Genomic DNA, 72,089 nt, shown 5'->3' with positions numbered 1-72,089 from the left:
CAGTAATCTTGGTTCCTTATAACTTGCTGCCGTGGTTGTCCATGAAGGACCAATTCATCATGACATCCCTCATTATTCCAGGGCCAAAATCCCCAGGTAATGACATTGATGTTTACTTGCAACTGTTAGTCGATGAACTGCTTGAATTTTGGGAACATGGGGTACCTACGTATGATGCCTCCACAAAGGAAATGTTCGTGTTGCACGCTGCTTTAATGTGGACAATCAATGACTTTCCAGCGTATGAGAATCTTTTTGGTTGGTCAACAAAGGGAAAATTGGCATGTCCATCTTGTAATGAAGGCACCGATTCCAATTGGTTGACATATGGATGAAAATGTTGTTATATGGGACACCATCATTTCTTGCCATCAGATCACATGCGGAGACTGAGAAAAAATTTGTTTAATGGTAAAGAAGATCATCACCCACCACCAAGGGTTTTTAACTCAACTAGCTTAACTAGATGGTGCTAATATACTAGCTCAACTACAGATGCTTGGGGAAGTGCAATTTGGTAAATCTCGTCGAAAGAGGAAGCGCACTACTGAAGAGTTGAACTGGACAAAGTATAGCATTTTCTTCAAGTTACCGTATCGGGTAACCCTGCGGCTAGATGTCATGCATATTGAAAAGAATATATTCTATAACATATTCTGTACTTTAATGAACATCCCTGGTAAAACTAAGGATAATATCAATTCTCGACGTGACATGGAGATCTTGGGTTTCAGAAAAGAATTACATTTGAAGCATGAAGGTGAACGTGTTTCAATGCCACATACATTGTACACATTACACGGTGATGAGAAGAGGAAATTTTGTGAATGGTTGGCCGATGTGAAATTCCCAGATGGATTTGCTTCGAACATCTCGCATTGTGTTTCGGTACGTGATTGCAAAATCTCAGGGTTGAAAAGCCATGACTGTCATGTTTTCATGCAAAGACTATTTCCTATTGCCGTGGGGAGTTCTTACGAACTGATATTGCCTTGACTTTAACTGAACTGAGCACGTTGTTTAAGGAGTTGTGTGCTCGAACCTTGGATGTTAACCGACTATCCCAGCTCCAAACTGATATCATCACAATTCTATGCAAATTGGAGATGATATTTCCTCCATCTTTTTTCAATGTCATGGTCCACCTAGATCTCCACTTACCCCGTGAGGCCATACTTGGGGTCCAGTACAATACAGGTAGATGTATCCATTTGAGAGTTATCTTGGCAAGTTCAAGAGGTATGTTAAGAATAAAGCCTGCCCAGAAGGCTCAATAGCTGAAGCCTACATTCACATCGAATGCTTGACTTTTTGCTCAATGTATCTCCAAGATATTGAGACAAAGTTTACTCAAACAGACCGCAACATTGATGATGGAGATCCCGAGAATATAGATGGATTCAAAATTTTCAACCAGAAAGTTCGTCCCATGGGTATAGCTTCCAACTTTCAATTATCAGATAAACTCCTAACGGAAGCAACCTGGTACGTCCTCAACAACTACGCTGAGATTGGACCCTACCTAGAGTAAGCATCCATTATCTCTGAAGTTCAAACTTTCTTTTACGATTTTATGGGAGCAACCCATTTATGTTGTATGTCCCTATAAAGTATCTTACGTATATTGTTAGATTGCTGTAGGGAGCACTGTGAAAAATGTAAAGTGCATAGCCCAAATTGTATCTATCGAACACATCAAACTAAGTTTCCAACTTAGTTGAAGAAACGAGTAAGTTAGATTGCTACCTCCCTAGTTAGATGAACTCGAGCCTTTTTTACTTTGTTCAAGAAACTATAAGTAATGACTTTTCTACAATATTGTTGTAGGTTCAGGAGCAGCGTATAACCAACTCACTTGATGTGAATGCTGATTTGTATGCGTTAGCTTGCGAGCCTGAAATGTGGGTTGCATCCTATGTTGCGTGCATTATAAATGGCAAAAGGTTCCATACGAAGCAACATGAATTTCGGTGGCGGACACAAAATTCAGGAGTGTTGGTAATTGGGGATGAAAGTACTAATAATGTTGACTTCTATGGTGTTATTAATGATATCGTAGAGTTACACTACATGGGAAGGCGTCAGGTGTACTTGTTCATGTGTGATTGGTTTGACGTTGGTGATACAAGACGAGGGGTGCGAGTTGATAACCATATGACTAGTATCAATATGGACAGGACTTGGTATAAGGATGAACCATTTGTACTGGCATGCCAAGCTTCACAGTGTTTCTACATTAGAGATATAAGGGCGAAAGGCACATGGTTTGTGGTGCAGAAGTACATGAATAGGAATGTATATGACATTCCACCAGTGCCGAGGGTGGAGAACTTGATGGATCATCAAGTGATGATGATGTCTATCAAGAAAATGAGGCATCATATGATTATGCACCATTGCAGTGTGATGCATGTCCAATGTCTACTCCATTGAATAGGAATGATGTAGAACCTATGGTCATTGATGCACAAGAAGTGACCAGTCCGGCTAGGCAAAACATGCGTGTAGTAGACTTTATTGACGATGGCATGATTGCTTCTGGTTCAGGCTATGCATCTGATGATGGGAAATATTCAGATGAGGAGAACTGATCCACAGACGGCGAGTCTAGGTCATCTTAGACAAGTAGCCCATTTGTTGATGCCCTTCCACTCCATCGTTTATCTTTTTTGTAACGAGTATGTGGACAATATATATAACAAAGAAATACATGTATGTTCGTTTCAACAAAGTGCTACAGTTAGTTTTCATAGACCAAGTTGGATCAAGTAATGAAGCATTTCTTAATCATTAATTTTTTAAAAAATTTATAGATCCTAAATGGCCCCATTATGAATATAGTTGTAATGATAGCTAATTCCAGTTCCAAATTGGTTAGTCTATTTATCCGTATAGACTCACACATTGGTTGGAAACATTTGACAAGTTAGCCGAAAAAAGTGTTGTTAAAACTCATCAAATGCTTGTGGACAAAAGTGCAACATATTAGGAGTTACCATTAACAAGTTTTTGATATATGGTTTTGACGATTAATTAGATTAATATCACGTATTTGTGTTAGAATTTTCATGCATGCTACTCTTATTGCATCGATTGTGGCAAAACTATAAAAAACATTGGCTGCTGGGAATGCATCATTTTTCGATAATGTTAGAATAATAAAGAGATTGCTATATAGGTGTATTGCACACAAAAAAAACTATCAATTATCTGCAGTAGATAATCTTGGTTCTAATAATTGGGTATTAGAGTTGTGTTTTTGCATATATGTTTGTGGCATGATTTATTATAATTCATTGGAAATACTTGAAACTCAAATGGAATTTTGTATTAATGCAAGTGACGCGATGGGAGAAAGTGCTCCAGGAAGAGGGTATAGACGAAGTATTCGTGCCAGACGATTTGTACCTTACCATAGTAAAGTGCACGGACCACAAGGAACTCGCATCGCTTCATACCACAGTCACTCAGAACTAGATCAGTCAGGCTCAGATGACTCAACGCAGCCTCCCAGTCATCCATGGGAGCCTCCATGTCCCAATCCAATTCCCCCACTTGAGCCGATTAGAGAACCCCCACCAGAGACGATTAGAGAACCCTCACCCTTAAGAGAACCCCCACCTAATGGAGACAATATTGGTACAATCATTATTCTTGTTCTTTCCTCCTCAATATATTACTCATTTATGTGTAAATAACAAAAGTTGTTATTTGAAGACTGATAGTAAGTTTTTGTTTGCTGAAATACAGATTTGACTGCCCCCACGATGCCTACAGCAAACCAAGAACAGCCCAAACGAAGACATGGGCCAGCTAAGTGTATTGAGTTCAAGAAGTTGAGGAAGTATGGCCCCGTGATTTTGAAGATTAATGATGGTGAAACAGCACCGTGTTGTTCAAACGCAACGATGTTCAAGGTACGGGTAACGCAAATCATAAAATAGTATTGCGACATGAGCTATGCGAGATGGACTAATGTGCCGCAGGCACAAAAGGACGAGTTGATCGACCGTGTGAGAGTAAGACATATCGAGATTTATTTTGAGATAATGTTAGTGGGTGTACACAATTATTGGTTTGTGTTAACCTTGGATGTTCATCCATGCAGGGTGACTTCGCGTTAGATTGGGATCGAGAGAATCATAGACTGACCGTCAGGAAGCAGTTGCGTAAGCAGTTCAATGCATTCCACCATGAATTACACAAAAAGTATGAATCGTACAGTAGTCACGAGGAAGCATTGGCTGCTGGCAGTACCATGGTTGACTTGCAAGTCTGGGTTAAGCTGTGTGAGAGGTGGGGAAGTGAGGAATTCAAGGTATATATTAGTTAAATTAATAACAATCTGGTAGAATTTAATGAGTCTATCCTTACTATGTTTATTATGCAATTTTCAAACGCTGATTTTGGATGCCACTTAATTCAGAAAATTGCAAGACAAAATCGAGAGAATAGGAAAGCGCTAACCATTAACCACACGGCAGGCCGCAAATCGTTTGTTAGGCTAATGGAGGAGAAGGTATAGTCTTTCAATTGATTTCAGCCTAGTCATGTATTTGCATAATACATGTAGTTCTATAACATTGCGCACAACCCATTTGCTGCATGGCCACTAATTTATTATGATGTTTTCAAGGATGTGGAATATATGAAGAATCATGTTGGTGAAGGTCATCTCAAGTTTGATAACACATTAAATGGTTGTTTCCTGAAAAAATAAAAATAGTTGGTATCATTAATCCCTCTAACAATATATACATTTGTGTTAATTGAAATAATTAGAATGTTGTAAAATAGAGATAGGGGCAACTTAGCATACGAAATAATAATTGGTTAAAATGACATCTTATATAAAATGAGAGAAGATTCAGATGAGGAGGATGATGCATTACAATTACTATATAAATGAACACCTTTTAATGGTAGAGGTGGTAATGCTCTACTCAAATAGCATACGAATTACACCATTATTGTTAAGAAATGTACATGTCTACTCATTTGCATCGCAAGGTATGAAGGTCTTTAGAGGTTTTGGATCTCGTGTTTGTGTGGTTTGACCGTAGGGGTTTTTCTATAAAATTGGTCATTCCTTTTGAATAAATATGTTAATTATTCAATGTTTCTGATTGAATAATTACCTGTACAATTACACACATTTTTAGCAGGCTACTACTGCGAATTTGGTGGAGTTCTATAAGGAGACTCACTAGTCAAAGAAGAATGGTAAATTTGTCACGTCAGCAACTGAAAACACTTATGTGAGTACGATATTTCTTGAAGTTGTTTGTTGCATGCAAGGATGGTTTCCAAATTTTTTTTAAAAAAAAAAAAAGGATGGTTTCCAAATTTATATTTGAGTGTGTCCTATTCACCTTTCATACCACGACTTAACACCGCTCATTTTAAATATTACATGTGCAGAATGAGATGGTCAACAAGATGGATAGTCTAGAGCCTGAGCAATGCAACGATAAGGTAGCAGCAAGTGTATTTAGAGAGGTGCTTGGGCATAGACCAGGATACGCAAGGGGGCTAGGAGAGATGGTCATCCCGGAGTCGACAAGACAACGAAACACCCAAAAAGAAAGAGAGTGTCTTGCTTTAATTGAAAAACATAAGACAGATGTTGAGAATTACAAGAAAGATGCCGACCATTACAAGACGAAGCTTGATCAAGTGATGTGTGAAATGCAAGCTCTTCATGAGAGGCAAAATGCTACTGATCAGATGTTGCAAACATTTTTTCAGAACTTTCATGGCAACACCGAGTCTCTTCAGTCTCATGTAGAGACTTACTGAGCATGGCCAAGAAATCAACTTGATGGATTTTTTGAGTATTTTGGGGATATTTTTGGTAGTGGGAGATGGTGGGTGGCCAAACTATAAATGAAAACCAATATATATATATAAAGAATGTAAGGTTTTTCAGTGGGAGGCATTTGGGCAGTGGGGGGATTACTTGTGTAAGCTGTTTTCCGCAAAATGTGGGCTCAAAATGCTTTGAAGCACCATAAACAACCATTAAGAGAAGGTTCTTATTGTTCGTGCAGGAGATTTTACTAGATAGAAGTTATGTAATTGCAAGATCCCTTCTCATACTTTCATTTTACACATTATGTTGTGCCTTCTACAAAATTATACTTTTTGTTCTCTATATTAACATTAAATTTTCTAATATACTAATAAATCTTAAATGGCTGTTCATTTAATTCAGGAACAGCCATTTTGATGGAGCAGTTGGACCACCAAACTTGATGCACACCAGCTTAATGTGGGTGACCATTTTCTTTCATCTAGAATTTTCCAGTTTTGATGCTAATTAAAGGTTGGTGTTCTGTTATGTTGAATGATATGCTGAACAATGATGCATGCGTTACTTTAATTTATAGTTTGGACAGTTTATATTTCTTACTCATTTGTTAAGGCTCCTAGACACAGAATTTGTATATATATGTGAAGAAGTAAAGAAAGAAAAACAATACATCTGATCACCCATAGTGCATAATGGGGCAGCTCTCTGTGTCTTTTCTGTATTATATCTTATGAATGCAATTTCATTATAAAACCACTCCTACATGTAATTAGAAGGGAAATGGGATATTTTTTAAAATTCTGTGTATTTTTACTAGGGATGAGAGGTTTCTTTGGTAGTGATTGTAAGGATAATAATTTCACTTGATTTTATTTCCAATAGTACTTCTTATGTCGCATAGCATGTGTGTAAGAATGCTCTTCAATAGTAATTGGGCTTGGATCACATAGCATTTGTGTGTAAGCAGAGAGTTTCTGACCTTGAGTATTATTATGTCATTCCTTTCAAACCTTTTCACATACAAAAAGATTGAGCCATGTACATATGATTATGTACGAGATAGTTGGAGATTCAAATATGAAAACACATATCATGTGTGTTTATTTGACATGGTCAGAAGTGGATTTAGGCATAATTTCCTGATATGTTAGATGTTCTCTACATGGCTGTTACCCTCTCCATTAAGCCCATTTCCTCTTGACTTTCATGTGTTTTTATTTATAGTCTCATCATCGTTTAAGAATATGATTGTGATATTAATGGGCTATCCGTTCAATATAGATTGAACGGGCATGTAGGGATCATGTGAGGATTGATGCTGAGCATGGTTATTTTTTGAGGTACACACTTCCCACTTCATTCTCTCTCAAAAATTAGATATCTGTGTAAGTTGTTGCTGCTCTTCACAATGGTTGATATGATTTAGATGATTCATAATGGTTGTTTTGGTTCTGAATGTCACATGGGCGTGGTGCTCTAAATTGATGTAGAGCATATGCTTGAAAGTTCATTTGTTCAATAAGGGAATTTGCTAGTTTTCTTTGGAGGAAAAAAAGAGCCACAATAGATCCCTTTAAACCTATTTGTGACCTGGATTAAGCCTAATTTTCCAGTTTTTTTCAATATGCTAGCAATGATTTGGATGACTTTTAGGAGTTTGAGGAGATGGTTGAGGTTGATAAGGGCAATGGTGTGACAACATTGAATAATCTCATTACCTGAAATTTCTCCTGGATTCACCATTGCATGCAAAAGCAACATATTATTCTAAAGTTAGCTAGAGATAGTTCATCACTTTGTACCAAATTTTGGATGAATGTTTTTGGAAAAATAGAGGGGAGAGGGAACATCTAGTATGCATCCCTAATATTTAATCAAAATAATCAATCCTACAAAGAATGTAAAAAGTAAAGGATAAATACCATCGAATAATCGAATAGAACAATGATATCAACTATTCTTCCCTGTTTAAAGGAATAGAACAAGAATTGTTAAGTCACCAAAAAGACCCAAGGGGCTGAGTGCATGGTCAAAAAGATCACCCCTTTGTTATAGCTTAAAGCAAAGCTTCACCATTGGTCTTTAAAACATATGGCATTTGCCTAAGGCATAGTCTTAAAGATATGTATCTCCAACTTCCAGGCTAGAGTATTAAATGAAAAGTACATTTTTTCTCCAATTGGGGTTACATTAAGTTAATGAATACTATATCAGGAGCAGAATAATCATATGATGATCTAGTTAGATGGGTTAATTTTTAATGTTTTTGTTTAAATAATTATATGCACGCTGGGAGTTAACCAATTGGTTGTTGTTTTTAAGCTAGAATATGCCCTTGCATATACCCATAGTGTCATCTTTTTGGATCAAGTTTAGATAGTCAATTTTAGACCAAAAAGATTGCATTAGATTGTATTTTCTCCTCTTTTTCTCCATCCTTCTTGTGTGTCTAGATGAGACTTTGCTTAGAAACGAGGATTAGAACCAGACTTTTGGCATTGGGGGGGCTGTATGTGGGTGATGATTACAGGTTCAAGCATGTTGGAATATTCCTGTATGGGTCTACTTTTATGCATTTTGTTGTTAATAGTTGTCAATATATACTCTAACTGTAATTACAAGTCCATTCTCATTCTCAGTATGTAATGAGATTATTTGTCAAACTTTTCAAATTTACTTGCAACTCTACAGATGCACACTTTAGCAAAATATTTTAGGGGTAGTAATTTTTGGGTTCTTACTTAAACTGACATAAACAGAATTTCCAAGCCTAAAATGGTTTTTTTTTTTTTTTTCTGTTATAAACGCACACAGGAAAAAGACCAACCAATTTTGAAAAATTGAGAATTTAGTATGAATATTTTGTTGGAGAGCATTTATAATTAGATAAAATTCGCTGTTTCGGTTCATATTATATTAACCCAGCAATCTTATGAGCTTTTTAAAGTTTTGTGTTGGGTAAAAATATATGGTGGTTAAGTTTGTATACAAATATGCTGCGTTGGAGCACATACTTCTAGGTTGTGTACTACTGAAATGAATATGTTAGAGCTGTCTGTGGGTGATGATTACAGGTGTGCATGAAGGGAATGTTTGTATGGGTCTGTTTTTATGCATTTAGTTGTTAATAGTTGTCAATATATACTCTAACTGTAATTACAAGTCCATATTCACTCAATGTATGACTTGAGATTAAGTATTCAAACTTGAAAAATTTACTTTCAACTCTACAGACGCACACTTGAAAATTTAGTTGTCAATATATGCAATTTTTGGGTTGTATCAAACTGATAATTTCAGAATTTATAAGTTGTAAAATGGGTATAGTTTTTCAGACTTGTCATGCTTTAAATGTATATTTTCTGTTATAAACACACACAGGAAAAAGACCAACCAGCTTTGAAAAATGGAGAATTTAGTATGCATATTTTGTTGGAGACAATTTCTAATTAGATGAATCTCTACATGTTTCTTTTCATATTATATTAACCCACCAATATGGTGAGTTTTTTCAATATTTCTTGTGTTGGTAAAAATAAATGGTGGGTAACTTGTATGCAAATATGCTGCCTTGGAACACTTTTTCTGGCTTGTGTACTGCTGAAATGAGACTGTTATTGTTGTCTATGGGTGATGATTGTATACAGGTGTGCATGTTGGAATATGTTTGTATGGGTCTGTTTTTATGCAATTTGACCATTAATAGTTGCCAATATATACTCTAAGTGTAATTACAAGTCCATATTAATAACATGTATGACTTGAGATTATTTATCAGACTTGAAAAATTTACTTGCAACCCTACAGACACAAACTTCTAAATATATTGTAGAGGCATCAATTTTTGGGTTCTTAGCAAACTGATATACTCAGAATTTATAAGTTGTAAAATGGGTTTTTTGTTTTCATACTTTATATGGATTTAATTACAATTTTTCTGTTATAAACGCACATAGGAAAAAGACCAACCAGTTTTGAAAAATGGAGAATTTAGTATGCATATTTTGTTGAGACAATTTCTAATTAGATGAATATCTACATGTTTGTTTTCATATTATATTAACCCACCAATATGGTGAGTTTTTCCTGCCTCTTTTGTTGGGAAAAATAAATGGTGGGTAACTTGTATACAAATATGCTGCCTTGGAGCACTTTTCTGGGTTGTGTACTGCTCAAATGAATATGTTAGAGCTGTCTGTGGGTGATGATTACAAGTGTGCATGTTGGAATATGTTTGTAAGGCAGCTGTTTTTATGCACTTTGTTGTTAATAGTTGTCAATATATACTCTTAAGTGTAATTACAAGTCCATATTAGCAAGCTGTATGACTTGAGATTATTTATCAAACTTTTCTAAAAAATTTACTTGCAACTATACAGACATACTTCTAATCATGTTTTTAGAGGCAGCTGTCATTTTGGGTTCTTAGCAAACTGATATAATAGAATTTATAACTTGTAAAATTGGTTTTTTTTTCCCAGACTTAATATGGCTTTAAATGTATATTTTCTGTTATAAACGCACACAGGAAAAAGACCAACCAAGTTTGAAAAATGGAGAATTTAGTATGCATATTTTGATGGAAACAATTTCTAATTAGATGAATCTCTACATGTTTCTTTTCATATTATATTAGCCCACCAATATGGGGAGTTTTTTGTGCCTCTTGTGTTGGGTAAAAATATATAGTGGGTAACTTGTATACAAATATGCTGCATTGGAGCACTTTTTCTGGGTTGTGTACTGCTAAAATGAATACGTTAGAGCTGCCATACAGCCATGTTAGAACTTTTAGTTATACTTTCTGTGGATGACCTTAAAAGTAAATCAATTTCAATGGTGGTTGATCATTTGCATAATTGTGCAGGTAGACTAAATCTGGCAATACAAGTTCTGAAATGTGGCCATACATTGATAAGGTATTATCCTATCTCATAGACATGTTTTTTGGATATTTATGTTAGAGTCGGACACTTTTAAGATTTTCAATGTTTGAGGCAATTTTCAATAGATTAGAACCATAGCACAAGGAATATTTCCAGAGTACATGCGTAACTTATAATATAAGCTTTGATGTATTTACTCCAATGTTTTGGGTTCAGCGGTGATGTAATAAACTGATAAATCTAGAAATCTCTGCTGAAGATCATCAACATTGAACTTTATATTAAATATGTACAGCTATACACATTGTATGTGAGTACTATATGTAATTGCTTGTAAGATAATTAGTTTCAGATGCATATATATACATAGATATACTATTTGTATAAATTGAGTAAAACCTTATTGAGCGATTGTGTGTTTCTTTCAAACATCTTTACAGTCTAATTATTTACAAGCAGCAAATTTAAAAGTGCTAGTTTCGTGCTGAAGAGTGTTTTGCTTAAATGACTGTAAATCCATTTCAAGATTTTAGCTTGACTTTATGTTTGCCATTTTGGCAATTGGAGATGATGAATGAACATTAAAGTTACAGGCCTAATTGAGTATTATTTTCTTGTTCATTATTCAATGTTTCCTATATTAAAATAATCGGTTTACGTAACGAAAATCTATATGGTCATTGACAGAATGGATCAGAGAGATTGAAAGGCTAAAAAATGCTGAACAATGAATCCCCCCCCCCCACTTGATGCAGACGTGTTGAAGCTGTTCTACCCAATGCCTAGGTGCACATTGTTATCGATGACATGAACTAATTCTAACTATTGAAGAGTAGGACAGTTGAACAATTGTTGATGAATGTGGAGATTTTCAATTAATGTTTAGGAGCAAGAAATGGGATCTATATATTTAGTAGTTTGTAAGTATTGTAGGTTTTGCATAGGGCTGAACAATTAAGCCGAAATACCCAACCCGACCCGAATACCTGATTATACCGAACCGAAATTACCCGAACCATTTTTAAACGGGTAGGAATTATGAGCTTCCGAACCGTTTTCTATTCGGATCAAGTTGGGTCGGGTAATTACCCAATACCCGATTTTGTTGCTTTACCCAGTAGGACCAGTGCGTTTCTTCTTCAGCCGACTCCACAGCCGCTGGGCTCTACCTCCATTTCACACTCTCAAGGTTGTCGCTCTCTCTGACTCTCACACTCTCAAGGCTCTTGCTCTCTCTCTCTCTCTCTCTCTCTCTCTCTCTCTCTCTCTCTCTCTCTCTCTCTCTCTGTCTCTCTCTCTCTCTCTCTCTCTCTCTCTCTCTCTCTCTCTCTCGTGTAGGTAAATACTCAAGGCTTTTCGATTAGGAGTTTTCATGACAGCTTTTCCCCAGCCCTTGGTTTTACATAACTCCGTTGTTTGTTTGGATGGAGCTTTTGTGCAAATCTGTGTATGTTTGTTTGGTTTGAATTATGGTGAAGCAAATATGGCAATTGCTAGAAATATGGGCTTAGATTACTGAACTAGATGCAACTCCTTATGAAACCCAGTTCGTTTGTTTGGTTTTAATGTACCGAACTAGATGCATGACTTCGAGTAGTTATTATGAAACCCAGTTCCTTCAATATGCTTTATGCTGCTGTACACTAATTTTAACCAAAGAAAGCTTTCAAGCTGGTTCTGCACTACAAAGAACTTGAAGTTGCTTTGTATCTTCTATTTTATATATATATTTGCTTTCACATCCAAATAGTTTCCTTTATTTGTTCAATCCATCCTTTTTCACTTTAGTACATTGAAATGGAATCATTTGGATGCGACTGAGAGAAGTAATCGTGAAATTTATATGTCATGATTGGAGTGATGGGCACTGCTTGAAATTTCTAAAGAACTGCTATAAAGCTCTTCAAGACAATGGGAAGGTGATTGTTGCTGAATGTATTCTTCCAGTAGCACCAGACACTAGCCTCGCAGCCAAGGGAGTCATCCATATCGATGTTATCATGTTGGCTCATAAAATACCTGTGTTGTCAATACCTGTATCATGAAATTCATTATAAAGCTTTTGAGTCCTGGACTTGGGTAAATACGTTTTGCATTTGGGTTTTGAGGTTGTGACTGTCTGGTTCACTGGTGGCTTTTTGATATATGTGGTTTCTAGTCAAAGCAGAAAGAGAAGGACTGTAACAGAGTCACCCAGAGGTCCAGAAGGACTGCATCTCATGACCCCCCTTTTTTTGTTTTGTTTGGTTTTACGATGTATTTATTGACTTTGAGGCAATAAAATAATGGTTTGGTCATGTCATCAAGAGTGTCTAAAGTTATATAAGTTGAAGCAGATATCAAATTCCATTATCGATAGGTTGTCTTATTATGGTGCTTTCTTTGGTTAAATATATGTATCTGGGGCTCATTTTGCTGGTGAATCCCAGGTCCTGTTGTTTGTTTATATTGCCTTTTTCTTCCCAATATATTGTTGGTGGATCTATTCTTGGGCCTTTAACATTCGAAAATGAACATGGGTTGGGTTGTCACTGTCAGACTCCATGTTCTTGGACCTTTAACGTTGGACCCCTCACTGGTTCAAATCATCACTAGGAATATTATATATGATTAACTACCAATAAGAAAACTACTTTATGGAAAATATATATAGTTAGCTTTCTCCAAAATGGATAGTAATTTTTGTCATACGGAGAGATTATTAATATTATTAATTTAATTTAAGTCGTCTCTATTTTTTTGGAGTGATTTATTTGCACACAAGAACTGGGTGCTGCTATGCAATGTGATTAATAATTTAATGAGGCTTTCTTTATCTCAAATTGCAGTTGTGGAATCTAGTGCTGCTATGCCTTTGTCAGGGTCTGAATCAATCCCTGATGTAATTCATTTGGATAGCTCTCTACCTACAACTACTCCTCATGATCATTTGGATAGCTCTCTCCCTACAACTACTCCTTCTAATGTTCGCCCTCCTATCAAAAGATCTCAGGGTAGATCAGATGTATGGCTTCATTTTTCTAGGATTGAGGAAGGAGACCCCAATATTCACAAAGCTACATGCAATTACTGTGGTAAGGTTTTATTATGTCATTCTAAAAAACAATGTACTTCATCCTTGAGGTACCATAATGACAATTGTAAGGCCTTTATTGAGATGGGAAAGGTTAACCCCCAATCAAAAATGACTGGACCTAGAAGGGATGGGGTGGATGGTACAACTAGCACTCCTAGTTTTGGACCTGCCAAGTATAATGAGCAGAAAATAAGGTTGGTGGTAGCTAAGATGATAATTGTGGATGAGCTACCATTTAGATTTGTAGAGAAACAGGAATTTAAAGACTTTATGTCTACAGTTGAGCCTAGATTTTCAATTCCCTCTTGCATTACTGTTATGCGAGATTGTATGAAAATGTACTTGTTAGAAAAAAACAAGTTAAAGGACATATTCATGACATCTGATTCTAAGATTTGCATCACTACTGACATGTGGACATCAGTGTAAAATCTTAATTATATGTGCATAACATCACATTTTATTGACGATGATTGGGTCTTGCATAAAAGAATTATTGGTTTTATGAAAGTCATAAAGGGACAATAATAGGAAGAGAGATCGAGTCATCTATACTTAGATGGGGCATAAAGAAGATATTTACAATCACAGTAGACAATGCATCTTCTAATACTACGGCTATTAATTATTTGAGGAAGATTACCAAACTTAGAGATTGTTTGGTATTAGACAATGACCTTATGCATATTAGATGTTGTGCACATATTTTGAATCTTATTGTCCATGATGGCTTGAAAGAAATTGATGGATCAATTGTGAAAATTCGAAATGCTGTGAAATATGTGAAGTCTTCTCCTGCAAGACTTGATAATTTCAAGTCATGTGTGGAGAGACAAAATATCTTGGGTGGTGCGCTTCTTTCTCTTGATGTTCCAACTAGATGGAACTCAACCTATCTGATGTTGAGTGGGGCTCTCAAGTATTATGCTGCTTTTGAGGTGATGCAGGATGAAGACAATCAGTTTTGCCAGCATTTACGTGAGGTTGGAGAAGGACCACCAACTTTAGATGATTGAAAAATCGTCAAGGTTTTTGTACAATTTTTGAAGATTTTTTACGACGTCACCATGCAAATTTCAGGCTCAACTTATGCAACTTCACATTTATTTATGAGAGAAATAGCTTCAATCCATAACCATTTGATCAAATTTTCTGTGGGTGATGATGATATGTTGAAAACTAAGTCAAAGAGGATGCTTATGAAATATGATAAGTATTGGGAAAATTTTTAGAAAGTAAACAAAATCTTATTTACTGCGGCTATTCTTGATCCGCACGCCAAGTTGGAAGTTTTGGAGTTTTGGGTTACAGGTTTTCTTGGCCATGAGCGAGCTTTTGAGCTTGTTACAAGGTTAAGGAGGATGATTGAGAAGATGTATAAACAACATTCAAAATCTAATGTAAGTTCAAGTGTTGATGAAACTCAAAGCAACACAATGTCTTATGATGATGCAAATATTTACAGTATGTATCGGCACTATCAAGCATCAAAGGGTGTCGTAGAGTCCAAATCAGAGTTGGATCGATATTTTACGGGGAGCCTTGAAGAATTGACATCAAACTTTGATATTTTAACATGGTGGAAGATGAATTCAATCAATTTTCTAATCCTTGCCAATATAGCTCGAGATGTATTAGCTATTCCCATAACTATTGTTGCTTCCGAATCGGCATTTAGCATTAGAGGTCGTGTCTTAGATTCATTCTGTAGCTCATTGGCCCCTACAACAGTTGAAGCTCTTATTTGCACACAAAATTGGTTGATGGCTCCCTCCGTTAATTATGACTCCCAAGATGTAATGGAAGATGCGGAAAGTTACAAGTTAGAAACTGGTAAGATTCATATTTGAATAATATTTTTATATAATCATTTCAATTAATTATATTTTTAATATAATTTTTTTTCCATGTAGAGATGACTTTGATGAATATTTGGAATGAGGTCAATTGAAGATTACTTGAATTTTTGGAACTTGAACTCATGATGATTATTGAAATTCCTTATTTGATCGTTGTCCATATATGCTCGCTATTGATCATTGACTCATGATTTATGCCATTCTGAATTGCCCATGTAGGTTTATGATGAGATAAGCTTACCAAATGATGTTATGAGGCCATCACACTTGGAAGTTTGCAACAAAAGTAGGAATAGAATGATGTTAAGGGGAAAAAACTGGAAATTTTTGTTTGGAAGTTAGGCATAATGCAAGATTTTGTTTTCTCTTGCATTCTAAGACTAATTGTTAACTAGAACAATGTATTTCAGCTTTGTGAGCTATTTCAGTTTATTGGGTTATAGTGCATCATTTTTTTTTATTTTTCTATAGTTGATAAAACTGCTATATTTCTTTGAATGAAGCCTTCAAAGTATTCCAATATTATTGAACTATGAATGAAATGATAACAAGATGCATATTTCAAAAAAAAAAAAAAGCCTTCAAGTATATCTTGTACTATTCTAAAATATGTTTTTCGATATTGACAAATAAACACACATATTGTTGATAAAACAAAACCCAAGGACCAAAACAAAAGCCTTAAAAGAGCAACTTTAATACAAAAATGAACCATGTTACTTGTTAGAGTCTATAACATCAATCAAAAATGATAAAGATGCATTGATTTAATGCATTGACAAAGAACAACATGTGGGTAATCCTTAGAAGAGAGAGAGAGAGAGAGAGAGAAAAAAAACCAGGTAATCGGTTAATTTTTGAAAAAAATCGGATCGGCTAATCGGTTAATTTGGTCGGTTCAGAACTGCCTGCTTCGAAATCTTCTATGTTCGGGTCGGGCCGGAATCTTTTTTCCGGGTCAGGTCGGGTCATTTGTTCAATTCCAGTTTTGCAAGTAGAAATTGGTCCACCCCAATGTATATAGCCCATAACTACATTAATGTAAATTTTTCACTGGATTTAGATGAATGAATGTATTTGATTTATTATATTCAATGAAAAAGGTTTTTTCCTATAATGAAAGTAACGAAAGAATTTTTCTCTATGTTTCATATTTCTAAATTGGGTGTTGTCAAAATTATAAGTGTTATAAAGCAATAGAATAGAATTGGTCATAGGTTTATGTGTGAATGGTTCATGTAGGATCATTAAACTTGTGGTGATGCCAATGAAATTATGTAATTAATTGTTGTTAATTGATAACAATTAAATTACTTAAATTAAATGAAGTTTAAGGTATTAAGAAAAAGTTAATTGATTATTTCAGGCTAGGTAATAAATTGATTAAATATGTGAACATTACTAAATAGTTCATTATATTTCTTACTAAGTTTGAAAAATATGGTTATATATATATAACCAACATAACAGGCGAGATAACGAGAAAAAAAAAAGTCAAAAAATTAATAGCAGCACTTTTCAAAATAATTGTAGCGATTTTGAATTTTGCAATTATACTTTAACAACAATTTTTTAAAGATGAACTTCCTAAATTTGCAACAGTTTTTTCCTAATTATAGCGTTTTATTCAAATTTTCTAACATTTTTATTACGCTGCATCTTATTATTTATAATAATTTTTAAATAAATCACTACAATTAATTTTCTCTATTCCAACAATTTTGAGGAATTTACAGCGATCCAAAATACTGTAATTATACTTTAAAAACGATTTTATGTACGGTGTAATCCGTTTTTTAAGCGCTTTTAGCCTATTTTCAGCATTGATTTTTCAATAGGACCACACAAGTGTATTGACTACTTTTTGACTTGACTCTTCATTGGGTTTTTCCTCGTAAAGTAACTCATGCTGCTGCACCACTGGCTTGGTTGGAAGAACGATGTATTCACCTTCTAAACTGTTATTGACTCCATTATTGCTTCTCTCTCTCCTTTTCCAAATATGCGTTTCCCAAGATACCATTACGCCGGACGAGCCTCTTAAAGACGGTGACATCCTCGTCTCCAACCGAGAAACGTTTGCACTTGGATTTTTCAGCCGGCCTGCCAATTCCAGCCGTCGCTACGTCGGGATTTGGTATAACAAAGTTCCAGTACAAACGGTTGTTTGGGTCGCTAACAGAGACGATCCGCTCGATGGTTCCGCCGGTATCCTTTCCATCGACGGTCATGGAAACCTCGACCTCACCGAGACAAACCGAAGCATCCCTATCTGGTCTACTAACGCTTCTGTTGCCTCCGCGAACCATTCCATGGCACGGCTCTTGGACACCGGGAACCTCGTTTTGGTTCATCCAGAAACCCAGCGCCCTATATGGCAGAGCTTTGACTTTCCGACCGACACTTTGCTTCCGTTTATGAAATTGGGGCTCGATCGCCGGGCTGGGCTGAACAGGTCCCTGACATCTTGGAAGTCCAAGGATGACCCGGGAACCGGCTACTACACCTTAGCGATTGATCCATCCGGGTATCCGCAGCTGTTCTTATACAAGGGTGGGGCTCCTTTGTGGCGGGGCGGACCTTGGACCGGACAAAGATGGAGCGGCATACCCCAAATGAAACGGAATTTCATCTTCAACATCATTTACGTGGATAATCAAGATGAGATCACCATTGAAGACCGTCTCCTTGTACCTAACGTTTTCGCTATTGCGGTGGTGAAGGAACCTGGGGTCATTGAGCGATCTACTTGGCATGAGAACGGGTGGGTCGCGTATTCTTCCTTCCCGACAGAGAATTGCGATAACTACCAAAAATGCGGACCAAATAGTTACTGTGACCCGAACAACCCAGAAAAGTTCGAGTGCACGTGCTTGCCCGGGTTTGAACCCAAGTCAGCCCATGATTGGTTCCTGAGAGATGGGTCGGGCGGGTGCGTGAGGAATCAAGGAGTGTTCACGTGCAATAGCGGAGAAGGGTTCGTGAAGCTTGCACGTGTGAAGTTGCCGGATACCTCGATGGCACGTGTGGACATGAGTCTGTCGTTGAAAGAGTGCAAGCAAGAGTGCCTGAAGAATTGTAATTGTACGGCATACACCAATGCAATTGAGACAAAGGGAGGGATTGGGTGCCTTACATGGCACGGGAACTTGGTGGACACGAGAGTCTATTACAACGTAGGACAAGATTTATATCTACGTGTGGATGCAACTACACTAGGTACTCCAGTTTTATATTTAAAACACGTTCCATGTCCCATCTAAGTCGAAGATTTAGGTTCATGAATCGCGTATAAAGATTGAGTTTTCCGCTCTTTTTTTCTTTTTCTTAGCTCAATATGCAAAGAAGAATGGTCTTCTTCAGAATAGAGGAAAGCTGGCAATTCTTGTGGTTTCTGTTGCAGTAATGCTGCTTATTGTGGCTTCCATTGTGTATTGGTTCATAATGAGGAAGATAAAGGGTAAGTAAAACATGATTTTTAAAGTGGTTTCTTTGTTTCAAATATTTTTTTATTTTTAAGCATAGAAGTACTATACCTTCAAGAATTTTCCGTTTATTATTTTCCTCTGTTTGCTTCCTCTCTTTTAGGGTATTTCTTAAGTCAATTTCATTTTGTCAAGGAATTCATAATTGCTTAAAATTTTGCACTTTGAAAATTTCTAACTGCGTTTGACGACAGAGAAAAGACAAAACAAGTATATTTTTAGCGATACCTCCGCTGCAACAACCTTTGAAGAATCTTCAACTAGAAGGGAGCTCGATGGAAGTACAAGAAATTCAGATTTACAATTCTTTGACCTAAGTAAGATAGTTGCAGCCACGGATAACTTCTCTGTTTCTAACAAGCTAGGAGAAGGTGGTTTTGGATCAGTGTATAAGGTAATCTCCTTGAAAATGTCTTGAAAATTGCAAAAATTCAATTTATTGTGTGCAATGCATCAGTAATTCCATTATGAATGTTTAAGGTTGAAATTGATATCTGCTTCAGGGTTGCTTATACAATGGGAAGGAAATAGCAGTGAAAAGACTATCAAAGTACTCCGGACAAGGCGTAGAAGAGTTCAAGAATGAAGTTGCAATCATTGCTAAACTTCAACACAGGAACCTTGTGAGGATTCTTGGTTATTGCGTTCAGGGAGAAGAAAAGATGTTAATCTATGAGTACTTGCCAAACCGAAGTTTGGACACCTTCATTTTTGGTATGTCTTCTTTCCACATAAGCTTCTTCTTCTAATGTTCAGCACACCCACCAAGCAAATAATTTGAAGATCTGATCTCTTCATTCAGATGAAACAAAAAGGTCATTGTTAGATTGGGGCAAATGCTTTGAGATTATTTGTGGGATTGCTCGAGGGATCTTATATCTTCATCAAGACTCAAGATTAAGGATTATCCATAGAGATCTAAAAGCCAGTAATGTTCTACTTGACAATGCAATGCTTCCAAAAATTGCAGATTTTGGTATGGCTAGAATTGTTGGAGGGGAGTTAGGGGACCAAATTGAAGCCAACACAAATCGTGTAGTTGGAACATAGTAAGCATGCTACAAATTAAGATACATTTATAGCACAAACCCCCCCTTTTTTTTTGTTGAGCAAAACATTAAGCATATCATTTTTAGTTCTATGATAATTTCATTACGTTGTTATAGTGGTTACATGTCTCCGGAGTATGCAATGCGTGGACTATTTTCAGTGAAGTTAGATGTATACAGCTTTGGGGTTTTGCTACTGGAGATCATTACTGGAAAAAGGAACAGTACTTATTATCATCATGATGATCCCTCCTCAAACTTGATTGGGCATGTAAGTACAAGTGTATGCAAATAATTGGTCTTATATTAATATTTGAACCTAAACACACGAACATGTTGTTTAATTGTAGATTTGGGAGTTATGGAAAGAAGGCAAAGCCATGGAAATAGTTGATTCGTCATTGGGTGACATAACCCTTGATAATGAAGTTGCAAGATGCATTCAAATTGGGCTTTTGTGTGTGCAAGAATATGCAACAGATCGGCCAAACATGTCAACAGTTGTTGCAATGTTGGGTAATGACAAACCTCTTCCTTCTCCAAAACAACCTGCATTTTTTTTTATGGGTAGTAGCCATGGGAAAGACACATCAACTAGCGAAGCAGCCATTTCTATCAATGAAGTAACAATTTCTTTGGTTCACGATCGTTAAAGTCTAATTGATCTATTTGCCCGGTGCAATGTACTGATATGAAGTTAGTGTTAGTGAGGTTTGTTTTTCAATGTTGAAAATGTAAGCCAATAAAAAAGAAAGAGAGACAATCTCTTATCTTTAAAGGCCTGCATATCAATCTATATGTACTTAGAATTTCTTTTAGATCTCTAGAAAAAATTCAAATCAAAGTAAAATTGACAATCCTATAATTTTTGTTCCAATCAAACTCAATTTGGCCAACTTTCTATATATTTACATACAATATCAATGAGCCGAGTCTTGTGTTGCTCAACAGTAATATCAATTAATGTTAGGAACTTCGGTCAAGTCCCTAAACACTATGATCTCCTTGTTTCAAATCTCCTTAAGAGGATCGAAGTTACTATCTTTCTTGCTTGGCCTTGAACAATCCGTGGCAATGATGGGTCCCTAGGTTAATGGAGGTTTGGTGTTTAGTGATGGAATTGTAGTGAATGATGGTGTATAGGGTAATCTAAGATGATGAACTCAAGACTTGAGTAATGGGGCACGTTTGATGTGATCTCTTGGGGTTGGTGCCCGCAGCTCCTTTATGATCTCGACATCTCACATATTGATCTCATGATCTATATTGTGACAATTAGTCTGCACTCTACATTACTCAAAATCCAGTTTTTCACAAGAGCACCAAACATATTGAAATTGACTGCTACATTATTCGTGACAAACTTTGTTTTGGTCTCTTCACTACCGCTCATCTTCACTCTGCTAAGTAGATTGCCGACATCTTCACCAAAGCCTAGGGTTTTAATCTCTTTCATCACTTATCTTGCAAGTTGGGCATTACAGATCTTCATGCGGCAACTTAAGTGGGTGTATTACTGCACATCAGAATGGATCCCATGATTCTTGCAAATCCTATCAGTTTTGCCATTAGATAGTTACCAAATATTTGATTTAATCGTATAGCCATTTCTAATCTTATTTCCATCTATATCATCCCTCGTGTATAGCTATATATTTACATACAATATCAATTAGCAAGTAAGCAATTATTTAGTAAAATTACTTCTTAACACAAACCAAAATCTCTTCCAACTAAACTATAATTAATTACAACTTAACTGAACTAAGTTTTGTTATTAGAATATTGCTAATACAATAACTTTTAAATAGAAAGAAGACTGGAACACAAAACAATATCAACAAATAAGGTGGAAAAACAACGTGATATAAGAGATAATCCTTAAGTATGGAATGTAGAAGTAATCTTGCAATAAATTGTACTATTGCAAGTATTATACCTTTCAAACCTCTATATATACGTGTATGGGCATGGGTGTACGTGCATATGTGCGTGCATCTCCAATTTGTTACCCAGATAATTAACACAAGAGGGGGGTGAATTGAGTTGTATTAAAAAAAATAACAATTATAAATCAAATATACAATATAAAATATAAACAAAATACGAAATAGCAATAAATATAAAGAGTAAGGGTAAGAGAGAAGCAAACTCAGTATGTTAACGAGGTTCAGCCCCACTGCCTACGTCCTCGCCTCAACCTACCCCTTGAGGATTCCCAAATTCACTATTCAACCTCCTTCAGGTGGAGATAGAAACCTATTACACATTTGAACAACACTGCTACAAAGGATCCGTGTAGAACACCCTCTACACTTGCAATCACCTTACACGTGGTGATTCAACTATTCCCAATGTAGAACACTTTCTACACGCACAAGGGTTATATACACCCTTTTACTGATGCAAGAGCTGATAGTGGGTAGGTTATCAGAAAAAACTCCTCAATGAGTGAAATAAGAATAATACAGCGCAAATTATATCTCTCTCAAAATGAACAAGGATTAAGGCTCAATGCTTAGAGAAGAGAGAATGAAAACTTTAAATGAATGTTGTATGCTCTAGATGTTGTAAATGTGAAGCTCTCAAATTATCTATTTATAGGCATATGAGACTTCATATTCAAATTTAAAAAGATTTACATGTCAAAGACAATATCATTCACTTTTTCAAAAAAATTCAAATAAAATGTTATTCTTTTTCAATTGTCAAAGACAACATCATTCATTTTTATATGCAAAAAGGAGCACACTTTACTTTTCAAATTTTAAAAACAAAATCATCTACCTTTTGCATAAGTCAAAAAAAACATCAATCACTTTTGAAAATATTCAAATAAAACATGTACATGTGAAAGATGACAATCAATCATCTTTAATATTTTCAAAGTTCAACCCTTTAATCAAGGTATGCACATGTGAAAGATGACAATCAATCATCTTTCAAAATTTTCAAATTTAATTTTCAAAAATATTTATGCACATGTGGAAAATGTATTTTAATGCTTTATGATAAAATATTGATTTTGAGTCTTAATCCTAATTTCGAATTTTTAAGAGATTTACAACATTACTCTATGACTTTAATGTGAACTTGTTCCCTTCTTACTCATACTTGTTTTCTTGATGTGCTTGACTCCATTGTATAGATAACTTGAGTTTGAGCCTCCTTTATTCTTTGAATTCATTTGTTATCATCAAAATCCATGTGTAGATATATAATTACACAAACCTTGAAACCTTGGTTCCAACAATCTCTCCATTTTTGATGATGACAAATACTTGATAGAACCTGAAACCTGTATTAATACTTAAACTCCTTCTGAGAATGTGCGTTAGTTTTTCAAGTAAAAGCATGAATATAATTCCAAGCATATATAACAAGTTTAGCAATTCAAATAATGTTAATGTTCTAGTCTAACACTTCTCCCCCTTTTGGCATCATTAAAAAGGATCCGCAACAAGTAAATGGAATGAAGAAAATGGTGCGTTAGCAAAAACTGTAGATAGTTGAAAAAATGATCTGTCCGTGACCCGAAAAGTGTGGCTGGAGATTTGAAAAAAATCGCCTGATGTTGTTAACAAACGAGATTGAGGGCTCCAAGTTTCTAAAAAAATGTTATTTTCACTGATTGGTAAAAAAAATCAGATTGCTCTTTGACTTGGATGATAACTCGTCTTGTTCTTTATGCTATCTCTATAAAATCAGTCTTAAAGTTCATCCAATCCGCATCAAGTTTTCTTCTCATCTATATAACTCATCTGCATTCCTTCAACATTCTTGCTTTAAGCCTTCAATTCTTTTCTCAATGGCTCATTCTTCTAACATTTCTCTAAATCCATCCATGAGGTATTTTGCACCTCAACCTCCTATCCTTTCTGCAGCTGCCATTGGTGCCATGTTGCATCAAGAAAATAATAATTTGGCTAATAGGTCAGATTCCGATGCTATCTACGACTTGGTGAGTCTTGGGACTCGCTACTCTTCCTCTATTTGTGCTTTTTCTCAGCGGGTACAAGTCAGAAATCATGAAGTTGAAAAGCTTAAAGAACAAATTGTTGTACTTCAACGAATTGTTCAAGAGTCTCACACAAGGGAAGTAATCATTCGGCATAAGAATAAACAGTTGAAATCTTTATTAGATTCTTCATTCCGCTTGCCGGTTCCCATGGATAAGAATGACATGCTATTGTATGAAGAGAATGAGCGTCTCAAACATAAGGCTAAGAATCTCAAGTTTATGTAAAAGTATTTAAAAAATCTCTCTATATTTTTATTGACTCTGGTCTATCTTTTAAAAGATATTCATAGCAAGCATCATACCTATTTATCTTCTGATCATACATAATCTATCTTCTGGTAAAGGTTTTGTGAAAATATCTGCTAACTGATCGTGTGTGTTTGTGAACTCTAGTACTATATTACCTGTCTGCACATGATCTCGAAGAAAATGATATCTTATTTCAATATGCTTAGTTCTAGAATGTTGTATTGAGTTCTTTGAAAGATTTATAGCACTTATATTATCACATTTGATTGGAATGTGATTATACATGAGTTTAAAATTTTCGAGTTGTTGCTTCATGTAGAGAACTTGAGCACAACAACTACCCACAACAACATATTATGCCTCAGCAGTAGATAGTGCAACAGAATTTTATTTTTTACTAAACCAAGAAACTAGTGCATGACCTAAGAAATGACATGCTCCACTAGTGCTTTTTTGATCTATTTTACAGCCAGCATAATCTGCATCTGTGTAGTTGATTAGATCGAAAGATGTGTACTTAGGGTATCATAACCATAGGTTGATTGTACCACTAAGATATCTAAGAATGCGCTTAACTGTAATTAAATGTGATTCTTTTGGAGATGATTGAAAGTGTGCACATAAGCACACACTAAACATAATATCTGGTCTACTGGCTGTTAAATATAATAAGCTACCAATCATATCTCGATATATCTTCAAGTCAACTGGCTTACCAGATTCATCTTTATCAAGTTTAGTTGATGGGCTTATTGGTGTTCCAATTTCCTTAGCACCTTCCATCCCAAACTTCTTCAGTAATTCCTTAATATATTTTGATTTATTGATCAATGTCCCACTTTTTGCTTGCTTAATTTGCAATCCGAGAAAGAATGTAAGTTCTCCCATCATACTCATCTCAAATTCTTTCTGCATAGTCTTAGCAAAAACTTAACACATTTTCATTAGTAGCACCGAATATTATATCATCAACATAAATCTGAATTAAAAGAATATCATCATTTTCATATTTAATGAAAAGAGTTGTGTCGATTTTTCCTCTTGAAAAACCTTTTTCAATCAAGAAACCAATGAGTTTCTCGTACCAAGCTCTAGAAGCTTGTTTGAGTCCATACAGTGCTTTTGTGAGTTTGAAAACATGATTTGAGGAAATATGATTTTCAAAACCTTGAGGTTGCTCAACATATACCTCTTCATTTATAAAACCATTTAAGAAAGCACTTTTAACATCCATTTGAAACATTTTGAAATCTTTATAACAAGCATATGCAAGTAGCATTCGAATAGTTTCTAATCTTGCGACTGATGCATATGTCTCATCATAATCGATTCATTCTTCTTGATTAAAACCTTGAGCTACAAGTCGAGCCTTATTTCTAGTAATGATTCCGGACTCATCTTTCTTGTTTCTAAAAATCCATTTTGTTCCAATAATAGTATGATTTTTGGGTCTAGGAATAAGTGTCCAAATATCATTTCTTTCAAATTGATTCAACTCTTCTTGCATAAATTGAATCCAAGATTCATCAATATCTTTGAGTTCAATCTGAGATAAAAAAACAGTATGATTGCAAATATTTCTAAGAGATGATCGAGTACTTACACCTCGTGAAGGTTCTCTCAAAATTTGTTCCACTGGATGATCTTTCACAAATTTTCACTGTTTGGTTGCATCTTGTATTAAATTTTGATGATCTTTTTTTGATGGCTCCATGTTGAACTTCCTCTATTGTGTTCTCTTTGTTGGGATTGAGACTTTTCGTGTTATTTATACCTCATGTTTTTTCATCAATAGATTTCTTGGAGAGTGGAGAATTAGATTCATCAAATACTACATGCATAGATTCTTGTACAATCAAAGTCTTTTTATTGAATACTCTATAAGCTTTACTATTAGTAGAATACCTGAGAAAGATACATTCATAAGATTTTATATCAAACTTGCCTAAATTATTCCTGTCATTCAAAATAAAACATTTGCATCCAAATATATAAAAGTAACCAATGTTGGAATTTTTCTCATTCCAAAGCTCATAGGGGGTTTTATCTAACTTAGATCTTAGCATAACTCTATTTATAACATAACATGCAGTACTTACCACTTCGGCCCAAAAATAACTAGGCAAGTTGTTCTCATTGAGTATTGTTCTTGTCATCTCTTGAAGAGATCTATTTTTCCTATCTACTACCCCATTTTGTTGAGGAGTTCGAGGAGCAGAAAAATTATGCACAAAACCATTTTCATCACAAAATGTTTCAATATTTTTATTAACAAACTCTTTTCCCTATCACTTCGGATACTTGAAATAGTATAGCCCTTTTCATTTTGAATTCTCTTGCATAACTTGGTAAAGGCATTATGTGCCTCATCTTTATGAGCAAGAAAGATGACCCAAATATATCTAGAGAAATCATCAACAATAACAAATGCATAATATTTTCCTCCTAGACTTGCAACTCTATTTGGTCCAAAAAGATCCATGTATATCAGTTGCAATGGTCTAATAGTGGAAATATGTTTCTTGGTTTTAAAAGAAGTTTTTGTTTGTTTACCAAATTGGCATGCATCACAAATTTTGTCTTTAAGAAAATTTGTTTTTGGTAAACCTCTCAGAAGATTATTTTTTGAAAGTTTTGAAATAAGTTCCATGTTGGCATGACCTAATCTTCTATGCCATAGCCAACTAGTTTCATTTTGAGCTGAAAAACAAATAGCATCTTGTGAGGTAATTTCTTCAAAATCGATTGTATAAACATTGTTACTTCTAAAAGCAATAAAACAAATATTACAATCATGATCATTCAAAATAATGCACTTATCCATTTTGAAAGTAACTGTAAATCCTTTATCACATAATTGACTTATACTTAAAAGATTATGTTTTAGACCTTCAACAAGTAGAACATCTTCAATTATGAGAGAAGATTTATTACTAATTTTACATATTCTCACGATCTTCCCTTTCGAATTGTCTCCAAATGTCACGTGTCCTTCTTCTTTAGATTTAAGATCAAAGAACTTAATCTTGTCTCCCGTCATGTGTCTTGAACATCCACTATCTAAAAACCATTTGTTTTTGCTTGTGGATGACTTCATGCATATCTATAAAAACAATTAAAATGATTTTTTTTTGTACCCAAATTCTTTGGGTCCTTTATTTATTAGTATTAGAAGAAACAAGATTTTTAGGTACCCATATGGCTCTAATAGTCATTGTATGCTTTCTTCTAATAGGACAAGTATGATAATTATGACCATTTATATTACAGAAATTGTAAATAGCATGTGACATATATGAAGAATTTGAATGATTATAATAATATCTTTTTTTGGCAAAATTATTTTTATGAAAAGAATTTTGAATATTGGTCTTTGATGTAAAAGGATTATCAAAATTTTTTTTATAAAGTTTGTATTTTTGTTTTGGCATATATTCCAAACCTGCTTCGTCAAAAACACATCTTTGACTACCAAGAAGTTTTTCAAAATTTCTTTTTCCATTCGTAAAGTTTTCAACAATATTTTCTAAATCGGTTTTCTTCTTATTCAACTCAAGATTTTCATCTTTCAAAATGATACTTTCTTTTCTTAAAATATCAATTTCGTTTGTTAAAGAAGAATTTTTCTTTTTCAAAGCAGGATACTTGATACCCAATTTTTCAAATTTCTCATAAATCTCTTCTAAAACATTTTGCAATTCTTCATATGAAGGATCTTAAATATTATCAAGATTTTTTACCTCAATGTCATCTTTAGCCATAAGACAAAGATTTGCTGATTCTCCATTGCTTGTTTCACTATTTAAGCTACTTGAATCATCCTCCCATGTACCTTTTATTGCTTTCTTGCCATTGTTTCGATCTTTCTTTAGCAGAGGACAATCTGGCTTGATATGACCAGGCTTATTACATTTATAACAAATTAAAGTGTCTTTTTTACCTGAATCTTTCTTGGAAAACTTTTTGAAAGATTTCCTCGGAGGAGTTTTATTTTTCTTTAAGAACCTCTTAATTCTTCTTGTTATCATCGCAACTTCTTCATCTTTGTCTTCATTTTCCTCATTTTCATCACTTTCACTTTCATGAGGAACAGATTTAAGTGTTAAGCTCTTTTTTGACTTTCCTTCTTCTTCTCCTCTTTTTAATGTGTACTCATGGGTGATAAGTGACCCGATAAGTTCATTCACTTCAAGCTTCTTGAGGTCTCTAGCTTCAAGAATCGTTGTCACTTTTGATTCCCAGCGTTTTGGTAGAGAGTTGAGAATTTTTCTTACTATTTCCACCTTGGAATAAACTTTGCCAAGAGCTGTCAAGCTGTTTATGATGTTAGTAAAACGAGTGTGCATACTAGAAATTGATTCATCATCATTCATCTTAAACATTTCATATTCATGAGTAAGAATATAAATTTTTGATTCCTTGACTTGCGAAGTTCCTTCATAAGTAACTTCCAAGTTATCTCAAATTTCTTTTGCCGTAGCACAAGTCATTATTCTATTAAACTCATTTCCATTGAGAGCATTAAATAATAAATTCATAGCAGTTAAATTCAAAGTATAAAGTCTATTGTCTTCACGATCAAACTCTTCTTCTTTCTTTTTGACCTTTACTCCATCAACCACTTTTGTTGGAATATAAGGTCCATTTACAATGTATTTCCAAATTTATCGACCTTGAGCCTGAAAAAATATTCTCATTCTAACTTCCCAGAATGAGTAATTATCTCCACAAAATAGTGGAGGCCGACTGCTAGATTGACTTTCACCAAATGAAGCTGCAATGTTAGCCATAAGATCTTAACTCAAAAGATAGTTAATCTTATAATAAAGCTCTTAGCTCTGATACCAATTGTTGCCCAGATGACTAACACAAGAGGGGGGTGAATTGAGTTGTATTAAAAAAAATAACAATTATAAATTAAATATACAATATAAAATATAAACAAAATACAAAATAGCAATAAATATAAAGAGTGAGGGTAAGAGCGGAGCAAATTCAGTATGTTAACGAGGTTCAGCCCCACTGCCTACGTCCTCGCCTCAACCTACTCCTTGAGGATTCCCAAATTCACTATTCAATCTCTTTCAAGTGGAGATAGAAACCTATTACACCTTTGAACAACACCGCTACAAAGGATCCGTGTAGAACACCCTCTACACTTACAATCACCTTATACGTGGTGATTCAACTATTCCCTGTGTAGAACACTTTCTACACGTACAATGGTTATACACACCCTTTTACTGATACAAGAGTTGATAGTGGGTAGGTTATCAGAAAACACTTTTCAATGAGTGGAATAAGAACAATACAGAACAAACTATATCTCTCAAAATGAACAAGAATTAAGACTCAATGCTTAGAGAAGAGAGAATGAAAGATTTGAATGAATGTTGTATGCTCTTGGTATTGTGAATGTGAAGCTCTCAAATGATCTATTTATAGGCATATGAGACTTCATATTTAAATTTAAAAAGATTCACATGTCAAAGACAACATCATTCACTTTTTCAAAAAAATTCAAATAAAAGGTTCTTCTTTTTCAATTGTCAAAGACAACATCATTCATTTTTCAAAAACTTCAAACCTAATCTTTTACTTTTGGCATATGACAAAAGGAGCACACTTTACTTTTCAAAAAATTCAAACCTAATCTTTTACTTTTTGTATATGACAAAAGGAGCACACTTTACTTTTCAAATTTTTCAAACAAAATCATCTACCTTTTGCATAAGTCAAAAAAAGCATCAATTACTTTTAAAAATATTCAAATAAAACGTGCACATGTGAAAGATGATAATCAATCATCTTTAATATTTTCAAAGTTCAACCCTTTAATCAAGGTATGCACATGTGAAAGATGACAATCAATCATCTTTCAAAATTTTCAAATTTAATTTTCAAAAATATTTATGCACATATGGAAAATGTATTTTAATGCTTTATGATAAAATATTAATTTTGAGCCTTAATCCTAATTTCGAATTTTTAAGAGATTTACAACATTACTCTATGACTTTAATGTGAACTTGTTCCCTTCTTGCTCATGCTTGTTTTCTTGATGTGCTTGACTCCATTGTGTAGACAACTTGAGATTGAGACTCCTTTATTATTTGAATTCATTTGTTATTATCAAAATCCATGTGTAGATATATAATTACACAAACCTTGAAACCTTGGATTCAACAAGGACATTAGATAGATGTTATTGAATATTTTAGTTACTGTGTATATTAAAATAATTAGATTGATTAGTGAAATTATCAAAACACTTCATATTTTATACTAAATATATAGATATGATCTATTTCAATTGAAATAAAAATGACTTTTGTCCCATGGAAAAAGGCTTATTTCTTTCCTCATCACCTACAATTTATAAATACTAATAATCAAAACAGATATATATATATATATGTATATATATTTATATATATATATATATATATAATTTATATTGATAGTTAAATTTATGAAGCGTGAGATGTGATTTTGTGTATTTGATTTATATGAATTAGACAAAAAATACTTATATTGATAAGAAGTATTTTGAGGGTACTCCAACTCAAATATAATAATCTGGATGAAAGTATTGATATTTACTTAGAATAATGTTACTATGCCCCTCCATTTTGCCCCTTATTTTGATCATTCATGCATTGCTTCTTCTTTTTTTTTTAATTTTTTTCTTTTACTTAATGATTAAATAAGTGATTATTAGTGTATTGATATTTTTTTTTATATTTTTTTAAAAATACTTAAAATGTTAAAAAAAATATGAATAAGAAATATTAAAGAAAAAAAAATTTTGCAACACATCTAACGGCCACTTCTGAGCAACACCATAGCAGCACTCATTTACTTATTAAATTTACTCAGCACTGACTTTTTTTAGCCCATCTCCTCCGTTGGATTCGGTTACCACTAAATTAAATTCCTGGTGGATCACGCCTTCAATTGGGTCGTGCTTTTGGTGAATTAATACAACCAATCATATAAGTTTTAATACCAGAACAGATGCGAAGCCAATGGAATGAAATGAAAAAATAGCTCTCAAAACAAAGCATTCTGGTTGGATTAGGTAAAGGCAATGTCAAATTTTTGTCTTTTGTTTATTCCATTCAAAATATATTTTTATATTAGATTATCTATATACTCTTTATAATAATAAAATATTATTAATATAATATTTTTACCTAATTTATTTTATCATATTTTGCATTTCTACCTATCATATGTTAATTAACAATCATATAATAATTAAATTATTGCTTAAAGAATCATATTTTTAATAGCCATTTAATGCTAATAACTATAAATCTTTGATTAAACTTTTTTAAAATTTGATATAAATGTCTTAATTACCAACCAAACATAATAAGTTAGGAGAATAAAAGTGATGAAAAGGCTACCATGCAGCCATCCAATTATGAACATGAATATAGCTTTGCACTACAAGATAAAACTCCTTCAGTTAAGATCATAGGTAGTGGTGCACAAATAGAAATTGTTCAAACCTTCTGCCTCCCAATTGAATTCATTACATGCTGTCTGTTGCCTAGATGACTAACACAAGAGGTGAAGTGAATTGAGTTGTATTTAAAAAAATAACAATTATAAATCAAATGTACAATATAAAATATAAACAAAATACGAAACAACAATAAATATAAAGAGTAAGTTTATGAGAGAAGCAAACTCAGTATGTTAACGAGGTTCGGCCCCACTGCCTACGTCCTCGCCTCAAGCTACCCCTTGAGGATCCTCAAATTCACTATTCAACCTCCTTCAGATGGAGATATAAACCTATTACACCTTTGAACAACACCACTACAAAAGATCTATGTAGAATACCCTCTACACTTGGAATCACCTTACACGTGGTGATTCAACTATTCCCTATGTAGAATACTTTCTACACGTACAAGGGTTATACACACCTTTTTACTGATACAAGAGCTGATAGTGGGTAGATTATAAAAAAACACTCCTCATTGAGTGAAATAAGAACAATACAGCGCAAACTATATTTCTCTCAAAATGAACAAGGATTAAGACTCAATGCTTAGAGAAGAGAGAATGAAAACTTTGAATGAATGTTGTATGCTTTTGGTATTGTAAATGTGAAGCTTTCAAATGATCTATTTATAGGTATATAAGACTTCATATTCAAATTTAAAAAGATTCACACATCAAATATAACATCATTCACTTTTTCAAAAAATTCAAATAAAAGGTTCTTCTTTTTCAATTGTCAAAGACAACATCATTCATTTTTCAAATACTTCAAACCTAATTTTTTACTTTTGGCATATGACAAAATGAGCACACTTTACTTTTCAAAAAATTCAAACCTAATCTTTTACTTTTTGCATATGACAAAAGGAGCACACTTTACTTTTCAAAAAATTCAAACCTAATCTTTTTACTTTTTGCATATGACAAAAGGAGCACACTTTACTTTTCAAAATTTTCAAACAAAAACATCTATCTTTTGCATAAGCCAAAAAAAGTATCAATTACTTTTGAAAATATTCAAATAAAACATGCACATGTGAAAGATGACAATCAATCATCTTTAATATTTTCAAGATTCAAACCTTTAATCAAGGCATGCACATGTGAAAGATGACAATTAATCATCTTTCAAAATTTTCAAATTTAATTTTTAAAATATTCATGCACATGTGGAAAATGTATTTTAATGCTTTATGATAAAATATTAATTTTGAGCCTTAATTCTAATTTCGAATTTTTAAGAGATTTACAATATTACTCTATGACTTTAATGTAAACTTGTTCCCTTCTTGCTCATGCTTGTTTTCTTGATGTGCTTGACTCCATTGTGTAGACAACTTGAGCTTGAGACTCCTTTATTTTTTGAATTCATTTGTTATCATCAAAATCTATGTGTAGATATATAATTACACAAAACTTGAAATATTGGGTTCAACAATCTCCCCCTTTTTTATGATGACAAATACTTAATAAAACCTGAAGCCTGTATTAATACTTAAGCTCCCCCTGAGAATGTACGTTAGTTTTACAATAAAGTATAAATATAATTCCAAGCATATATAACAAGTTTAGCAATTCAAACAATGTTAATGTTCTAGTCTAACACTTCTCCCCATTTTGCCATTATTAAAAAGGATTCGCAGCAAGTAAATGGACTGAAGAAAACGGTACGTTAGTAGAAACAGTAGATAGTTAAAAAAAATGGCATTTAAATTACTCTCTAGCTTCAATTATTTTATTGTTAGATTTTAACTATTTTATTTTATTAATATTGAGTTGTAGTGCTTTTATTTGGATTTTATTTATTTTATTGTGCTCTTTATTTTAAATTATTTTATTATTTTATTTTATTAAGTCACTGGGTTTAAATTATTTCATTTTATTCGTTGTTTTAAAATTAGTTTTCGTTGGATCAGTTTCTTAACCTAAGATATGAGGATTGGATCTCACTTTCTTTTCCTCCATTTTTCTTTTTTCCTTTCTCTTTTCTTCTCTTTTTCTTTTCCCCTTTTTCTTTTTCTCCTTTCTTTCTTTTTCTTCTTTTCTTTCCCTTTTCCCCCCGAGCCCGTGCAACACCCTTTCTCTCTTCCCTCTTCCGTCTATTTCCTTGTCCCACTGTAGCGCCGCCGTCAGCAGGCCGTGCATCTCACCACCCGCACTGTTCGACTCCCCTCCGGCCGATGAACACCCCCACCAAATCTCAGCCTCAATCGAGCCACCGTTAGCCTCCGTGACCTCCTCCAAGCCACACGGTTTTTCCTCCATTATGTAGCCGGCTACCATTTCTTCAGCACTTCATCACCGACCTTTGGCTGACCTAACTCACCTATTTCTAACTCCGATTCATCGACAGAGCAACCCACACGAGCTGAACTCCGTTTTGGCCATTTTTTCACTTCTACCGTCGTTTTCTTTGCCACCACCCATGGCCAACCCCCACTTCTACTAGCTTCACTAGTACCTGTAAGCCATTCCCTATCAATTCCAAGTCTTAGTTTGTCCCCATTCAAAAGTGGGTATTTTGTGACCCACGAACACAGTGCATTTTGCACTGTTACGTTGCTTTTCCTCCACCTTTTGCAGCTCGTTGATCCTTCAAAAATTATTTTATAGCACTGTAAGTATTTTTGAAACTTCCTAACATCTTGGAAGTCCCAAGATGATTACGGAACTGGAAACTCATCGTACAAGATAGACAGGAATGGCTCCCCTCAATTGTTCTTGTACAAGGTTCTATGGTGGCATTCGATCTGGTCATTGGAATGGCGATGGATAGAGTGGAATCCCAACATTGGAGGATAATAGTCTCATCTATATTAGTTTTATGGACAATGAGAATGAAATTACAACTATTGGAAATGTCGTTTACCCAACACTGCTGTCAGCATTAGTGGTAAATGAGTCTAGTTCACACCAACGGTCTGTGTACTTGGGGGAGACCGAACATTGCTTATGCTTAGTGTGGAACCTTTTGACCAGTGTGACATTTACAGAAAGCGTGGTGCTTTTGGGAAATGCACTAGTACTATTGATAGGCCACGTCAATCAACAAGGCCATGTAAACCAAATTCCAAATATTTGGGATAAGCTGGGACGTGAACAATGTGAAGGACCGTTGCATGCATGCCGCATGCAACGAGAAAAGAAAGCCAAACGAGACCAGGTCTTGGCTGTTGGACGTTTACGTATGAATGGGTCTTCAGGAGTTACGCATTTTACATCATTTTTCTTTCCGTTAGTTTTATTTTGTTTTATGCTCTGGTTTACGCTCTGTTTATGTGTTTGAGTTCCAGTTGCTAAGCTACTAGTTTTTCTTCATTTTCGACATTATTGTATTTGGCCTTGCTTATTTAAGCAGCCCAAAAATTATCAATGCATAATCAGAAAAATTATTCAAACATTGTGGTTCATTTCTCACCCGAAGAGAAAGTTATTTACGTTAGCGTCTATCATAATTGTTGGGACCTATCATTGGCCTCAGAGTCAGGTTAAATTTTTTTTTTAATGGGAACCAATAAGGAGCGTATTGAGCATTTGGAAGCGGGACTTGGTGGAGTGCAAGAGGGGTTACACAAGATAGAGCTCGGCATGGCCGACTGGCTTCGTCATGTGGAAGAAACTCTCAACTGCCTCTCCGATGTCTTACTTGCAAACCAGGAGAATCTCATCCACGGAAACCATCACCTAGAAGGCAACGATGGAGGACGGTTGGTTGTATCATCCAAAACAGCAAAGCTTGAATTTCCTCAATTTTCAGGAGATGATCCGACAGAGTGGTTCAATCATGTGAACCAATTTTTTGAGTTCCAGAATACGCCCGAAGCCCAGAAAGTTTCTTTGGCCTCCTACCACTTGGAAGGAGAGGCCAACTAGTGGTGGCAGTGGATCTGTAGGACGTTCCAGGAAGATGGACGCGTGCTCTCGTGGACAAATTTTGAGGATGAACTCTGGGCTCTCTTCGGGCCTTCAGAGTGTGAAGATTTTGACGAAGCCCTTTCAACGGTCAGACAGACTGGTTCCTTGCGTGAATACAAGAGGGAATTTGAACGCTTGGGCAATCGAGTTAGAGGCTGGACACAAAAGGCTCTTGTGGGAACATTCATGGGTGTTTTACGAACGGACATTTCGGACAGGATTCGAATGTTTAAACCACAAACATTGAAAGATGCCATCAGATTTGCGCGCATGAGAGATGACCAACTAGCGAGACAATGGAGGTTCATACGACCTCCACCTCCAGTGCGAGCTCCCCTAACTCTTCCTCCAGTAAATCGAATGGCACCGGCAACACCTGCTAATTGAGTTGAATTATTGCGTATTTTATATCTAGAACCAATGTATTTTAATTATTTCATTGACATTTTTATTGGTTTTAGATGGAAAAATGGTGAAGAAGCATAAATCTGAATTGTGATTTAAATTGGTTAATATTATTGGTTTTATTTGCTCGAATGCACAATATATTTTTTTATATTCCAATTTTCTCATTTTTATTTTTCATCCTTAATTTAGGCTTTTAAGTTTATGTGTGTTATTTATTTTATTTGTTTTACTTTTAAATAAAGATCTTTTCAGTGAATTCCTACTCTTTCACACAGATAATTTACTTATCTAATTGCAGGGCATTGCCAATTGAGAAAAAAAAGTTGATATCGCATTTGGACACAAGCCATTGCACATGCACACAGACATCAATTATCTACCTTCCGCATCCTTTCAAAACAAGACAATTTGCAAATAGATACAATCAATTATGTGGGACTATGAAAAGAACAAAGAATTCAAATCAAACACATGAGTGGAAGGAACTATACGGATTTTGACTTGCCTTGACTTTTCAATGGGGCCTCACAAGTGTATTGACTACTTTAAATGTACTCGAGCACGTCTGCTGGCTTGGTTGGAAGAACGATGTCCTCACCTTCTAAAAAGTTATTGACTCCATTGTTGCTTCTCTCTCTCCTTTTCCAAATATGCGTTTCCCAAGATACCATAACGCTAGACGAGCCTCTTAAAGACGGTGACATCCTCGTCTCCAACCGAGAAACGTTTGCACTTGGATTTTTCAGCCGGCCTGCCAATTCCAGCCGTCGCTACGTCAGGATTTGGTATAACAAAGTTCCAGTACAAACGGTTGTTTGGGTCGCTAACAGAGTCGATCCGCTCGATGGCATCGCCGGTATCCTTTCCATCGACGGTCATGGAAACCTCGTCCTCACCGAGACAAACCGAAGCATCCCTATCTGGTCTACTAATGCTTCTGTTGTCTCCGCGAACCATTCCATGGCTCGGCTCTTGGACACCGGGAACCTCGTTTTGGTTCATCAAGAAACCCAGTGCCCTATTTGACTTTCAACCGACACTTGGCTTACGTTTATGAAACTCGGGCTCGATCGCCGGTCTGGGCTGAACAGGTTCCTGACATCTTGGAAGTCCAAGGATGACTCGGGAACCGACAACTGCACCTTAGCGATTGATCCAACTGGGTATCCGCAGATGTTCTTATACAAGGGTGGGGCTCCTTTGTGGCGGGCCGGATCTTTGGAGTGGCGTACCCGAAATGACATCGAATTTCTTCTTTAACATCTGCTACGTGGATAATCAAGATGAGATCACCATTGAAGACCGTCTCAATGTACCTAACGTTTCCACTATTCTGGTGGTGAAGGAACTTGGGGTCATTGAGCGGTCTACTTGGCATGAGAATGGGTGGGTCGAGTGGCTTTCCTACCCGAAAGAGACCCGAACAAAATGCGGACCAAATAGTTACTGTGACCCGAACAACCCAGAAACGTTTGAGTGCACGTGCTTGCCTGGGTTTGAACCCAAGTCAGCCAATGATTGTTTCTTGAGAGATGGGTCGGGCGGGTGCATGAGGAATCAAGGAGTGTTCGCGTGCAATAGCGGAGAAGGGTTCGTGAAGCTTGCACGTGTGAAGGTGCCGGAGACCTCGATGGCACCTGTGGACATGAGTCTATCGTTGAAAGAGTGCAAGCAAGAGTGCCTGAACAATTGTAATTGTACATCATACACCAATGCAATTGAGACAAAGGGAGGGATTGGGTGCCTTACATGGCACGAGAACTTGGTGGACATGAGAGTCTATTACAACGGAGGACAAGATTTATATCTACTCGTGGATGCTGCTCCATTAGGTACTCCAATTTTATTACTTCTTTTTTAACTTAAAACACGATCCATGTCCCATCTAAGTCTGAAGAAGATTTAGGTTCATGAATCGCGTATAAAGATTGAGTTTTCCACTCTTTTTTTATTTTTCTTAGCTCAATATGCAAAGAAGAATGGTCTTCTTCAAAATAAAGGAAAGCTGGCGATTCTTGTGATTTCTGTTGCAGTAATGCTACTTATTGTGGCTTTCTTTGTGTATTGGTTCATTATGAGGAAGATAAAGGGTAAGTAAAACATGATTTTTAAAGCGGTTTCTTCATTTCAAATATTTGTTTATTTTTAAGCCTATTGAACATAAAAGTACTGTACTTTCAAGAATTTTCCGTTTATTCTTTTCGTCCATTTGCCTCCTTTCTTTTAGTCTCTATCTTCAGTCAAATTTCATTTTGTGAAGAATTCATAATTGCTGAAAATGTTGCACTTTGAAAATTTCTAACTGCGTTTGACGATAGAGAAAAGGCAAAACAAGTGTACCTTTAGCATTTCCTCTGCTGCTGCAAGCTTTGAAGAATCTTCAACTACAAGGGAGCGCAATAGAAGTACGAGAAATTCAGATTTACAAATCTTTGACCTAAGAATGATAGTTGCAGCCACGAATAACTTCTCTGTTTCTAACAAGCTGGGAGAAGGTGGTTTTGGATCAGTGTACAAGGTAATCTCTTTGAAAATGTATTGAAAACTGCATAAATTCAATTCATAAGTGTGCGATGCATCAGTACTTGCATTCTAAATGTTTAAGGATGAAATTGGTATTTGCTTTCAAGGTTCCTTATACGATGGAAAGGAAATAGCAGTGAAAAGACTATCGAAGTACTCTGGACAAGGCATAGAAGAGTTCAAGAATGAAATTGCAATCATTGCTAAACTTCAACATAGGAACCTTGTGAGGATTATTGGTTATCGCATTCAAGGAGAAGAAAAGATGTTAATCTATGAGTACTTGCCAAACAGAAGTTTGGACACTTTCATATTTGGTATGTTTTTTTTTCACATAAGCTTCTTCTTCTATTGTTCAGAATACCTACCAAGCAAATAATCTAAAGATCTTATCTCTTCATTCAGATGAAACAAAAAGGTCATTGTTAGATTGGGGCAAATGCTTCGAGATTATTTGTGGGATTGCTCAGGGGATCTTATATCTTCATCAAGACTCAAGATTAAGGATTATCCACAGAGATCTAAAAGCCAGCAATATTCTGCTTGACAATGCAATGCATCCAAAAATTACAGATTTTGGTATGTCTGGAATCGTTGCAAGGGAGTCAGGGGACCAAATTGAAGCAAATACAAATCGGGTTGTTGGAACATGGTAAGTGTGTTACAAATCAAGGATGCATTAATAGTACAAACCAAATTGGTTTTTGAGCAAAACATTAAACATATATTTTTAGTTATGTGATAATTTCATTACGTTGTTGCAGTGGTTATATGTCTCCGGAGTATGCAATGCAAGGGGTATTTTCCGTGAAGTCAGATGTATACAGCTTTGGGGTTTTGCTGCTAGAGATCATTACTGGCAAAAGGAACAATACTTCTTATCATGATGATCCCCCCTCAAATTTGGTTGGACATGTGAGTACATGTGTATGCAAATAATTTGTCTTATATTATTTAGACCTAAACATTCGAACATGTTGTTTAATTGTAGGTTTGGGAGTCATGGAAGAAAGGCAAAGCCATGGAAATAGTTGATTCATCAATGGGTGACAAAACCCCCGATAATGAAGTTGCAAGATGCATTCAAATTGGACTTTTGTGCATGCAAGAATATGCAACAGATCGACCAAACATGTCAGCAGTTGTTGCAATGTTGGGTAATGACAAACCTCTTCCTTCTTCACAACAACCTGCGTTTGTTTTGACGGGTTGTAGCTATAAGAAAGAGATGTCAACTAGCGAAGGAGCCATTTCTGCCAATGAAGTAACAGTTTCTTTGCTTCACGGTCATTAAAGTCGAATTCTGTTCATTGCAATGTACTGATATGAAGTTAGTGTTAGATGTTATTGAATATTTTAGTTACTGTGTATATTAAAATAATTAGATTGATTAGTGAAATTATCAAAACACTTGGTATTTTATACTAAATGGATATTATCTATTTCAGTTGAAATAAAAATGACTTTTGTCCCATGGAAAAAGGGATATTTCTTTCCTTATCACCTACAATTTATAAATACTAATAATCAAAATAGATATATAAACACAGATCGATGAGAACAAAGCTGAAAGCCATAAAACTCAGCTTCCCAATGCAATAGGATCCCATGATGATGGTACAGCATGTTTAACATGATCACGCAATACCACTTATGATTTTTCTAGTTTAATGTTGTACAGTGTGATGAAGACACCATCAAAAGCAAGGCTTTTAGTAGTGTTGGTAGCATATGAATTCAAATGCAGTATTGAAGTAGCCCGATGGGATTTTACCAGAAAGAGAGAGTTCCTTGTTAAACTGCTCTGACAATTAGAAGCATAAAACAGTTTATTAAAGCATTTAGAGGTTAAAGTGACAAGTGGAATCAGAGGACAATAGAACAAGACCTAACGATTGAGAAGAAGCATAAACAGGTGAAATTCTTTCCGATCATTCTTTTTGTCAATTCTATTATGAACATTGTCTCTGACCACCAAACCTAGCTAGAATTTATTTTTCAGATATTTTCATTGACATGAACAATTTCATAGAGGCAATTGATCGGTGCAAAACTGCAAGTGCACAATATCGTAGTTTTATAATAAAGTTATAAGAAGAGTATCGTCCTCAGGGATTGGTACCTTACTTTTGCCAAATACCAAAATTATACTAATCTCAATTTTATCTAGAGGAATCACTATGATTTTTGTAGTTGCAAATTAAACTAGATCAACTCAAAGAGAAATACGCAAAGGAAATAAAACTGACGATCGAAGATCAAATTAATGGGAAAGAAAACTTCTAGGAAATCGATTTCACCTAATTCTTCACTATGCTTTTCTCATCTAGCTAATTTAATTTAATTCTTTTTGTTCATTAGCAAATCTCTAATTCATCCAACAGCCTCTTTCGATAGTCAATTGGATTCGCACAAGAATATGCAAGTTAAATAATCAAGAAAGCAATAAGACCAATGATTTAATTACTACATAGGTTCATACAAGTCTTTCGATCTCTATACTTACCTATGCTGAAATATTCAAGATCTACCCTATGATTCCCTCTTTCGATAGCAAATCACAAGATTAATTATCATCTAATCAATGACCAGTTAATTAGAAGCAATAAATTCAGAATAAATCAGATAAACAAAGAGAGAATTGCCTTAAATTAGCATAGACAATCAAGCATAGTTCGGAACTAGGTTACATCGTTTTCCTAGAATGAATAAAATTTAGCTCATGCTAGAAATGGAATTCAACATAAAATAATTCACCATAATTGTTCTGAAAAGATTGGAAGAAAATAAACACTGAAAAATACTCCTCGCAGCCACAACTCGTCTTCAAAAACTCTAGGAAATGATTCAATGTTTTTCTCCCGTCTGTACTTGTGTATGATTCCAACGTACATGCAATATATGAAATTCCCTCTCCAAAACAGATGATTTTAATCCTTCTAGCTGTCTCTTTCTGTCCCAAAAAGTGTTCTCCAGTCAAAAAGTACTGCCATAGAGTGAAAAATCCCTTTTATATGGTGTGACGGCGGAAGACCCTAGATCTGTCAAAATATGATGTTCGCTCGAGCGGGGTGACGAGCGCACATCGAGCGTTTGACTCTGCCTGATTTTGCTCGAGCGGCCAAAGCCTCCGCTCGAGCAATCTTTGTTTTCCAGCAACCCGAGCTCCCTGTCGAGCGGCAGTCGAGCATTTGAATCTGCCTGAATTAACTCGAGCATTTGAATTTGCCTAAATTTGCTCGAGCGGAGGCTATCTTGTAAAATCTGCAATACAAAATTTTGCAAGTCATCAGCAATTCAGTACAAGAAAGTGCAACTCATATATCTTCTTGTTAAGGTGTGTTTTTAGTTGTCATTGTAACCGTTGTCTAACACCTACAAAAGGAGGAAGGAAAGGGTGGCTGGGAATGGATAGCCTTTAATGCCAAAGTTAGCTATCGTGAGAGCTTAATCTTTGAGAATAGAGAGGAAGAGTCTTACTTGTCAAATACCTCGATCTCTTAACTTCATGCCATGGGCTTGCTTTTATTCATGCCCTATTCCTAAAAAAAACTTGCCCATCGTGGTCGTCATTCTCCTTGTCGAGACGGTGGGATATAGCATTTCATGCCGCCAACCATGCCAGGTACAGGGGTTCGACCTAGGGGGAGGCCACTCTAGGACACATTTAACGCGTTTGCTGTTTCGGGGGAAAAAATACTAAGATGTCTTGGTTCCATTAATGCACTGGGACAGGAGACAGGGGTAGGCCCTTAGCTAAGCCTCATGGCGACAGGCTTGCCCAAGCCTTTAACCCTGAGTTCTTTTGGCCCATTCCCCTTACGAACCGTGGGCTCTGCTAGGCAGTGTGGCCTAACCCAAGAGTGCATGAATCCACCATTCCAATTACCCCAAAAATTCCCTCCACATTCCCTATGTGCTGGCGCAGAGGGAATTTAAACCTTTCCCACATCCGTAATATGCCCGCACATCCGTATGTCTTCCTGCCTCGGGAATACGAGCAATAGTCGCCTCATCATGTCCAATCATACTTCCTACAAGGGTCTCCAACCATCTCCCTTACCCTATTTCCTCCCCTCTCTGGTTCCCGTTGTGACACTCACTCGACCTTTGTTTACTCTCCCTTTGGCACCTTCTACCTCCTCTCGCTTCGCTGCCCATTTGTACTACCTTCATCCTAGATATCTCCCATGGCTTCGAGAAATGCTTCTCGTGACAAACCTCTATCATTTGATGGGTCTGCCCTTGGTGACTTGCCGATGACATACTCTATCTCGGAATCGATGGTTTTGGAGCTTCCCAAGGTTGGTCGCGCCACTGTTGACTCAGCGGGGGACTCCGAGAAAGTGGCTTTGTACACCAATGCGTTTTCCCATGGGCTCAGTGAGTGGCTCCCTACCTCGTGAGCTTCCAAGTGCCCTTTGAAGGGCACCTCCTCTGCAGTGATAAAGAGACCCTACACAGAGGAAGGGATCTCATCTGCGGACCTGGCAGGGACAGGTGGCGGGCTAAGTCCTTCTAGCGCATCCTTCTAAGGGTTGCCCTCCACATCTTCCTCTGCTTGGAGTGCCTCTTCCACTTTATCTAGTGACTCAAGGGCCTCTACTTAGAATTTAGACAACGAGGCACTACAAGTCACCTTCTTTTAAGCCTTAGCAAAGACAAGCTTTGCACCTCTACCGGCTCCCCATGTTGAGCATCCAGAGGTGCTTGAGTGTCCTGACTTGTAGGTCCCGCCAGTGTTAACATGTGGAGAAAATGGTTTGCACCCCCCACCATTGGCACCATGCATCCTGAGGTTCTTTTGCACAACAACCTAGTGATGCTTAGAGAGGATGGATCTTCACCTTTATCTGGGGAGTCCTCCAGCTACTATACCCCTCTTACCAGTGAAATTGATGTGAGGTCTCGCTCGGCCAACTCTGCTGGGGGTTACCAAAGGTAGGGGTTGACCGGAGTAGGAGAGGGGCCCGGGGCTTTGCCCTAGTGGGAGTCCAACATCCTAAGGTGAAGAAGAGGCATCGCCATCTTGTATTATCCTGTTGGGACATCTTTAGGGAATGCTCGGTCTGAGGCAGTTAGGGCAATGATAGCCCAGGTCAACGACATCTTTTCCTTCCTTTCTTTTCTCCTTCCTGTGACTTTGCCCACATGTATCAGCTTCCTAACTATTCTTTTGTTGGTAGGCCATTAGGGTGCTGGCAGCCTGGGAGGTGGATAGGAGGCCTGAGGTGGAGAACCAAGTTTGCCTCAGGGTTACGTTTAAACGAGCAGAGAGGGCTACAATGAAGTTATGGATGAGAATAGGCTTTTCTGACAACTTGCCAAGGACCAATGCAAGGTGCAGTCTAACCTCTGGGCCGAGATGGAGGCAATGAGGCGGGAAATCTCCTACCTTTAATTTGTTGCATCCGTTGTTGTTGAGGAGAGGGGGCTAGAGCACTCGTGGTTGCATCGTCTTGAAGAAAAGGTGGTGAGGCTAGGAAGCCCTATGAAGAGCATGTCGCTATCCTAGAAGAGGCAACAGACGTTAACCATGATTTGCATGTGCACTTGGACTTGACCACTCTGGAAGGTGAGGGAGGAGTGGAGCACTTGGGAGCGGTGTTTCCCCCTTTTCATCAAGGCACAAGTGTGGGGCATCGGCCCTAAGGGCCAAACGAGATCTGGATTGACCACTTTGGAAGGCGAGGGGCACCACTTGGGAGAGGTGTCCCCCCTGTTGTTGTGGCACTAGCGTGGGGCATCAACCTTAAAGGCTAGGCAGGATCTGGATCCACCGCTCTAGAGGGTGAGGGGAGGAGAGGTGTTCCCCACTTTTGTCGCTGTGGTGCGAGTGTGAAGCATCAACCTTAAGGGCCAGGTAGTATTTGGATCGACTGCTCTGGAGGGCGTGGGCAGTGTGGGGCATTTGGGAGACGTGTTCTCCCCCTTTTGTGTAACACCCTGGCCCCAGGGTCAGAGAGTTAACTAACTGTAACTTAAACTCACGTTTCAATAAAATACTTACAGGTTCCAAAATAAACAATCTTCAGAAAATATCACAATCTTTTACTAAAACCTCCATTACTCGTAAAAACCTTAGATGCTTAAAGCACTATGCTTAAAAGTCATCCCACCCTTGCTCCATAATTCTAATCCTTAGTTGAAATATTCATAATCATCTGAAAAATGTTATGGAGATAAGGGATGAGTTATCAATAACTCATTAAGCAGAGGACATATATTAGTATATAAACATGAACATTTACAAATATCAGAATGCAGAATAGAATATTTTCCGTTTCATTTTTAGAGTTCAGAAGCAAAAACATATTATAAGAAATTAAAGCGAAGTTTCAGAAATATTCATATTCAAAAGTACTTTGGAATAACGTATCTAATTCATCATCATCATCATCATCATATCAAATTAGAGCCCATGTTTAACCCCATGGTAGGGGTGTGCATCTGCGGATACCCAAGCAGGTGCATAAGAACTGAAACAGATTACCACTATTCTTTCCCGTGGCTCCAAGCCTCCTAAATTTTCTTTGATGTTAATCACTAACCATCTATGTTGATCTCCCTCTGTAACTGAATCAATTGCTTCCCCTTCAATTCTCCCTATATCCATGTGTGCATGCTTCACAAATACTCCATGTAATTAATTTAGCAGACCTTAAGTTATTATTTAATAAATAGAACCTTTAGAAAAAAAAATTATTTGAATAATTTGATAACCTATCCGCTAGTCTCCTTTTTTCTATGTCAACAATGAAAAACATCACAAACTTTGCTCTTCTGAGAAAAGCCTGCACTATGCTCCTATACTCTTATGATAAAAGCCTGCACTATGCAGAAAAATCCTCATAGCCTCAATTACTGCATTACACATTTTCATGTACCAAACTCGAACTGAGAATAATCCTACACTATGCAGTCCAAACTCAAACTCCAATCTAAACTTAACATCTATAAGACCAATTAATATCTTTTGATAAAAGCTTGCACTATGCAGAAAAATACTCACAGCCCCAATTATTGCATTTTTCAACCAACATAGCAACCATCGGCATTCCCAAGTTAAACCAATCCAATGAATTATCAATTTTGATAAACTTCCTCATAAATATCATCCCTAAATTCTAATTTCCAGAACTTAATCAAAAAAATTAGATCTCTGTTTTTTCCTACTAAATATCACCCACAGTTTGCTCAAAGTCTTCTCTTCAGCCAAAATTTGCATTAAACTAAATAGACTCGAAAAAATCCGATTTTACTTCTCTCAACATAAACCCAACTCAGACTACACACCAACTTCATTTTAGCATAGCCAACCTAATAATCCTAGCAACTAGAAATAAGCCATTCAAATTCAATTAGGAAGCAAACTTCAAAATTTACAAATGTAGAAAGGACCATAGATTGAATCCATAGATCAAATAATACTTGCCAACCTTCGAAAGCATCACTGATTAAATGAGTTTAAAAAAAATCAGCCAATACAAATACAAATACAAATCGAATCCACAAGCCAAAGTAGGAATTTTACCCTTTCCAAACAATAGAAATCAAAATAGACCAACTCGGAGAGTTAGTCTAGGGCAGAAAGCACAAGTCCGAACCCAACGATGCAAGGAGTGAAAATTTGATGTCGAGATTTTGTCTTCCATTGATACGAAACTGCCAACTGCTGACTGCTCCTGACCTAAGCCAAGAAAGAAGAAATCGACAACCTTCAGAGGAGGAAAGCAATAACGTAACTAGGAAAAGAAAAAGAAAAATGGAGAGAAGGGGAGAGAGGGAGGGAGCTTTTAGGTTTTTAATTGTATTGTCAAGATTTATATTTTAGACTTGATATGGATCCTTCAAAGTATGATGTAGTGTGCGCAAATATGTACAAAGGTTTAAGTATTCGAGTCTTGATTTTAGGTACAACAAATTTTAAGGATGAAATTTTTTTAAAAGGGGGAGAATGTAACACCCGGGTCCAATGCCATGCTATTTTCAAAAATTTTTCTATTCATATGTGCGAAAAGGCCATTTGAGTTTTCAAATATTTTTTTTAAATACAGACAACGGGCCTAAAATCTCTATTTTGGTAGTTTATGAATTTACCTTGGGTTTGATATTTAGTTTAAAAAATCTTTTTATGGGTCGAGGTATTTTTTTTAAACAAGTTTAATTATTTTTTTAGTTTGAGTCTAGGTTCAAAAATTCAAAAAAGAGCCATTTTATAAATTTTCTTTACTATCCAAACCATGGGCCCAAATATTTGAAACGAACCGTACCAGATCACCCAAAAGCCCAAGTTGTGAGATCGAGTAGACTCCCCATTGTCCAGGTCCCTTTGCATGCATGGCTTCACCGTGTCCGTGTCCTTCGCACGCACGTACTCTCTTATATTTTTATCCTCTAGGGTTTCAGCCTTTTGACCTCTATATATAGATGCACATACACGTTTCTTATGAGTATAGTGTTACTGCCATAGGTTGCGTGTCACCCCAGTTGATTGCTAATAAGCCACGCTGAGTTCCTCCCACTTTCTCACTCTCCATCTCTCCATCTCATTCTCTTTCATCACTCGCCATTTCTATCTCTCATCTCTCTCTCTCTCTCTCTCTCTCTCTCTCTCTCTCTCTCTCTCTCTGTGCTCAACCCTCAACTCGACGACGTCTCTGCTGCACCAACCTGATCCGCCGCATCTCCCTCTCTCTCAGAAAGTTTCTAACATTCAACCCATGTTTCATGCAAGATGCCTTCTTTTGGTTTTGAAGAAAATAGATAGTGATCGTGCTCTCGTAAAGCTGGTTAAGAAGGAATGATTTTAAGTTTGTACCCTTTGATTTAAAAAAAAAAAAAAAAAAACCAATGGATGAGGATTTTTATGGTTATTTTTCGATTACTCATTGGGTTGGTTTTTAAGTTGAGCCTAAGTCTTTTGCAGTAAATTATTGAATTTATTTCAGTGGGTGTGTTTCTACTTGGTTCCTTTTTATATTTTTTTAGTGTTACGTTAAATTATTTTCAAGTAAAGTGTTTTTGGGTTGAATTCGGGTTCGAAATTATTTTGGCTTGGGTAATAGTTTTATTTAAATGACTTTTCATTCTTTTTAAATGGGTTGGATCTCGGTTTCATTAACAGACTCATGTTTGAATGGGAATTAGGTTATGTATTTTAAGTGTATAATTGATGGTTTTGGAAAAGGATGGTGTTGTAGTTATTTTGAGAATTTAGGTTCTTGAGGAATTTAAAATAGTTTATTTTAGCATCTCCGGCTTAAATATTGAAATACATGATCAATTGTAAATTTAAGGGAATTACATGACTATTTTATAGGTGACAATTATTATTTGCTTGGCAGTGTTAAGGAAATTTTCGAAAGGCTAAAAAGTATAGGTAAGCGGGGTTCCTTTGCTAGACTTTACATAAAAGGAAAATTAAATGAGGTTGACTTTTAAGATATGAAAACAACCTCAATTGTTTGTTTCAGCATTACTCATGAACTTTGTAAGAAAGAGAAAGTATTTTTGTCATGACTGGTTACTCATCACATCATAGCATTTTGTTTCTAAACTGCGCAAAAGAAAGCAAATATAAAATTTTATGCATAAATTATATTTTTGTGATCTGATTTTGTTCTGTTCAGAAGATGTTTTGGACTCTAATATGATATGATGTAATTTCTAAAAACTTTTGGCATGATATTCTAAATTTGGATGTGGGTTGTGGATGGTGATCTGTTTGACATACCACAGGTGATAATAGTCGCTTATGTTTGGGTTGGTACCAACTGTTCTATTTTTGGTGCACCCACTTTGAAAACAATGTGGTTTTTCTTGTGGTCTATCATGTGTGCACACTTAGGGCTCCGAGAATAGTAAAGGAAATATTCACATTTTGTTTCTGCTTGATTAGCTATTAGAGTTTGCACAATCCTACCATAGGGGTTAAACATGGCATCTGACGTGATATGATGTTCTAGTATGTTGGTGGTCAGTATGCTATGTCAAAGAAATTTTGAATAAGAATATGTTTTTCGAACTTTCGCTCTGTTATTTTTGGATAACATGTTCTGACTCTGCATTCTGAAAATAAAAAGTGTTTTGTTCTCCATTCTGAACTTTGTAAATGCTCATGTTTGCATACTAGTATATATGCTCTGCTTATTGAATTGTTGATAACTCATCCTTTATCTCCAAAACATTTTTTAGATATTAGGATGGTTCAACTAGAGAACACTAGTAGGATGTATTGGAAATGTTTGATGATCATATATGAATAGGTGCTAAGGATACAATTATTTTTGGAGGATCATGTTTTGTAAGTTTACCTTTAGTGGTTATTTTGGTATATCGAGTTATGGGTAGTTTGAGGCTTTATGGAGTTGTTACTCTATTTTATTGAGAGTTTTGGTTAGTATTTCTGTAGAGGAGCATGAATATTTGGGTTGAGCATATGAATTAAATATTTTATGACATTTTTTTGGATTTTATGGTTGTGATATTAGAGTTGATATTCAGTAATAAGAGCTAATTCTCCAGACCTCTAGAATCAAGGCGTTACATCTACAGCCAATACAATAGCCAACAAAATATTCAATAATAGTCCTAGCATCAAGCTTCTTCAATTGTGGATTATAAGGCCTTACTTCTGCTCTACAACCCTAGACATGAAATGGTACAAACTAGGCCTCTTTCTTGACCATAGTTCTTAGGGAGTTTTAGGGACTGATTTACTTGGTACCTAGTTCAAAATGTATGTTGTGGTCTTCAGGGCTTCTCTCCATAGGAATTTAGGTAGAGATGAGTGATTGAGAATGCATCGAACATTGCTTATAAGAGTACGGTTTCATTTCTCCACAACTCCACTATGTTAAGGAGTTCTTAGCATTGTATATTAAGCTTCAATGCCACGTGCTTGGAGCTATCTTGTGAATGATCATGGATTCTGCCTAGTCTCGTCATATCTTGCATAGTACTCACTACCCCTATTTGATCTCACTGTTTTGATTTTCTTATTTTTTTTGAAGTTGCACAACTGTTTTAAAAAACTTGAAGGCTTCCAACGAATCTGATTTTTCACTAATAAGCTCAATATATCCATAATGGAAAGAATCATCAATGAAGGTAATGAAATATTTGTAGTTTCCTAAAGCAATAGGTGTAATAGGACCACATGTATTAGTATGTATTAGGTTTAAACCACCTTGACTACTACTAGCTTTCTCTTTTCTAGTTTTGGAAATAAGTTTCCCTTCAATATAGTGGCAATAAGTTTCCCTTCAATACAGTCAACAAAAGTTTCAAAACTAGAAAAGTCTAGTTCAACAAGAATACCATCTTTAATCAACTGCTCAATTCTATTTCTAGAAATGTGACCCAATTGTTTGTGCCCATCTAACAACTTCTTGTACCACATACAACTATCATAGTTACTTCTAAATTAACCATAATTAACCATAATATATCAAAGTGTTTGTACCATTTCTTTGGAAAGTGCTTTAAAACATATAATGGTTCCTTTAACTTACAAACATGATCTTTTTCACCTTTAAAAATGAACCTATTTGGCTTATGCATATAGATAGTCTCCTCAACCTCACCTTTTCATCCAGCAGTCTTCATTCTCTTTAGAAATTTAATAAATTCCTAAGTTTATTTCTTATGAAGAGATTCAATATCTCAAGTCATGGCAAGAGCCCACTGTGCAAATTCTTTACTTGTGACAACTTATAAATATCTGGAAGATTCTTGAACATCAATATTCTCTACCAAAGTAAGTGCATACACTCCTAGGTCAGAATGAGTGAATCTTTGGGGTTGCCTAATTTGTCTCCTCTATCTACCAGTCTTAATATTGTACTTTTGCTCCTCTTGTGCATCATCAGTAGCATCAGAATCATTCACATCTACAATAGCATGATCTTGAGTACCACTTTTCACTCCCTATGAAGTTTTGACTTGTAGCTCCACCTTCATCCTATGGCTTGCTCCTTTCCTATAGAAATAACAAGGTCTTTCTCAAGTGAAGCATGGCTGACTTACCAAAGAAAACATCTCTACTAATTATGATTGGGGGTAGTTTAGGATCAATACAACATATCTAATAAATATGCTTTTCTTTGCCCTTGGCTCAAATTTATCCTTAATCACATGAAAATAAGTAGGACAACCAAATATCTTCAAATTATAATAATTAGCAGGAGTACCAAACCATACATCATCAATAGTTTTTAATTCAATAGATGTGGATGGACAATGATTCACCAAATAGCTAGCTGTGTTGACTGTCTTCACCTCCACAAATGCTTTCATTTTTGTAGAATTCTTCAAAATCACCCTTAGAAAATTCCATGTCATTGTCAGCTCTGAGTCACTTAATTTTCTTTCTTGTCTATTTCTCGATCTAATTCATTCTTTGCTTGAAGGTCACAAACACTTCACTCATTTGCTTCAGAGAAAAAACCCAGACTTTTTCTTGAATAGTCATCAATAATAGTGAGTAAGTATTGAGCACCACCTTTAAATGGAACATGTGAATGGCCATAGATCGTAATGAATATAATCCACAACGCCCTTGGTTCTATGGATAGTTGTACTAAATTTTACTTTGCACTGCTTTCCAAAAACACTAGCAATATTAAATGAACTTGTGACACCCCCAACTCCCACTTATGGATACGTGAAAATCGAGACGTCGGGATGATGACAACATGGGTCATGCATCCCATCGCCAAGTGCCAAGTGTGTGTACATGCAACAAGTGTACAATAAAATCACGCAGCGGATAATAAAAGTCTTATAACTAAGTACCATAATTTTTGTTTACATACAAACTCGTTTAAACCACACATAATAAAATATTACAAGTCTCAAATATTGTTTCAAAATCAAATTAGAAGACATAAAAACTATTAGAGATAATTTTTTAACATAAAAACTCCAAATCAGAACTCTGACAGAGCCGCCTCCTCGGGCTCAACCTCCTCCTCCTTATCAACATCTGCATCAAAATCTACGGTACCAAAATGGTGCCGCAGGTAAGTAATAATCCAAACGCCACAAGATAAAAATATATTAAACTCAACAATATGCATGAAAGGATGCCAAATGCACATGTCCCATAAATCCACATTATTTTTCACACACGCCAAAAATTCCATTTTGGCCTAAAACATATCCTTTAAAACCAGTCCTTGCCATTATCCTAGATAATGGTCCAAACCAAGAAAACCACCATTTTTCCAGAAAATGGATCACAATATCCTCACACAAAACCTCGCCATTTTCACAGAAAATGGCCCATATCCAATATCCAAAACCCGTTCCAATTTATTGCATGCACCATGATCTCCCCTAGGGATCATCCGCACACTCTAGCTCCTGTGCCATACTGCAGGTAACGACTACGCATGTGACACCTAAACGAGCGATGCTCAGTCTTGCGCCCAGCACGTACCTGGACTAGGCTATCCTCTAGTCCCCGCCAGCCGAGGGACCACGGAGTCGACACGACAGCGTTACCGTATCGTGCGATACGGTCGTCGTCCAACGACAACCCAGGGGATGTCACTCAGTATTATCCACTCCCGAGTGACCAGAGGAGCTCCACCGAGATAATACCCCATCTTGACTTGGGGTCGTGATACATATGCACCCGAAAATCCATTTACACTGATAAAACTAGTTTTTTTCAATTTAACACATGCACATGTATGCACTATGCAATGCACACCTCAAGACACAATTTATCCAACAAAACTCAACATCAACAATAACCAAACAACTCTGTCCTCAAATCCATCCGACCCCTGACTCCTCGGACTCAATCCGAAATAACCAACGAGTCAATGAATTTATTGTAAAAGCAATAATATATTTAAATCTAAAATAGAGTTTGAAAAATACTTACAGCGCTATATAATAATTTTTGAAAGATCAAGAGGCTGCAAACAGCGGAGAAAAAGCAACGTAACAATGTAAAATACACTGTAGCCGTGGGTTGTAAAATACCCACTTTTGAATGGGGACAAACCAAGACTTGGGATTGATAGGGAATGACTTAGAGGTATTTATGAAGCTAGTGGAAATGAGAGTTGGCCGTGGGTGGCGGAGGAAATGGCGGTGGAAGTGAAAAAAGACCAAAACGAAGATGAGCTAGTGGGGGTTGCCCCAGCAACGGATCGGAGTTGGAAATAGGTGGTTTAGGACGGCAAGAGGTCGGTGATGAAATGGTGAAGAGGTGGTGGCCGGAAGTGGAACGTCGGCGGCGCTGGAGCTCAAAAATGCTGCGGCTTAGAGGAGCTCGTGGCGGCTAACGGTGGCTCGGATGGAGGTGAAATTTGGTGGGGATGATCATCGACTGGAGGGGAAGATTTCTGGGTGGGTGGTGCAGGCCACGGCGCCGACGAACGGTGGCACTAGGTGGCTGAAGAAAACGGCAAAAATGGAGGGGGAGAGAGAGACGCGTGCGGGAGGGAGAGAACCGGAGGAGAAAAAGAAAGAAAAAGAGAAAGAAAAAAGAAAGGAGAAAAAGAAAAAGATGGGGAAAAGAAATGAGGTCCAGTCCTCACCTCTGGAGTCCAGAAACCGATCCGACGAAAACGACTTTAAAAGTTATAAAATGAATAAAATAATTTAAACACCACATCAAGCTAAAATATAATAAATAATTAGTAAATACTAACAACATAAATTTAAATCCAAAAATAAACTAAAATAAATTACACAACAATTTAAATTCAAAACAATAATTAATACTAAGAAAACTCTACAAAATAATTTTCACAGCTAAATAAGTTCAATTAAAATACAATAATTTAAAATAAAAGAACTAATATTTCAATTAAATTGAAATACTCCTTCAGTGAAAATACACATAAAAACGGGGTATCACATCCTCCCCCCTTAAAATAAATTTCATCCTCAAAATTTACAAGATCAAACACTAACTTTGAAACAAGCCATATGATTCCTCTGAGACCAAGTTTAAGAAACATACCGTCATTTATTCAAACAAATAGGGATACTGCTCTCTCATGTCTGCTTCTCTCTCCCAAGAGAAATCTTGAGCTAACAGATCTCCCCATGCCACCTTTACCAGAGGTATCGTCTTGAATCTCAACTGTTGCTCTTTCAATCCATAATCTGCGTCGGGACAACCTCATAAGTAAGATCCGATTGCAGCTGAATACGCTCTGGGTCGACAAAGCGCAACTCTTGTTGTCCAAAACTTTTCTTCAAGGACGATACATGGAAGACATCGTGAATTTCCCCAAAGTATTCTGGCAATGCAATTCTATAAGCGAAGGGCCCTACTTTCTCCAAAATCTGAAAAGGGCCAATATATCTCGGATCCAATTTCCTCCTTTTACCAAAATGCTTAACTCCTTTCATGGGAGAGACTTTGAGATAAACCCAATCACCTTCCTCAAAAGATAATTCTCTCCTCCTTGTATCTGCATAGCTTTTCTGACGACTCTGAGCTGCCGCCATTTTATTTCTTATAATCCGAACTTGACTTTGCATTTCCTGAATTATTTCGGGCTCAAATATTTTATTCTCCCCAACTTCATCTCAACACAATGGCGATCTACACTTCCTCCCATAAAGAGCTTCATAAGGAGCCATCTGTATGGATGCATGGAAGCTATTATTATAAGCGAATTTTATCAGCACCAAGTGATTTTCCCAACTTCCTTGAAATTCCATAACACATGCTCGCAACATATCTTCAAGGGTCTGAATAGTGAGCTCTGATTGACCGTCCGTCTGAGGGTGATATGCAGTATTAAATTTCAACTTAGTACCCAGAGCTGCCTGTAAACTCTTCCAAAAATGAGATGTGAACCTTGGGTCCCGATCCGATACAATACTCTTGGGTATCCTATGTAACCGCACTATCTCTTTTACGTACAAGCGAGTCAACTTCCCAAAGGATTAGTATTATTAACAGGCAAGAAATGAGCACTCTTAGTTAACTGGTCAACAATCACCCAAACCGAGTTCTTTCCACTAGGAGTCCTCGGTAAGCCCACTACAAAATCCATCGTAATGTCGTCCCACCTCCACTCAGGAATAGGGAGGGGTTGAAGCATATCAGCGGGTCTTTGATGTTCGACCTTGACTTGACGGCATGTGTGACATCTCTCAATATACAAGGCAATATCCTTCTTCATCCCTTCCCACCAATAATTTTTCTTCAAATCTCGATACATCTTCGTACTACCAGGATGAACTGAATAAGGGGCCGCATGAGCTTCTGCCATAATTCGCTCCTTGAATTCTAAATCTTTGGGGATTACTCTATGATCTCGGAACCGAAGAATTACATCCTTATCCATACTATAATGCAATGGCCCTTTAGATTTCCTGACTCTTTTTCTAATATCTAGCAGCTTCGAGTCCTTCTTTTGAAGAGTCTTCAATTCCTCAAAATCAACTACTCGAATATCAAGAATTGAAGATAACACTTCCTCTTGTTGTGAACTTTCAATAAGAAGTCTTCTCATTCCACAAAATAGTGAATTCAATCCGGACGATTCAGCTTCATCTTCCAAGTGCGACTTTTGACTCAAAGCATCTGCAACTATATTTACTTTCCCTGGATGATATTTAATCTCACACCGATAATCACTGATTAATTCTAACCATCGCCTCTGCCTCATGTTAAGATTCTTTTGAGAAAACAAGTGCTTCAAACTCTTATGATTGGTGTAGACTTCACAAACTTCTCCATACAAATAGTGCCGCCAGATCTTAAGAGCAAACACGATCGCAACCAATTCTAAATCATACGTCGGATAATTCTTCTCATGATCTTTCAGCTGACGAGATGCATAAGCAACAACCCGTCCCTCCTGCATAAGAACACATCCCAATCCAAATTTAGATGCATCGCTGAAAACTACAAATGGCTTGTGCGGTTCTAGAAGTGCCAATACTGGTGCAGTTGTCAATCTCTTATTCAATTCTTGGAAACTTCTCTCGCACTTGTCTGACCAAATAAACTCCGCATTCTTTCTAGTCAAAGCAGTGAGAGGTCCAAATAATCAAGAAAATCCCTCCACAAATCTTCGATAATATCCGGCAAGTCCCAAGAAACTCCAAATCTCATGCATGGTCGATGGACGCTGCCATGACAAAATAGCTTCTACCTTGCTAGGATCAACAGCCACACCATCACAGGAAATTACATATCCAAGAAATTTGACTTCTTCCAACCAAAATTCACATTTGCTGAGCTTCGCATATAGCTGATGTTCTCTTAACTTTCCAAGTACTAAACGAAGATGATAAGCATGTTCTTCAAAATCTCGAGAATAAATTAAAATATCATCAATGAAAACCACCACAAAGGAATCCAAATAAGGTCGAAATACCCGATTCATCAAATCCATAAAAGATGCAGGGGCATTGGCTAACCCAAAAGGCATCACCTTAAACTCATAATGCTCGTATCTCGATCTAAAAGTAGTCTTGGGTATATCCTTATCTCTTATCCGCAACTGGTAGTGTCCCGATCTCAAATCAATCTTCGAGAAGATAGCTGCTCCGTGAAGCTGATCAAACAAATCATCGATCCATGGGAGAGGATACTTATTCTTGATGGTTACCTTATTGAGTTCTCGATAATCAATGCACATTCTGAGAGTACTATCTTTCTTCTTAATAAACAGCACTGGTGGCACCCCATGGCAAAGTACTTGGTTGAATAAACCCCTTATCTACCAATTCTTGCAACTAAACCTTCAACTCTTTTAATACAGCTGGTGTCATACGGTATGGGGCTTTATGCACAGGAGCTGCTCCAGGTTCCAATTCAATAACAAACTCCAACTCACGAACAGGGGGTAACCCCGGCAAATTATCTACAAACACGTCAAGAAATTCTTCCACAACTAAGATATCTATTAAAGACTTCTTCTCAGACGGCGTAGACACCATTTGGACTAAAAAGGCATCTGCTCTACAAGCAATCTCTCTTTTCGCTTGAATTGCCGATATAACTACCGGCCTTTCCTTTAGTTTACTTCTCACAAATTCCAAATAATCACCATCCAGGAGTTGAAAGCTAATTACTCGACTTCTACAATTAATACTCACAGAATATCGATATAACCAATCCATCCCAAGGATAATATTAAATCCCAGCAGCTTGAATACAACCAAATCTGCATCAAGAAACCTTCCACCAAAATTCAAAGGACAACCCAACACAACTTTGGAACACCACACCACTTCACCATTTGGGAGGGTCACTACTAATGATTTTGGCAAGTGTCCCGTAACTAGATTATATATCCGTGCGAAAGTAGAAGATACAAAGGACTGAGATGCGCCCGAATCAAACAAAGTGCAAGCATAAAATTCATACAAACGGACTCTTCCTGAACCAATCAAATTAACCAATGAAATCCAAAACAAGAAAAAAACCAAATCACACCAAATATCACATCCAAAATAAAATTAGATTCATACCTGTAATCACTCCAGCATCGTGGGTCGCTGGTGCCTCATCATCAACCTTTCTAGGTGTAACAGCATATACCTGAGCCTGCACTACTTGCCTCAGATTAGTTCTTCCACCACGTCGACCTCCACGGCTAGGACACTCATGAGCAAAGTGTCCCTGCTGGCCACAATTATAGCATCGAACCCTACCCGAAGGGCACTCACCCACATGTGCTCTATTACACCTTCCGCAAACTGGCACCCGTCCTCCCATACGCACCCCTAAGGCTGCTTGTGGTCAAGTCCTGGTCCGTTGAACAAACTTCTGAGGTGTACCAGAACTACTTCCTTCACCAGTAAAACTCCGCCTCTTTTGTCCTGGAGGGGAGCCCACACTCAAATTAATCTCTTGCTCTGCAAGAGTGGCCAAATCAACTAAATCTTGAAAAGTTGTAATCCGGTGGCAGAATACCATTCTGTGTATATCAGGTTGCAGACCATCCTGGAAATGCTCGGCCTGCATCTCCTCCGTGGCAATGAGATGAGTAGCAAATCGCCCAAGCTCTATAAATCTCCGGGCGTACTGTTCCACAGTCATCCTTCCTTGGACCAAGCTTGTAAATTCTCTTGCTTTTTGCCGCCTCACAAAAGCGAGAAAGAAACGATCATTAAATTCTTTCTTGAAGCGCTGCCAGGACACAGCGACAAAGGACCCCAATTCTGACTCTAACATTTCTCTTTTTGTCTCCCATCATTCAGAAGCAGTACCTTGTAATAAAGAACTGGCATAAAGCACTTGTTGCGCCTCAGTGCAACCACAGACTTCAAATGTCTTTTCTAAATCTCTAATCCACTTTCCAGCCCGAAGTGGATCCTCTTCTCTAGTGAAAGATGGGGTTCTATGTGCTAGAAAGCGCTCATAGGTGTATCCAGCTAGCACTGCTCTACTAGGCTGTCCTTGCTGTGGCCTAAAATTTTGCTGCAGAAATTCGGTCATTTGTCTTAACGCTTGAGCTATGGCATCGTCTCTTGGCAAATCATCCTGAGGCTCTTCAGTAGGCCTTCTTGGTCTTACCATCTTCCTGACATAACACAACCTTTGACCCCATTTAAATATCGAATAAAATAAACAACATAAAACCAAAACCAAGTAACAAAAAAATAAAATAAAATAGCATACAATAACATAAGTAAATAAATAAATTACAAACAAGCTAACTCAAATAAATTCAAATTAAATAAAACAATTCAAATAGCAACTTTAAATAAAATAAATTTCAAATCACAACTTTAAAAACTTTCTGCTACTACACCTACGGGACATGTGGTTTTACCCAGAGCCAAACCGCTCTGATACCACCTGTGACGCCCCCAACTCCTACGCACGGACACGTGGAAATCGAGACGTCGCGATGATGACAACACGGGTCACGCATCTCATCGCTAAGTGCCAAGTGTGTGTACATGCAACAAGTGTACAATAAAATCACACAGCGGATAATAAAAGTCTTATAACTAAGTACCAGAATTTTTGTTTAAAAAGAAACTCGTTTAAACCACACATAATAAAATATTAGAAATCTCAAATATTATTTCAAAACCAAATTACAAGACATAAAAACTAGTAGAGATAATTTTTTAACATAATAACTCCAAATCAGAACTCTGGCGGAGCCGCCTCCTCGGGCTCAGCCTCCTCCTCCTCCTCCTCAACATCTGCATCAAAATCTACGGTACCAAAATGGTGCCGCAAGTAAGTCATAATCCAAACGTCACAAGATAAAAATATATTAAACTCAACAATATGCATGAAAGGATGCCAAATGCACATGTCCCATAAATCCACATTTTTTTCCACGCACACAAAAAATCCCATTTTGGCTCAAAACATATCCTTTAAAACCAGTCCTTGCCATTATCCCAGATAATGGTCTAAACCAAGAAAACCACAATTTTTTCAGAAAATGGATCACAATATCATCATACAAAACCTCGCCATTTGCCCAGAAAATGGCCCATAACCAATATCCAAAACTCGTTCAAATTTATTGCATGCACCATGATCTCCCCTATGGATCATCCGCACACTTTGGCTCCTATGCCACACCGCAAGTAATGACTACGCATATGACACCTAAACGAGCGATGCCCAGTCTCGCGCCCAGCGTGTACCTGGACCAGGCCATCCTCTAGTCCCCGCCAGCCGAGGGACCACGGAGTCGCCACCACAGCGTTACCGTATCGTGCGATCCGGTCATCACCTAGCAACAAGCTAGGGGATGTCACTCAGTATTATCCACTCCCGAGTGACCAGAGGAGCTTCACCGAGATAATACCCCATCCCGGCTTGGGGTTGTGATACACACGCACCCGAAAATCCATTTACACTGATAAAACCAGTTTTTTTCAATTTAACACATGCACATGTATGCACCATGCAATGCACACCTCAAGACACAATTTATCCAACAAAGCTCAACATCAACAATAACCAAAAAACTCTGTCCTCAAATCCATCCGACCCCCTACTCCTCGGACTCAGTCCGGAATAACCAACTAGTCAATGAATTTATTGTAAAAACAATAATATATTTAAATCTAAAATAGAGTTTAGAAAATAATTACAGTGCTATATAATAATTTTTGAAGGATCAAGAGGCTGCAAACGGCGAAAAAAAAGCAACGTAACAGTGTAAAATACACTGTGGCCGTGTGTTGTAAAATACCCACTTTTGAATGGGGACAAACCAGGACTTGGGATTGATAGGGAATAGCTTAGAGGTATTTATGAAGATAGTGGAAGTGAGAGTTGGCCGTGGGTGGCGGAGGAAACGGCGGTGAAAGTGAAAAACGGCCAAAACGAAGATGAGCTCGTGGGGGCTGCTCCGGCAATGGATCGGAGCTGGAAATAGGTGGTTTAGGACGGCAAGAGGTTGGTGATGAAGAGGTGAAGAGGTGGTGGCCGGAGGTGGAACGACGGTGGCGCTGGAGCTCAAAATCGCTGCTGCTTGGAGGAACTCTTGGCGGTTAACGGTGGCTCGGATGGAGGTGAAATTTGGTGGGGATGATCACCGGCCGGAGGGGAAGATTTCTGGGTGGTGCAGGCCACAGTTCCGGCGAACGGCGGCTGAAGAAAATGGTGAAAATGGAGGGGGAGAGAGAGACGCACGCGGGAGGGAGAGAACCAGAGGAGAAAAACAAGAAAAAGAAAGAAACAGAGAAAGAAAAAAGAAAGGAGAAAAAGAAAAAAAAAGAAAAAGAAAAGATGGGGAAAAGAAATGAGATCCAGTCCTCACTTCTGGAGTCCAGAAACTGATCCGACGAAAACGACTTTAAAAGCTATAAAAGGAATAAAATAATTTAAACACCACATCAAGCTAAAATATAATAAATAATTAGTAAATACTAACAACATAAATTTAAATCCAAAAACAAACTAAACTAAATTACACAACAATTTAAATTCAAAACAATAATTAATACTAAGAAAACTCTACAAAATAATTTTCACAGCTAAATAAATTCAATTAAAATACAATAATTTAAAATAAAAGAACTAATATTTCAATTAAATTAAAATACTCGTTCAGTGAAAATACATGTAAAAACGGGGTATCACAGAACTTGATTGGTTTTTCTCATTATTTGTGACAATAGTTACATTTAAAAGTTTCCTTGCTAAATTTAGATTGTGAACGACATCTAGATTTTCCTCACCCTTAGCTTCTCTAGTTGGATTGACCACTACTAAAGGAACCCTTGACAAATAAGCTCTTAGCTTGATTATCTCATTTACACTGAATTTTTTTCTCATCTCCTTAGAGTTAAAGTAGATTTAAAATCTGTCAAGGAGATGGTATCTCTACCATATGACATTATATTAACAAAATTATCAAAAGAAACAGGCAACGAACACAACAAAATTAAAGCTTGATCTCTCCATCAACTTTATATCAATGTTCCCTAGATCCATAATAATTTTATTAAATTTTGCAGGATGCTCAGACATAGGTATACCTTTCTTCATTTTGAAAGTGTACAATCATTACTTTAAATATAAACTATTGGTGAGTGACTACAAACCCTCTAGCTTTTTAAGGATAATAAAATCGCATTATGTGACTTCTCTTCAAGTTCTACAAGATCTTCCTTTGTTGATGTAAAGACTCTTACATCTCCTTGTCGTCAAACATCTTCGCCAAGCCTTGTTGTCATAGCAAAGCATGCATCTTGATGCACCATAGATTGTATCTACTTTAACTATCAAACTTTTCTACTTCAAATTTTTTTGTAGCCATCACTCAAAAGAAAAAGAACCTTCACAAACTCTATGATACCAATTTGTCATGACAAATGGAGATTTTAGGATGGTCAAGAAGTAAAAAAGGTAATAAATAAATTTCAATAATTACACTAGACACCAAGATTTAAATGGTTCGACTTGAAGAAAAGCCTATGTCCATTGGTGGAGGTGATCCCAAAAGAAATTAACTAACCAAAGCAAAGTACAAAAGAGTGGTAACAAACACTTAAACCAAGAGCCCTAATACACCCAGTTTACGATTCGTATATTTCTTGAGCTCTCTACTATTTTCTCTTTATTTGCTCTCAACTTTCATGTGCATGCTCTTATACAAGATAGTTGCACATTTTAGGTGTGAGGATAAACAAAATATGACAAGCTTTGAAATTTAGGTAGACAAATCAAGTGTTGCACCTAGGAGCCACATGCTTCTCTTTTGGGTTGCAAAGCATGCTTGCATTTAATGCATGCAAGGAAAAAATGGATTCATCTTGACACAATGACAAGCCAATTTTCCTACAATTGCTATGGAGGACTCAACAGCTTGCAGTCAAGCCTGTAGGAATTTTCTATTGCACTAGATCCCAAGGAAGTGGCCAAGAGACTACACCATGAACTTTTTTTATAACAAAGAAAACTTCATTGATTAAAGGAAAATTATAAACGTTTATCCATCCATACAATCTGTTGGATTACATATGGGCAAGATTCTCACCAAATGGCTATATCATCCACATGCGAAAGCTAATCTATGAGCAGCTTCATTCCCTATACGTCTGACATGCTAGATTGTACAACTTCTAAACCTTTGCATGAGCTGCTTTGTTTCCTTGATAATATTACCAAGCAAAGAGCAAGGCTCTTTTGCCACTTGCAACTGTGTCACCATAGGGTAGTGAATCACTTTCTGTAATAAGATCTTCAATGCCCAAGTAAAGAGACAATTATAGCCTCACAACATTCTATGCCTCACAGCTGGATCATTGTCCTTAATTTCCTTCTTGCTTGCAGCCATGATAACCTCCCCATTTTTGTCTCTAAGGATAGTGCCCACCCCTGCTCTGTGTTGTAATTGAAACATGGATCTATCAACATTGAGTTTCAGCATTCCTTATGGAGGTCCTTTCCAATAGCAAGGTGATTGATCCTTTTTCCTTGGACTCAATTTCAGTTCTTGATGTAAATTTAATAGACATAAAGCATGCTCCACCAGTTGGTCTAGAAATTGTGACTTACCTTCATGTAGCATTTGACTCCTTCTATACCAAACTCCCCATTCCCATAAAGGAAATTTATTTAGATCTTCCTTTCAACCCCCCTCACTGATTAGAGTAACAATCTCAATAAACCCTTTTTTTTTTGCTAGTGACATGTAAAGAAGGTAAAGTATTTCTCTAGCTTTCTTCTAAATAAGGTCAAAAAAAGGAGCATGTACTAGATCCTCACATTCCCTACTGCAAAATTGGCAATTTTCATCAATAAGGACCTTCATTTTCTTCAGTTTGTTTCTGGTAGACAAACCATCCTTGCATGCTCTCTTGGCAAATAGTTTGATTCTATTAGGGATTTGTAGCTTCCATATTTCCTTCCACATCCTTTTCTTTCTACCTGCATTTGAAATCCCCACCTTGCATATTGTCTATTCTAACTCTTTAAATAATATGTAGGCACTCCTTACATATTTATCATCCTTTTCTGATTCCCATACGAGTTTGTTTGCATGATCCCCTATACTTTGGCCAATCTTTAGAATTTCTACTGCAGTTTGTGGTGAAGAAAGCCTTCGAATTCTTTATAAATCCCACCACTTGGCAGACTAGTCAATGAGGTGATCAACAATTTCAACCCTATTAAGATTATTAGCATCACTTGAATTGTGAGTCAGTTGTCTAATACTTGAAATCTAATAATCGGTCCATATTCTGATGGACTTCCCGTTGCCAACCTTCCAAATGCATCCTTGTTTTAGCCTCTGTTTTGCCTCCCAAATGCCTCTCCACACATAAGAAATATTTTGCCCAAGTTTTGAATCTAGGAAATGACCATGAGGCTAATATTTGACTTTGTAAACTTGGTGTAGCAATGTCGATTCATCTTGCATAATTCTCCACCCTTGTTGTGCCAAAAGAGGCATGTTGATTTTTAGATCTTTGAAGCCCATTCCTCCTAATTTTGAAGCAAACATTTTTGCCCAGCTTATTTAGTGAATCTTGTATTCATCTTTCCTTTGCCCCCACCAGAACTTGGCCATTAACTTTTCTAATTCAGTACAAAGGTTTTCTGGTAACTTGAAGCAACTCATTGATTATGTAGGTATGGACATCACAACAGCCTTAATGAGAGTTTCCTTACCTCCTTGTGAGAGCATTTTCTCCTTCCAATTTTATAATTTATGCCAAACTTTATGTTTGATGTAAGAAAATGCCACTTTTTTTGCTCTTCCTACCTATAGAGGCAGGCAAGTATTTCTCATATTGCTGAAGCCCTCTAACTCCCCAAAAGGACAGAAGCTCCTCCTACTACAACTTATTTACAAACTTGCTAAAAACCATGGATGCTTTTCTCCATTGACCTTCTAACCTGATGCTCTTTCATGTCTCTCTAGCAGGTGTAGTAGCTTGACATTTTCTTGCATTGTTGCCTTACAAACACCACACTTCATCTGCAAAGAGTAGATGATTAATTCTTGGAGCCCCTTACAGACTTTCATTCATGTTATATGGTTTTAGCTTCAGCTTTCTATGAAAGGGTGATTAAACCTTCTGTCCAACATAGGAATAGGTAGGGTGACAAAGGATAACCTTGTCTTAGTCCTCTAAAGGGAGTAATAGGACCTTTAGGAGTCCCATTTATTAGAATAAGGAAAGAATCAGTTTTAACACATCTCATAATTAGATTCACTCATTTAACATAGAAGCCCATCTTTTGCATTGTTTTTTCAAGAAAAGCTCATTTTATTCTTTCATAACCTTGCTGATATCTAACTTAAGAGACATATAACTAGTTTTCCCTACTCTCTTTTGTCTTAGGAAGTGAATAATGTTATGGGCCACTAGAATATTATCTATGATTAATCTTTTGAGGACAAACGCACTTTGGGAGTTAGATATAACCTGTGTGAGAACCAGCTTAAATCTATTGGCCAACACCTTTGCCATCAGCTTGTAAATCACGTTGTAGAGGCTTGTTGGTCTATATTATATGACTTTCCTTGGCCTTTTCTTCTTTGGATTTAAAGTAACATAAGTATGGTTTAAGGAACTAGTAAACATACTAGTTTTCAGAATTGCAAAGGTTACTGCCTTACCAACAATCTTGCAACATTTCTGGTAGAAAATAAGCAACATACCGTCTGGCCTAGGGGCTTTGGTGGGTTTCATCTAGTGCAAGGCTCTACAAACTTCTTCCTCAATGAAAGTCAATTTCAAAACTTGGTTCATATCTTCATTTTCTCTACCTTCTAAGAAATCCATGTCCCCAAATTGAGTGGAAGTTGTGTATAGATTTTTAAAATAATCAATGATCATTTTGTCTCTACTATTCTATGTGTGTTGTACCCTTGCAAAATCAGTCATCCCCACAATGGTGTTCTTCCTCTTTCTCTAAGAAGCTTTATGGTGGAAGTATTTGATGTTCTAATCTCCCTTTCTCAACCATTGGGCTTTTGATCTTTGCCTCCACATAATTTCTTCCCTTTCAAGCCAGCATTGTAGGTTAGCTCAAGCTTCATGTTGTTCTTCAATTCTGGTGCAATTTGGGTCATTAATGTAATTGATGGAGTTTGGATCTAGCTTGTGTAATAATTCTTCCAAAACCTGTTTGTTCTATGCTGTCAAGTTTTTGCTGCAATAATCTATTTTACCCATAATTGTTACAAAGTTAGCATTCACTATGTCTTCCCTCCAAGATTCTGCTACACTTTTCTCATAGTACTTAGCCTCCACCCTCATTGCCTTGAATCTGAATAAATTCTTTCCCCTTCTGCTATATTTTGCACCATTCAATTGTAAGACAATTAGGATGGGGTCAAAATAAGATGCTATCCCAGGAGGATACTAGCTAATGGGAAGAGATTGTACCATACCCAATTAACTAGATATCTATCCAATCTCTCACTAATACTATCCTGAGTGCCTCTCCTATTATACCAAGTAAATGGGACACCTTTATAACCTAGGCCCTTTAAATTGCAATCATCCACCAAGGCTCTAAATGCTTCTATCTGTCTTTCAGGTCTCTCTCCCCCCCCCCCCCAATTTTCTCAATTCTACTTAGTATTTTATTAAATTTCCCAAACACTAACCAAGCCTGAGTATCTTCCTCTTTTAAGGACCTCAAGAGTCTCCATGTATCTTCTCTTTTTGATATATCTGGGTGCCCAAGCATCCCAGTTTAAAGCCACTATTTTATATTCTCTCCTTCTTCTTTTACATAGGCACTGATATGATTTTTAGTAGCTCCTTAACTGTTAGGTTGAGCTCTTTTTACAACATCAAGGCATGTCCTCCTCTCCTTCCTTCACATTCCACGACCAAGCAAAAATCTAACCCCATTTTAAGTGTTAGAACTTCCATTTTTCTAACTGACAGTTTAGTCTCTTGTAGGAACACAAGATCAAGAACTCCCTTCCTAATTAAATCACGAAGTGCCCTAACTCCTTGGGGGTTCTCAAGCCCCTAGGCATTCCAACTTATAAGTTTCATTGCTCCAGGCAGGGCTAGGGACCAGCCTCTACCGATAGCTCCTATGTTGCTCCCTTCCCAATGGCTTATACTTTCATTCTTTTATGAGTCTTTTGTTGGGAATCAAAAGAAACATTGTCAACTCCTTGAGCTCTTCTCTTATGGTTTTTTGTATTATGTTGTGGGGGCGGGGTATTGGGGTGTAACACTAGGACAGAGCCTTTGCCATTTTTCCCCCCAGTGGGCTTGGGCTTAGTTATAAGTTGGGCTATTGGACAATCCACTAGGGTCATGACTCTTAAGTCAACTATGCTTCTCTAGCCATTTATTTATTTCACATTTTGTGTAATTGAATCTCCTTCCAGTTCTGAACATTGTTCTGCACTCCTGTCAATTACCAACATATCATTAGGGACATTTCTATTAGAATCCTAGTTTATAACAAAAGTAGATTTAGAATATCTTCCATTTTAAAGTAGTTGATTTGTTTCTTAATTTCAGGATGCATTCCTATTGTTTCTCCTACCATCCCTCCTCGGATAACTACACTATGAAGATGATTTTTGTCATCTCTTTTTTCCCGCCATAGACCTTGCACTTTCAGCCATGGTCATCAAAGATCAGACCAGTGGGGAATTCCAAACTTCTACTTCTTTGTGCTTTTCATCATCCTAATTATCTCCCCACCTCCCCACATTCTCCCTAGCTCGCATCCACTGTCCAAATGGAAAACCCTCTTTTCAAACTGTTCTTCATTCTCCTTCCACATGGCACAATCTTTATCACCATGTCCTAGCATACCATAAGCGTAACAGAAGTTTGGCATCCTTTCATACATAAATCTAATCCAACATGTGCCGTAATTTCCAATATTGATCTTCTTTTCGTGTAATAAGGGCTTTGTGATATTGATTCTAACCTTTATTATGACATATTCCCTCCTTGCGGCCTCTCCCACCTTTGTGTCTACTTCCACTTCTCCAATCGTGTTTCTGATCAATCTCTCCCCCCTTTCTCATACATTGCATTTAGAGGTAAATCATACAGCTAGATCTAGAAAGAAGCTTTTGATAGTTGTATTTGGTTTAATTATAAATCATCTTCTAGTTCCTTCATCAATATCAAGTTTTTATCAAAGGACCAAGGTCTTTCCAAATGGATTCTATCCTTGTCTCTGCAATCCTCAAACTCCACTAGAATCATTTTGGCGCCCCAATTTCTGAAGGAGATGCTTTTAATTGATCTCAAGATTTTTCCCATTGTTTTCTTTAAAGCTTCCTTATTGTAATAAGGATCAATGAGAAGTGAGATTATCAAGCATTTCCCACCCCTTATAATGGTCTCTTCCAGTTTTTTAGTTTCCACCAGAACTTCCTCTTGTTCCTTCTTTGATAGTGATAACTGTTTGTAAAGATCCTCCATACCTCTTCCATGTCCAATTTAATGATCTTAGTTGCTGCCTATGGTTTGGAAGAGAAGATCTAAAAAAGTAGAGGAATGAAACAACCATGTATGTAGGTGATGTGAACCCCAATCGACTCGCTTTGAGACCCGGACTTGGGGCCCATCAGTAGGGCTAAGTAAAAATCCGTAAACTTGACTTTGACTGCATACTAACAATTATGAAAACCATAAATAAACAAATTTAGTTCTACAACAAAGATTAAGATTAAGATTAAATTTAGAGTTGAAAAAAACAGGGTTAGTTTAGGGTTTAGAGAAAAAGAGCCCAAAATAGGGAAAAAAGTTGGGTTTAGAAGTCCAAAATGAAGTAGTCCCGCCCAAAAGATGCTAAAAGCCCAAATTCAACCAAAAGGGCACCATTTTTCCTCCAAAAAAGGGCATTGTTTTGACTACATTGCCTACATTTTTACGCAACCTATGCAATCTCACCCTCATTATCATCTCACTCAAATTCTCTTAGAAACCCTAGGTCTTAACTCAGTCCGTCGCCTCTCTCTGTCTTCTCTCATTATGTAATCGTCGATTACTCACTCACCCTTAATCTCTCACTCACTCACTCATTCTCAAAGATCGAAAGTTTCATTTAGGATATCAAGACATCAAGTACTTACGGAGCAACCAACACCAACAAGCGCAGCTGATCAAACGACGGAGCATGCGGATATGGAACCAAAGTAACAAACACCCTCTGCCTGTCAATCTATGTCTCTCAATCTGTGTCAATTTTTTGGATTTAAGTTGTTAATTTACATAAGCATTTTGATTTGATTTTATGGATAATTATAGTGATTGGGTGGTTATGACCTATGTTGGGTAGTTGTTGGTCCACTCCGCTCTAATTTTGACTCTGACTTGTCGAAGCAGAGTCTACAATGGTCGAAGTTGGATTTGAACTCTGACAAATTCAGAGTCAGAGTCTATATTCCGACTTCGATTGAGTCAGTGCTCATTCCTACCTATAAGAGCACAAGAGAGAACCTCTACGAAAGGGTTTACGAGAGGACCTAAGATTGACTACCCCGTGAGTTTTAACTTCACAATTTTCTGGTATGTTCTTCTCGTACCTCTTGTAGGAAGTTGAAAGAAGTTAATTCATTGTTGAAGTTTTCTTGCTTTAAAAATATGCAGCTTGACAGCCATTACTCAAAGGGTGGCACTCCCGAAACTAATGCTAGGAATGGTTCAAGACAACCTCCTGAGTTGAGCTGCACCTGGCTTTCCAGTGTTAATTAAGCAACACAGCTCAGCCAGTTGCTAAATCAGTGGAGCAATCATTGGAGCCATCATCGTGCAACTCAACATGGAATGATCCTATTAACTCCTCTGCAGATACTTAGCACCTTCCTGACATGTACTTCGTATTATCTTCTTTAGGACATGTCTATACTTAGCATTATGGAAAACATTCCTTGTATACAAACTTCCTTGTATGTATATTTTTCTATAAATGCAATATACAGAGAGAGGTGTATGCATTGTGCTGCACTCTATTTTTACACTTTGCTTGCTTAATCTTTCATGCTATGACATAGCTACAAGGTAATGCCCTTTCCCGTGTACCCGTACACCTCTGAAAAATGTCTGCTTCGTCCATCACCTTTAATCCTTTGAACATCACACAGTTGATCTCGATACGGATGGATGGAATGAATTGCCTTAATTGGGTTTCTCAATTATTTCAAGTTTTACGAAGTAAGGACTTGCTGGGTTTCGTGGATGGTACGTAGCCGTTCCAAGCAAAATTTGTTCAAGCCAATTCTGATGATGACATTGGCACTCGTGAAGTTAATCCTGCATTTCTTCTATGGACAAAGAAGGATCAATTTGTCCTCAACTGGTTGAATGCAACTCTGGCTTGGAAGATTCTATCAACAACCTTTGGTCTTGACACCTCTCAAGCGGTTTGGCTTGCTTTAGCCAATAGATATGCCTCCCTCCCAATCTCATTCCTACATCAATTACCTGAAGCGACAATTACAATCTTTATCTCAAGGTGGAAAAATTTGTGAAGAATACCTTCAACATGCAAAGTCATGGGCGGATCAACTTGCTGCAGCAGGACAAACCATGAAAGAGGACGATTTAATACATCATGTCCTCAGTGGTTTGAACTCCTCCTTTTCATCCTTTTCAATTTCTATGGGTATCATTTTACTTGATAAATCAATGAGTCTTAAAGATTTTTCACCTGAGCTCTTATCATGTGAAATACAAATTGCAAGTCAATGACCTGTGAACTCCCCATAGTTGCACTATGAAGGCACTTTTGCTATGATGGCTCTTAGACTTGGTGGCCAAAAGAAGCAAAACAAATCATTCTCACCCAGGGTCTCAAATTCTCTTGGACCAAATCAAAACCAAGGACCTCCTACATTTCAGGGCAACTTTAATCAACAAAGAAACAATCATATCCAAGGGAACTTGAAGCCATTCAGAAACAATCAAAATGGTGATACTCACAACCCTTGGCTTGTCAAATTTGTAAAAAAAAAAACCACACTGCATTGGATTGCTTTCACAGGTTTGATTATAGTTACCAAGGCTGTCATCCACCCTCTCAAGTCGCTGCCATGGTAGCTCACTCAAACTCTCTCTTTGAGGATAATACTTGGCTGGCTGATAGTGGTGCCAAAGACACATTACCAATGACAATGGAGATATGGCTTCTTCAAAACCTTATAATGGCTTAGACACTTTTGTTGTGGGTAATGGCAATGTTTTACAAATTTCAAGCATAGGTTCCTTTACTTTAAATACCTTTTGCTCAAAACTTTCTCTTAATCGTGTTCTACATTGTCCAGATGCTTTAACCAAACTGTTATCTATCAACTAGTTTTGTGTTTATAATAATTGCTATTTCATTTTGACTAGTTCCTCTTATTTATTTAAGGACTACAAAATGGAAGTAATACTCCTAGAAGGACCAAGTGAAGGAGGACTTTACCCCAATCATTTGTCTCAAAGTTCTCAAACTTCCTCAAATAAGATTCAGCCTCATGTTGCTCTTGTAGGTTTCAAAACTTCCATAGATATCTAGCATGCTCGTCTTGGCTATCCATCCCTATAATTCACCAAGAACATCATCAACTCTTTTGGTCTTCCCATTTCTGAAAAAAATCAATGTGATTTTGTTTGTTCATCTTGTAGACTAGGAAATAGTACTCAGTTGCCTTTTGTTCTCTCGAACAGAGTATTTGAATTCCCTCTTGAATTAGTTCATTCGAATGTTTGGGTGTCACCAATTATGTCTAATGGTGGGAGTCGTTATTATGTTTCATTCATTGATGATCATTCGAGATTCACTTGGTTGTATCCCATTGCTAATAAATTTGAAGTTTTCTCTTGCTTTGTTCATTTCAAACTTCTTGTTGAAAACTTATTGTCTTGAAAAATAAAGCAAATATGCAAACTGATAATGGGAGAGCGTACGTGTCCAAGGAACTCAAAAATTTCTTGACCTCTAATGGTATTCATCATTGACTCACATGTCCTTACACTTCCCAACAAAATGGCATTGCCAAAAGAAAACATTGGCATATAATGGACATGGGATTATCTATACTTGCTCAATGCAATCTTCCTAAAACATTTTGGGTTGATGCCTTTTCAACGGTTGTTTTTCTTATAAATCCTCTTCACATAGTTGTGTTACAAAACAAATCTCCCCATCATGTTCTTTTTCAAAAGGCAACTGACTATACTAAAATTTGTGTAATTGGCTACACGTATTAACCATTACTTCGTCCCTCCACTCAAGATAAATTAGCCTATAGGAGTAAAGTTTGCATCTTGTTAGGCTATTCATATCAGCATAATGGGGACAAGTGTTATGATCCCATATCAAATAAACTTATCTCTCTAGGCATGTTGTGTTTGATGAACATGTCTATCCTGCTAGAGAGCCCTCCATTACTTGGCCTTGTAGCAGTGATACACTTGAGCAAAGTCCTTTGCTAATCCTTCCCCAATCTGGACCAACACAACCTGCAATATCATCCATAACTGAAGTTTCAGTCCTAGACATAGATGAACCATCTCATGATCTACCTCGACAAAATGATTCTCAGTCCCTTCCCAACACAGCCACTACACAGCAAGCCTTACCCATTGAACCTCGCATAGTCACAAGATCCCAAACAAGTTCCTCACGACCCAAATAATACACTGATTATCATCTCTTCTATGCCTCTAAACATCCTTTAAAGGCCCTTCAAACTATGGTTAAAATTTTTGAACCATCATGCTACTCACATGCTATTGCTTCTAGTGATTGGTGCAGAGCAATGCAGGAGGAATATTAAGCTTTAATGGACAATGGAACTTGGGAGTTAGTTCCATGACCTCTGAATCGAAAGGTCATTCCAATACGTTGGGTTTACAAAAGTAAGCAAATTTCATCTG

At 36.8% G+C, this 72,089-nt stretch overlaps 2 protein-coding genes and 1 pseudogene across 4 annotated transcripts; all 3 read left to right on the top strand.

Moving 5' to 3' along the window:
* The first annotated feature begins 3,951 nt into the window (after nucleotides 1–3,951).
* Nucleotides 3,952–4,562, top strand: LOC122275740. The gene is made up of 3 exons (XM_043084951.1): nucleotides 3,952–4,019; nucleotides 4,109–4,318; nucleotides 4,427–4,562. Exons 1-3 carry the CDS (start codon nucleotides 3,954–3,956, stop codon nucleotides 4,523–4,525), a joined length of 375 nt encoding a protein of 124 aa, XP_042940885.1. The 5' UTR covers nucleotides 3,952–3,953; the 3' UTR covers nucleotides 4,526–4,562.
* Nucleotides 4,563–17,518: 12,956 nt separating this feature from the next.
* Nucleotides 17,519–21,049, top strand: LOC122275732 (G-type lectin S-receptor-like serine/threonine-protein kinase RKS1). Of its 3 annotated transcripts, none has more exons than XM_043084937.1 (7): nucleotides 17,519–18,852; nucleotides 18,965–19,093; nucleotides 19,313–19,512; nucleotides 19,622–19,832; nucleotides 20,089–20,167; nucleotides 20,285–20,438; nucleotides 20,518–21,049. In XM_043084937.1, the coding sequence occupies exons 1-7, from the start codon at nucleotides 17,574–17,576 to the stop codon at nucleotides 20,818–20,820; spliced, it is 2,355 nt and encodes a 784-aa protein (XP_042940871.1). In that variant the 5' UTR covers nucleotides 17,519–17,573; the 3' UTR covers nucleotides 20,821–21,049. The 3 variants fall into 3 exon arrangements, with proteins under 3 accessions (XP_042940871.1, XP_042940870.1, XP_042940869.1); XM_043084935.1 differs by having other exon boundaries at nucleotides 17,524–18,852; nucleotides 19,921–20,167; XM_043084936.1 differs by lacking the exon at nucleotides 18,965–19,093 and having other exon boundaries at nucleotides 17,522–18,852; nucleotides 19,921–20,167.
* Nucleotides 21,050–36,834: 15,785 nt separating this feature from the next.
* On the top strand, nucleotides 36,835–40,261 carry LOC122275731 (annotated as a pseudogene).
* Nucleotides 40,262–72,089: the final 31,828 nt, after the last annotated feature.

The sequence above is a fragment of the Carya illinoinensis genome, chromosome 9 (genome assembly GCF_018687715.1).
Source record: "Carya illinoinensis cultivar Pawnee chromosome 9, C.illinoinensisPawnee_v1, whole genome shotgun sequence".
Taxonomy (NCBI): domain Eukaryota; kingdom Viridiplantae; phylum Streptophyta; class Magnoliopsida; order Fagales; family Juglandaceae; genus Carya; species Carya illinoinensis.
This window is presented reverse-complemented; position numbering and strand designations above follow the sequence as displayed.

What these genes read in the sequence shown, in the direction of transcription:
- LOC122275732 (XM_043084935.1), top strand. Translation starts at nt 17,574, where the DNA reads ATGTATTCACCTTCTAAACTGTTATTGACTCCATTATTGCTTCTCTCT. An exon ending in TTTGGACACCTTCATTTTTG is followed by an intron (nt 19,833 to 19,920) that starts GTATGTCTTCTT and finishes CTCTTCATTCAG; the next exon opens with ATGAAACAAAAAGGTCATTG. An exon ending in CCTCAAACTTGATTGGGCAT is followed by an intron (nt 20,439 to 20,517) that starts GTAAGTACAAGT and finishes GTTTAATTGTAG; the next exon opens with ATTTGGGAGTTATGGAAAGA.
- LOC122275740 (XM_043084951.1), top strand. Translation starts at nt 3,954, where the DNA reads ATGAGCTATGCGAGATGGACTAATGTGCCGCAGGCACAAAAGGACGAG. An exon ending in AGTTGATCGACCGTGTGAGA is followed by an intron (nt 4,020 to 4,108) that starts GTAAGACATATC and finishes TCATCCATGCAG; the next exon opens with GGTGACTTCGCGTTAGATTG. An exon ending in GGGGAAGTGAGGAATTCAAG is followed by an intron (nt 4,319 to 4,426) that starts GTATATATTAGT and finishes CACTTAATTCAG; the next exon opens with AAAATTGCAAGACAAAATCG.